The 69,459-nt window shown below is 54.1% G+C and overlaps 2 protein-coding genes across 3 annotated transcripts; both read right to left on the bottom strand.

Moving 5' to 3' along the window:
• Positions 1–37,796: 37,796 nt before the first annotated feature.
• RPS6KA4 (ribosomal protein S6 kinase A4) lies at positions 37,797–48,205 on the bottom strand. The gene is made up of 17 exons (XM_087821954.1): positions 48,151–48,205; positions 47,983–48,054; positions 47,119–47,337; positions 46,913–47,028; positions 46,285–46,392; positions 45,967–46,047; positions 45,782–45,885; positions 45,540–45,690; positions 43,069–43,233; positions 41,037–41,165; positions 40,761–40,894; positions 40,565–40,658; positions 40,068–40,241; positions 39,781–39,975; positions 39,313–39,472; positions 38,961–39,124; positions 37,797–38,698 (listed from the first exon to the last, which is right to left on the bottom strand). The coding sequence occupies exons 1-17, from the start codon at positions 48,203–48,205 to the stop codon at positions 38,504–38,506; spliced, it is 2,316 nt and encodes a 771-aa protein (XP_087678080.1). The 3' UTR covers positions 37,797–38,503.
• A 2,431-nt stretch (positions 48,206–50,636) lies between these two features.
• CCDC88B (coiled-coil and HOOK domain protein 88B) lies at positions 50,637–64,175 on the bottom strand. 2 transcript variants are annotated; one of them, XM_087822409.1, is made up of 28 exons: positions 64,116–64,175; positions 63,700–63,839; positions 63,445–63,556; positions 63,293–63,362; positions 63,160–63,218; positions 62,988–63,071; positions 62,765–62,908; positions 62,410–62,555; positions 62,200–62,281; positions 61,890–62,048; positions 61,237–61,383; positions 60,977–61,085; positions 60,648–60,784; positions 59,437–60,564; positions 56,389–56,516; positions 56,193–56,310; positions 55,306–55,401; positions 55,086–55,226; positions 54,275–54,531; positions 53,899–54,042; positions 53,523–53,709; positions 53,245–53,390; positions 52,897–52,995; positions 52,572–52,738; positions 52,217–52,330; positions 51,830–52,036; positions 51,593–51,670; positions 50,637–50,786 (listed from the first exon to the last, which is right to left on the bottom strand). In XM_087822409.1, exons 1-28 carry the CDS (start codon positions 64,173–64,175, stop codon positions 50,731–50,733), a joined length of 4,515 nt encoding a protein of 1,504 aa, XP_087678535.1. In that variant the 3' UTR covers positions 50,637–50,730. The 2 variants fall into 2 exon arrangements, with proteins under 2 accessions (XP_087678535.1, XP_087678536.1); XM_087822410.1 differs by lacking the exon at positions 52,217–52,330 and having other exon boundaries at positions 51,602–51,670.
• Between the last annotated feature and the right edge of the window lie 5,284 nt (positions 64,176–69,459).

Genomic DNA, 69,459 nt, shown 5'->3' with positions numbered 1-69,459 from the left:
GAAGTCCACAATCCATCTCCCTGGGCTGAAATCATGGTGACAGCAGGGACTGGCTCCCTCCAGAGGCTCTGGGGAGAATCTGTCTCCTCACTTTTTCCAGTTTCTGGAACTGTGCTCCTTGCACTCCTCCCAGCGTAGCATCGTGCTTCGGTGCTCACACGGCTGCCTTCTTTCACCAGATCTCCCTCTACCTCTCTCTTAAGGACACTTGCGATCACATTTAGGGCCCACCTGGATAATCCAGGATAATCTCCCTTAATCTCAAGAGCCTTAACTTAATCACATCTGCAAAGTCTCTTTTGCCAAGTAAGGTGGCATTCCCAGGCTCCAGGGGTTAGGGCCTGGATAGCTTTGGCTTCGAGGCACAGGGGCTGGGATCTCTAGTGAGCCCCAGGTCTCTGCAGTAGCCTGATGGGTGCTTTGGGGAGCACCTCCAATTGGGATCAGGGAGGGAAGGCAAGAGTCTAGGTCCAGGGCTCACATCGCCCCCTGGCGGGCACCTCCTGCCGTGCCGAGTGACCCATTTGTCCTGGGCATAGGCTGGGCAGGTGGCTGCTGAGTCATCCTCCCTGGAGCCTCCTTCTGGTCCAAATCCAAGGATTTTTCTGCTGCTCTTGAGGGCAGCTTTTGAGCAGAGGAAGGACTTCTCAGAAATACTTTGGTTTTTAAGCCCCGATTCTTCGTTGAGCTTTCAGATGCAATTTACAAATCCTCCTCTGTGAATGGATCCAGCCAATTGTAACAATCACTTTCAAGGCAAACTTTGATTAATGTTTGTACCATTTACCTACTTAGTTAATTAAACTCCTTTAAACATTTTAAGCTGCAATCAAAGTTTATTCTATTCCATTTTCTGAGTTTTTCAATTATTTGACGAACAAGCCTTCCCAAGTCCTTAAGCGATTCTTACCCATCAGAAACACAGAACTCACAATTATGGTGATTTTTAAATATTCAAAAACTGTTTACCAACTTAGCAAGATTTCATCTTACAATCACAGGTCAAAATCAATGACTCAAGAGCACATTTAAAATTAGAACCACAAGTCTGATGTTAACACTCACATATGCCCAACTCTCTTAAACTTCATAAGTGCTGAAAGTGCCAAAGATTTCAAAGGAGATTTCTGAGCTTAACATGAAAAGACAAGAGCAGTTTCACTCTACGTCAGCACCACCACCGTGCCCGATTCTCACGCCCCTGGGCTAAAACTGGTCCCCAGCACACGGGCTCCCCTCGGGCACACCCTCCTCCGCTACATGAGGGCCCTTAACGTTTTCTCAATCCCCAACTGAAGCGCCGCAAGTCACTTCTGACATGAATTTTCTTTCCATTTTATGAACAGTCCAGAATACTCCTCCGGCCCGCTGAGGAGTTGCTGGTGGCGGGGTGTTAGAAGCGAGACCTTGTCCTCGAGGAGCAGGGAGGAAGAGAGGGCGGAGGCGCTACCCCATCCGCCAGCCGAGTGCGCCACGCGGCGGAGGGGCCCAAGGTCACAGCCAAGTGTCTGCGCTCAGCCCAGGGCCCAACAACCTCAAAGAGCTGTTCCCAGAACCTTCCGGCTCACGGGGCTCCATGGCAGGGCCTGATCCCTCCCGCAGACCAGCGCGGGGCCTTCTCCCCCACCTGCCGCCTGCAGCACTAGGAGCAGAGGCCAGGAGGCTGGGCCGACGGCAGGACAGCCCGGCCTGGCAGAGGCAGGCGCTGGGGTGCTAAGCTCGGTGATGTGGCTGCCCCACAGGTGGCAACCTCATGAGCACCCGTGGGACACCCAGAAATATCTGGAGGGAGCTGAGACCCCCCCAAACAAAGATGGGGCAAGACCCCAGCACAGGTTTCACTGGGCCTGTGACACCAGCCACCCCTAGGCACCATTGGTGCCCACAGCCCGGAGGCCCGGGGAGCGCCCGCCGCACCAGCCAGTGCTCAAGACACTTAAAGCTCAGGGCACAGCTCTCGAGCCGGCCCAGTGACCAGCGACTCCGGTCTCCTGGAAACACGGGGCCACCGAGACAGGCTCGGAGAACAGACAGGCCCGTAAAAGGTGCTTCAGTCCCGGATGGAAAATTTACACCAGTTCTAAGAAGCACTCGTTTGCGAGGATTTTCACTTTAGAATATTTGCAAAAACAATTTCCCGAGGGCTTAACGATTCCGATGGTGAATCACAGAAGGCAAAGTGCGGAAGCTGCCGCCTGAACATTGGAGTGAGTGTTAACGGAATGGCGGGAACAGCAGAGCCACGATTTTATGGGCTGAGAGCTTTCTTAATGCAGTACCGGAAGGCCGGGCTCCAGCGTTCCTTTGAGCACCCTAATTTCAAAGAAACGCACCCCCTTTGCCGATAATCCTGCCGCCGACCGCCCGAGCTGACGGGCAGGTCTCGCCTGGGACGCGCGGCGCCTCAAGCCCAGGTCAGAGCCACCTCTGGGCCGTGGGTGTCAGTCCCAGGGGTGGGTAGGGGGTTGGCATGGACACCCACGGACAGCCGGACAGCTGAGGGGGCCTGGGCGGCCCTGAGGACTCTCTCGCAAGCAGAAACAGTTCGCTGCTCAGCCAGGCTCCCTCACAGGCCTTTACGTGCCCCTCCGGCCACAGAAACAAGGCGCTCCCTCCAGAAACACCTGGCCAACAGCTGCCTCGGACTGACAGAAACTCCAGGAAACCCCTCTCCCCATAATGCCAAAGCCACCGCAGGGGACTTTCACTCTGGAGAGGACAGCCATGACCAGGAGGGTGTCTGATGGGACATGGGGAGAGCCCATATACATACATATTAACCAATCTATACACACGCACATATACACACAGATGTAGGGGAAACTTCAATATCTATAATGAAATACCATAAAGATCTCCACCTAAGAGAAATACATCAAGAACTTTATATCACCTGGGCTGAGAAATTCATTTTTTCACATCCGTGGAACACGTTGCTGCTCTTGGTCATAAAGAAAACCTTGAAAATATTTTAAAAACAGAGGCTTGGCAGACCACATCCTCTAAATATAATTCAAAACAATTATGGAAAGTTGCTACAGAGGTGAACAAAAAGTGTGTGTGACATTGACATTAAGAACTGTTTCCTTGGCTCAAAAAAGAAAAAAAAAATCAATGACATACTATCTTGAAAACAAAGACAAAGAGGACATGTCATCCCAGTATCTATGCAAATTTTCAAAAAAAGTATACTCAGAGGAAGTTTTATTACTTTAAATGCTTTTGTTATTAGAGTAGAAAGGTGAAGAATAAAATAATTAATATTTTATATCCATCTTAAAAAATTAGGAAAGGAAAACAAATTTACTCAAAAGAAACCAGGAAGAGGAAACTGACTAAGGTGAAAGGTGACACTGACGGGAGGGAGGGCTGGGCCATGCCAATCAGTGCCAGGCTCGAGGCCACGTTTCACACTGTCCCCTGATCTTTGGGACATGGAGAAGCCACTGAACAAGATGATGTAAAAAGAGGGTATTTCATTAAAAAAATGGCTCTGGCTGCAGGGTGGAGAGAGACTGGACAGAGATACACAAGGTGGCCCTGTGGCCCAAGCAAGTCATGATCTTGCAGATGGCGAAGGAGTGGGGCTGGCGGGCAGCTGGTGGACAGTGCCCTCATTCTCAGGGAAGGCTCCCAGCAAATCGGACTCGGAGGGGACCTGAATTTGTATTTTTCACCCAGATCCCTCAAGTGATCCCCTCACAGCCACAGACGTGGCACAGCCGTGACGGACTGGAGTGCGGGTGAGCATATGCGTGAGCTGTGTGGACAGTAAATGCGCAATTTCCAGAAGGTAACCATAGAGCCACACCTGGCAAGAGCCTGGAAAGTCGAGTGGAAATGGAAGAGTCGTTTATGAAAACACGCAGTTGTCTGGATGTATTTATCAGATGCCCACAGTGTCCAGTGCTGGCCAGGGTGAGGCCAGGCAGGGGATGACGGAAGACCCATGTCAAGACGCCGACGCCAAGGTGAGCAGATGGGAAAGGACAAGGGACAGAGGGAAAAGGAGACTCCGTGAGACCCTGAAACCTGTGTGGCCACGGGCCGGCTCTGAGTCACTGTGAATAGGGATTTGGTCCCTCCTGTTTTGGGGAACCCTCGGGTGCGCCCATGAAAGCCCTGAGGAGTGGGGGCCCTAACCTGAGTGAACTCCACCAAGCTTGTGTCAGGAAAGAGCACCCGCCATCCAATCTTCCCACCTGACATCTGGGGGTTCCTTCTGGGGAACCCAACAGAAGTCTCCCAAACGGCTGGCGCTGAACTGATGGCCTAAAACCAGCAAAGCCCCCCAGCCCTGAGACCCTGCTCTGGCCAGGGGCCACAAGTATCCATGGCAACTGTGGCTGACCACCAGGCAGATGCAGAACTCCCTGGAAATGAGGCCACATGGGAGTGAGACCAATGGCAATGTGGGTCCAGCTTGTATGGGGCGCCCCCAAGTGGCCAGTCATGGCAGAGGTACATGAGTTCCCCATAGACCAAGATTCAGGGGTTCTAGAAAAGTGGCCAAAGGTGGACTTCTCTTGAGCACTTGGCCATGGGGATATGAGTTTGCCACGCTGCAGGCCATCCACCCTGGCATTCTGGCAATGAGTATACTATGCATTTGTTTGTTTGTAGAGTCCCTCTCCTCCGCTGGCCTAGGGGACCCTGGGATCCAGGGGACCCAGGGATCAGCAGCTCACCAAGTCCCTTCCCTCAAGCAATGTGTATGACACCCAAGAGAGTATGTCTAGTTCAATGGGGTGAAACAATTCAGCTAGTGATTTTCAATCATATTTTTATAGGAAAACAAAAGCAGAGAACTTATGGGGTAACATGAACAATGTACAAGATTTTTTAAGGTAAAATGGGAGCGTTTCAAGAAATGTTATACTTGGGTAGATCATTTCAAGCTCCTTCTGTGCATTCCCAGGGTGCATGTTCCCCTTCTGTGCTGAGGCTGCTTCTGTGGAAATATCTGAAAATGTGGCACGGGCTACAGAGTCAGACAGACCTGGGTTTGAGTCTCAGCTCAGCCTATCACCAGCTGTGTGGTCCTGGGTGAGTGGTTTAATCTCTCTGATCCCGTGGCTTCCTCTAAAAAATGGAGATTATATCTATTTCCACAAGGCAAAGAAACCTCAAACTCCTTTCTGAACCTCTTAGGAATTTCAGATTACAGTTGAGTCTCGCTCTTCAGGGTATTTATGCTCTATAAAGTCACCGTGAGCACTGAATTATCAAATATGAAGCATTGCTCTTAGGGGAAATACAGGGTTAGGGTCCTGCCAGCATCTGGTCACATTCTGTCAACTCGTCAGTACATCCCCTTGTTTTGCGTGTGTTCCTGTTTAAAATATCTTATTTATTGTATATTGTTGATTCATTAATAATGACCTCACAGCCCATAGCTCATGCCTGAAGCTTGTCTAACAGATTTCTTTTCCGTGAGGCTCACCCCAGCCTCTGGCGCTTAAGGACAGTAGACAGCACTTCAGCACACCCCTTGGGAGCCATTTTCAACAATAAAATCACCAAGAAAGAGCACAAAAATGCATAAACCATGGCTCTGAATAGACTTTGCAAAGGACCCTTGTTTACAGAGGAGAGTGGAAATGAGGCGGCGGAGGGCCCTTCTTCCACCTCAGCTGGAAATGTGCACTCGAGCAACTCAAGGGTTCGCTGCCCTGTGCATGTCCACAAATGACTAGGATGCGCTGCAAGTATTGATTGTGGGTCACAAATAAATTCCAGCAAGTAGGCAAATTTGCAATATGGAATCTGAATAGTGAAGATCGACTGTGCCTGCCGCGGGGTCTCAGTGCCTGCCAGCTGCCCGCTCTGCAGATCTCTGAGCTCGGTGCCGGTGCCGCTGTTGGACATGGGGATGGGGACACCGGGCCTAGCTCAGGAGCAGGCCTGCCCCTGGCTCCTGTCAACCTCAGCAAAGCCACGGTGCATCACCGAGAACTTGCTTGTCCTTTTCTCTGGAAGGATATTTCTACATTTAAGTGATCTTCACTCCTAGGGCACTTCGATTTTCTCTCTAATGAGAAAAGCAATAAAAAGAAACCAAAGTTCACCTCTGGGCCTGTGCTCATTCACGTTCAAGAAGGAGGCCGGGGATATTGGTCCCCAGTCTCTCCCAACTCAGGCCAGCGCCTCCCTCCTCCCTGCTCAAGGATGCCACTCCAGCACCCTTCCAGTCCCCTGTTGTATTACCAGTGTGCCCCTCTCTTGTCAAGACCACCCGTGATTTCCTGCCTCACAGAGTTGCTGTGAGGATTGACTGAAAGAGTGTGGCTTGGTGCTGGACGCGTGGCAGCCCCCCTCCCTGAGTCCCTGGGAGTTCAAGCCCTCAAGGGTATTTATTCATCCAGAAGGTGCTGGGAGAATATTTTCTTGGCCCAAAAGCAATGTATGTGGATCCAAGAGAGAAGTGTGGTGCCCCGGGCTCCTGGGCCTCTGAGAAAAGGTGGGGGGAGAGGGTGGGGTTGAGGATCAGAGCAGGTGCTCAGCTGGAGGGCTGCCACCCTGGGCACTGGGATCTGGGCAGCAAGCACAGCTCTGACACAGAGGAAGGTCTTGACTTCCAGCCAAAGATGGACAGGATCTGGAGCTGCCACAAGCCTGCCACCTGATGTGCCACCACTGCCCGTGGGTACACTGGAGATTAAACAATAAAATAACTACCTTTAAACTTCAGTAGTTCTGTTTGTTTGCTTTCTGCAAATTTACTTAGATCTCCTAATTAGCATTAAATAAACATGTGGAAAAGGAGTTTTTAGAAGGTTGAATTCCATTTGGGTTTCACAATGATGACCTGGAGCCCTGCACCTAGGATGTAGTTTTAAGGAGGTGCTCATGCCTGCCCCTGAAACGGGTGCTTCCTTAAGTTTCACGCCACAGGGGCCTCTCTTGCCTCACCCTAGTCAAGTTCCTGCCTGGAAGTCTGTCTCTGTTGAGTGCAATGGGGTGGAATGATTTTCTGGATGAGCCTGTGCTAGGTTGTCCAAACCCACCGAACTGCTCATTTAAAATGGGTGCATTTTGTCATATGCAAATTGCATCTCATAAAGTTCATTTTATAAAACCCTGTCTACTTCCTGTTCTGTGGTAAGAAGCCTAGACAGTGTCTATCTGATGCTCACATTCATCAACTCTAAAGTGAGAGTTGAGAAAAACTTGATTGGCTGTGAAATGAGATCAAGATAAAGCCTTAAAAATGGTTAAAAACAACAATAAAAAACCACAAATGTTAGTTACAAATTGTTTTCATAAATGTAAAATAATAAAGAGCGTAACACGTCATCAAGGATAGGGTTGCCTAGAAGTTACTATGACTAAATTGTCTAGGAGGTGTTAAGGGGGGAGCTGATGGTGGTCAGCAAACCTTATTTTCTTAGACTGGAGAGGCAGCCAGTCAAGGGCTGGCTGGGGCCCGGCCGGGCGTGGCTCAGCGGTTGAGCGTCGACCTAGGATCCAGGCGATTGGGGTTCGATCCCCGGTCAGGGCACATGCCTGGGTTGCGGGCTCGACCAATGACTCTCTCATCATTGATGTTTCTATCTCTCTCTCCCTCTCCTTTCCTCTCTCTGAAATCAATAAAGATATATAAAAAAAAAAAAGAGCTGGCTGGGTACATGAAGGTGGCTGAGCTGGGTGAAGAGAGGAGAGAGCTGATGAGGAACCCTGAGCCCTGGACTTGTAAGAAGAGTTATGACGAAGCTGACACCTCACCCAGGTCCTCTTACCTGGGGAGAACCACACTCTGCCAAGGGGAGCCACCTCCCCTGGGACTGCCTGGGAGGTTACACCACTCGTTTTCTGGGGCTGCTGTAACAAAGCACCACAGACTGGGTGGCTTAAAACAACAGCATTTATGCTCTCATGGTTCTGGAGGCTAGAAGTCTGAAATTAAGGTGTCAGTAGGGCCACACTCTCTCCAAGGCTCAAGGCCCTCCTAACTTCTTCCAGCTCTGGTGGCTGCCAGTGATCGCAGCATTCCTTGACTTGTGGATGCATCACTCCAATCTCTGCCTCTGTCCTCACGTGGCCTTCTTCCTGTGTCTCTCTGTCTTCGCATGCCCTCCCTCTGTGAGTGTCTGTGTCCAAATTTCCCTTCTCTTATGATGTGTCCACTAAATAAATGTAAATGAGGCAGTGGGGAACAGAAAGATGTTTTCTGATGCCTGCCCAGCTGGCTGGTTCAGCAGACCAGCCAACTATGGGCTATCATCTCACGTTTACAGCCACAGCCACCGAGGCCTTGCAGGACAGACACTCTCGACAGAGACCTGCCCTGCCCGTGGGTATTTAGCTGCTGCAGGTACAGCTACAGAATGCGGCCTGCCAAGTGCAAGGCCAGTATCTGCAGTGTTACTCTTCCAGACGACCCGGTCCCTCCCAGGCTCTCCTACCACGCCTGCGTTGAGGATTCGGAGACAATACTGAGGGTTGGTTCCTAATGTCCGGATACCTCACATTAGGATCCAGTGGGCTGATCAGTATAAATCTAAGATGCCGCAGCTTCAGTAAGAGCCCTTGAATCTAATTAAAATCTCACCAGCTACAAAGCAGGTGCTACTCACGGGAAATGCCCTCCTGAGCCCCTGTCCTCTCATCTCAGTGGTCAATACGTCTCCGCTTCTTTGTTGTCATTCATTTGTGCTTTCCTCTTGTCTTCTCAATTCCAGATCCACTTTGCCTGAAGCAATCATCCCACTGGGAGACGTTTCCAAATACCCATTTGGGCCCAGATTTCCCCCAGAAACATTTAAGGGAGCTCACCAAGCCTGCAGCCCGGGGCTGAAGCCCGCAGCAAGGAAGCGACCCTGCAGGCTGGCTCGGCGGGGGCTGGAGCGGCCTCCTGTCCATGTGGGCACAAATTATAAGTCAGAGTCTGCCTTCCCATCAAATTATTAGTGTCCAGAGCAAATGAAATGGATTTGAACTTCACAGCTAAGTCAGGTCAGGGATTTTCTATTTCAAAATGTACTGTCACCACTTTCCTACAGATATCGATGGGTCAGATTCTGTGTCAATTTCTTTCTTGTTTAATTTTATTTTCATTATTAATGTTAATAATGCCTTTTGTTTCCCTAGCCAGTTTTGCTCAGTGGTTAGAGTGTCGGCCTGCGGACTGAAGCATCCCGGCTTCAATTCCAGCCAAGGGCACGTATCTAGGCTGCAGGCTCCATCCCCGGCCCTGGTCTGGGCTCATGCTGGAGGCAACCAATCGATGTCTCTCTCTCTCTCCCTCTCTCTCTCTCTCTCTCCTTTTCTCTCCCACTCTCTCTCTCTCCCTCTCTCTCCATTCCACTAGCAAGTCCAGTAACTCAAAGGGTGAAATCATAGACATTAGGAACAAAAAAGAGATCATAACTATTGCTACAGTAGGGATCTTTAAAACCATTAGAGGAGATGATGAACATTTTATGCCAATAAATGTTAAACCTTAAATGAAATTGTACACAAAGTTTTAAAATAATACAAAAGATAGACCCACTTATTTTAGGAAGATGGCATAACTGATACACCAGTTGGACAACAATTGCACAAGAAAAGAATTATAAACCAATTTCACCTTTAAACATACATGTAAATCCTAAGTAAAATACAAGCAAACTTATGGTGTATTTTTAAAACATATACATTACGACCAAGTTGGGATCATCTTAAGCATGAAATGGTCAATTTTAGAGAAATATTTGGATAGAATTTGCCACATTAACAGATTAAAGAAGAGAAAAGATTGCCATCTAAGTAGATGCAGAAAAATGTGTAGCAAAATTCAACACTGATGCATGATGCCAACTAAAAATAGAAAGGGATTCCCTTAGTTTGAGCAAAGATAACTACCAAGAATTCAGCAAATGATCATTCTTCATACGAAACCATTTAAAGCATCACCGTTAAAATTCAGGAATAAAATAAGGGTGCCGACAACCCCTCCTCTGCTCAGCCTTGTCCTGGAGACCCTGCCGATTCCGTGAGACCAGAAAGAGGAGGGAAAGAGCCTAGTAGGAAAGGATGAGCCGAAACATTGTGATTGTTTGCTGACAACATGATTGTGTACATGGAAAATCCAAGAGCTTCTACAACCTTGGAAAAGTAATAAAGGTCCAGATACAAGATCAATGAAAAGCTTAGTGATACCTCATGCCCTGCAACAACGGATTAGAAATTACCATACTAGAAGGTGTTGTGTGTAACAGCCCCAGACCCGCGAGGAACCGAGATTAGAGGGGAGCCACGCACGAGACCTTCCAGAGGAAATTACAGAACATTACTGCAGAGCCCAAGAGACGTGACCAGATAAAGATATATAGCATGTTCATGGGCAGAGAGACTCAGCGTCATAAACACACCAACTCTCCCAAATTAATCTATAAAGTTAATGCAGTTCCAATCAAATTCCGAATGGGCCTTTCCGGGGAACTTAATATAATCCTAAAATGCAGATGGAGAAGTAAAGGGTCAAGGGCAGCCAAGACCATTTTGAAGCACAAGTGGGGGTAAGGAGAGGGATTTTCCTACTTTATAGCAAGACTTAGACAGGCTGCGATAGTCACAACGACATGACAGTGATGGAGGAACAGACAAATACAACCGAATGTGAGCCCGGATATTTGATTGAATGAAATCGGTAAGAAAATGACTATCTGTTTAAGAAAATGTACTGACTCAGCTGGCTGTCCCTTTGGAACAAAATACATGTAGGCGGCGGCCTCACTGTGTGGACACTCACGCCCCGCCCAGCGCAGGCCCACGGAGCTGCCCACCCGCGAACCTGGGGCTGGGGGCTGGAGGCGCTTGGGCGGCGGGCAGAGCTGAGGGGCAAACACCGCCACTTCCTCGCCCCTCCAGGGGCGAGTCGCAGTGGCCCGCAGTGGCCCAGCTCATCACACCCCCTTCCTAGGCCCTTCCCTTCCCCTTCTCACTGTCTGCACTCAGATCTTCCTCGCAGGTCGGCCCCTGGAGGAACTAAGCCTAAGGTAACCCCCACTAAGAATAAATAAATAAGCCAGGTCCAGGGGCATTTCAACTACGAACCGGTGGAAGCGGAGTTTAAAGACTTAGAGGGAAACCTGCTGGTCGCTCCGCAGGAGGGTTTCTCAAACAAGACGCACAAAGTGCCCTGTAAGGGGAAGGCTGGTCAACGGGCGACGTCAGAGCGTCGCACTCCTGTTCAACGACACCATAAGCACGGAAACCGACCACCAGTTGAGAGGAGGGACCTGACTCTCACTAAAGGATCGTGACAGAATGCACATGAACGTCCTAGAAGGAGTAAAGTCAGACAAAATGGGGACATGAACCAAGGATGGAAACGGGAGCCCCACAAAGTAGACGCTATACATGACCAAGAAACAAAAATTTCTTTCACTTCAATGATGCTCACGGAAGTGCAATTAAAACGAGATAATCACATTTCATCTACCAGATTGGCAACGTTTTCAAAGATGGAAACTTTGTGCGGGGGGAAGGGCACACACGCCAACACCTTGGCCGCAAACAGAAATCCGCGCGACAACTTGGGGACATCTAAAAACATGCGCAATGCTGTAGCCTCTGACCGGCCATCCCGCTCAGAACTGTGTCCTACAGAAATAATAGCACAAAGGGCATTTGACTGCATTGTCAGAAAGAGGAAAGGAAAAAAGGGAACCTTTTTTCCCAGTAAGTCTCAGTGTGAACTTTTGAAACCAATGGAGCTGCACTACTCGCCGTGAAAAGCAAGGGGTGAGGCGTGGTCTGCACATGCGACGGAATATTACCCAGCCTTCGGAAGAAGGGACCGCGGACGCGGGCTACATCCACGCACCTGGAGTCTGGGCCACCTGCTGGTGCAGCTTTGGGACCTTCCTAAGCCCAACCCCTGATATGCCCCTTCTGCCTTGTCACAGAGGCTTGGCCTGGTGCCCTGGTGGGTGACCCATCAGCTCATGATGAAAGGTTGTGGCCACTTGGTCACTGGCTGTCCCCTGGCAGATGCTCAGTTTCTTCCAGGGCCCGGGAGCATGCCAGGAGCCCTTCTCTGCAGCGCATGGCACGGCCTGTCCCAGCACCTCGGGATCTACACTGTGGCTTTCCTGTGGGACCTTTCCTCTTAGTGACCTTTCCCACTCCCTGCAGTACATAGGGTCTGGCAGGTCACATGTCCCAAGCATGGATACACATGTCACTGCAGCTCCAAATTGGTAGCAGCCTTCTGTGTCACACAACAGAGGAGCCCAAGTCACATTCCCTAGTGCTGAGTATGCTGTCCCCGAACCCCCAGGAGTGCACTGCCTCTTTCCTAATGGTGGAAGGCACAGGGGACAATGAGCTCCCTTGACTTTGGAGGAGATGAGCCGATGCCCAGACCCCTGGGCCTTTCAAACTTCCCGGTGTGGCAAGCCCTGGATCTTCCGCTTTCTCTCCCTCCAGCCTCTAGAGCACACATCCTACCAAGGCTTCCTGCACACCTATTGCTCCTTGCTCTGCAGGTCTGATTAACACGCTGCTGCTGATGGAGGGGACCTGTTGGCTGTCTGCAGGCTGCCCAGATGGGCTGGGTCCCTTTGGATTATATCGAGACAGACAGCAGGAAAATTAACATAGGCCTGGGGTGAGGCCATGAATACAGATGTTGGCCAGATCGATAGCCACATCCCATACACCCAAGATGATATTCACCAGCCCTGGGAAACATGCCACGTCCTTCGTAGAAACTGCACTGGAGGCTACTTCTTGCTGGAATCTCCAGTTGTCCCTGTCGTCTGCCACAATCAGCTGGTTTTTGCAGGTCCCAGACTGGTGAATTCAATAGGGCTGTGAAAGACCTCTACTCCTGCATCCTTTAAGTCTCTGAAGACAACACTAATCTCTGTTATTCCTCCAGAAATGCAATATCGATTTTGATTTACTATCTTTGCTGGGTTGGGCGGGGGAGGGATCAAGGAGGCTGTACCGGGGCTTCCACTTGGCCTTTCCAAATACAGCAGCTCAAATTCTGCAGCTCAAGGGACCAGCATGAAGGTTTTGCCTACTGCTAAGTATTTTACACATCCAGGGTCCGGGGAAATGACCACCAAGCGGGTCTCTGGATATAACAGGCTCATTGTGAGATGGACCTAGGTGAGGACTCCATGTAGTAGTACCTGGTCCCACACACTCTTATGCTACTTACTGTATATCATGGCCCTGGGATTCCGGGTAGCCTTGAACTATCTGTGTGCCCATCGTGGAAGCCCTGGAGAGGTGCCACTCAACTCTCCCTTCAAGAGAAAACTTGCCATGAGGCAGCGAGCTCACAGCCTCCACAGTGGGGTCATGGGGCCAGAGCCAAGGCCATGCTCTCCCCTGGCAGCTCCTGGCCCATGACTACACACAGCAGGGTAGGAGGGCCTGGCATTTTCTTCCCATGGGGGTTTCCTCTAAAGGGCAATCTGTGGGCTCTGACTCCCTCAGAGCGGCACTGCAGTTGGAGTTTTTACTCCCCAATCCTCATTCCTCCCCGCCCTCCTCTCACGGGCATCAGACCATCATTGCACCCCGTAAGCTTCCCCAGCCGCCCCTGCCCCCTCCCTGTACCTTTCACAGGCGATGCCCCACAAGCCTCTTGCATCTCTAGCTCCATCTGTCCACCCCCAGAGCACCTGAGCTGACACACAGCCCCTCCCCAAGCATGGCTACTAGAATGAATGGCTGAAGTTTCCTGCTATGGGTTGAGTTGCTTCTCCCACAAAAGATGTTGAGGTCCTAACCCCCATACCTGTGAATGTGACCTTACTTGAAAATGGTCTTCACAGATGACCAGACTGAGATGAGGCCGTGAGGGTGGGCCCTAAACCAATAAGACTGTGTCCTTATAAAAGGGGGACATTTGGACACAGAGACACACCCAGGGAGAGCGTCATGTGAAGATAAGGTGGAGACCAGGGTGATGGGTCTAGAAGCCAAGGATGCCACAGATGCCAGCAAACCACCAGAAGCATGGGGAGAGGCCTGGAACAGATCCTCCCTCCTGGCCTCTGGAGGAACCAAGCCCACCAAGCCCTTAGTTTCTGACTTCTGGGCTCCAGAACTGTGAGACAATTCATTTCTGTTGTTTACGCCACCCACTTTGTGGAGCTTTGTTACAGCAGCCTTAGCAAACTCATACAGTCCCTTCAGGGAAAGACCGGAGAAATCACTACTCCATGCACTTGCCTCGGTATTGCCATGGATTTCCTCACGGGACCGGCTGCTCTTCCAGTTAATGGATTCTGACTTTGAGGACTGGTTCAAGTTTGGGTAAAGGCATCTGACCTCAGCTTCCTGCTAATTCTTTTTTTTTTTTAACCCTCACTCAAGGATATGTTTTTATTGATTTATAGAGAGAGAAGAAAGGAGAAAGAGAGAGAGAGAGGGAGGGAGAGGGAAAACAAAAACATTGATCAGCTGCCTCTTATACACACACTGACTGGGGATAGAACCTGCAACCTAGGTATGTGTCCTGACCTGAAATCAAATCTGCAACCTTTTTGTGTATAAGACGATGCTCCGGCCAACTGAGCCACCAAGCCAGGGCTCTGCCTCCTTGATAGGCTGGAAGTGGTCACCTAGAAGTGCCACAGCCAGTTCTCCATAACCAGCTCTGCAAGGACTGGGGCTTGCTGGTCCCTGTTTCCTTAATGCCTCCACCAAAGGGAGGCAGAAAGTGTGACAGTGACACCCCGTTACCTTAGTGTGTGAGCTGCACCTGATTCCAGCTTTCTACTACCCACCCTTTATCCTGTACACCAGGGTTTACCCTCCTTCTCCCCCCTTCTCCCACCCCTCTCCCCCAGGGGCAAAATCAGTAGAAACAGAGGGCCTGAGCTCTATCCCTCCCCACCACCCAAAGTAAAGCCAGGAGGAACACAGTGGGGGAGAGCGCCACCTAGTGGACTCCAGGGTGACTGTCTCTGCAAATGATAAAGGGACTCATGTGACTGCAGGATAGTGCCCAGGGGACGGGGAAGGCCTGGGCCTAGGGGCCTGACCATAAAGGACTAAAAGGAGAGAACTTTGGAAAGTGGAGGAACCAAGGCACTTCCATGGGACCTTCACGAGCCCTGCTGCTGCCTGCCTCTGCCCACATTGACCCAACCAGGGCACAATGTCCAGTCTCTGCCCCCTCCCCTGACTGTTGGGGGAAATTTCCTGAACATTCCAAGGAAAAGTCCCTTAAAATCCGCTTGGTTCTGGTGTTTGCTTATCCTAAGAAAAGGTGTAAGGACAAATTCAGAAAGGGGAGAGGGTGGCCCCTCTCCATAGTGGCCTGGGGGAGGGAGGGCCTTGACCCACTGCCTAGCATGGTCTCTCAGGAAGCCAGGAGGGTAAGTGAGCCAACTGCCACCCAGAGGTGGAGATGGGAAGACAGTGCCCCTATCTATGCATAGATAATGGGCTCATAGCTACATTAAAAGGTCTGGAAGAAACTTCAGCCAACTGTTGGTAGAGATTCTCGGGGGGGGGGGGGGGAGTGGTGTTGAGGGGCCAGGAGACAGAACTTTCACTTCTTAATTTATACACTTCCCCAAAAGGGTGATGGGATCATGGATGAACTTCACTTTCAGTTTTTACCTCTTTTTGTATTTTTCAAGTTAAAAACAATTGTATCGTAAAGACAAAGTGTCATGGGGGTGCCAGGGGCTGGGGGAGGGGAGAACGGAGAGTGAGTGTTGAATGCGGACAGAGTTTCCATTTTACAAGAGGGAAAGGGTTGCTGATGGCCGCCCGGCAGTGTGGCTGTATCTAACACCCCTGAGCTGGACAGCCAAAACAGTTAAGCTGGCAAATGTGTGTTGCATGTATTGTGCCACAGTAGAAGAAGGGACAATAGGACTCGAGCGCCTGCTTAGGGACGCAGCACCGCCAGGGAGGTGCCCAGTCGAACAGGAACCTGACTGAGCCTTCGGTCAGGGGGCCGCAGGCCGGGGCCCCGAGTTTGGCTGGAACTCTCCCTGCGCGTTCATTCACGTCTTGTCCGGGACTGCTGTCACGCTGCTCCGGCAGATTAAGGAATTGAGACAGAAACCAGACGGCCCACAAAGCCAAAAATATTTACCATCTGGCTTTGGATCAAAAAAGTTTGCCAACCCCTGTTCTAGGTCCAACTACCAAATTACAAGGTACACAGGAACATGTTCAGCAACGCCAAGGGCATGCCACCAGCAAAATCCAAGCTGCAGGAAACTATCGGACAAAACACCAGTGTCTTCAATACATAATTTGCAACAACAACAAAAATGGAGGGGCCTATAGATTCAAAAAGGACTGGGCAGTGACAGATAATAGAAGGGTGAAGGGTAAAAAAATAAAATCTCATTTCCCTTGGTGGCAAGTGAAGAGATATATATATACAGCTGCAAACCAGGAATTAAAGTATAAACCGTTTCATTTAGAAACGGAGATCAAAAAAAGGAAGCATCTATTGCAAAGCTGAATGTGGTTGCCTCAGGAATCAGAAATGAAGTAGAGTACTAATTTTTTTAAGTCTAGTGGTAATATTGACTTTTTAAACTATTTATATATTTAAACATAAAACATTTAAATGTAAATATTGGAATAAAATAATAACTTTAAATTTTTTTTAATTTAATATATGGGTGAATATTTTTATAATCTTGGATTATGGAAGGCCTTTCTAAACGTGACCTGAAAGTCAGAAACAGCTAAGGAAATGGTGGGTCTATTTGGCTGCAAAAGAATCTAAAACTTTTTTTTTTTTAAATATATCTTTATTGATTTCAGAGAGAGGAAAGGAGAGGGAGAGAGAGAGACAGAAACATCAATGATGAGAGAGTCATTGATCGGCCGCCTCCTGCACGCCCCTGACCGGGAATCAAATCCCAATCACTTGGATCCTAGGTTGACCCTCAACCACTGAGCCACGCCCGGCCGGGCTAAAACTTCTTTATAGGAAGAGCTATTGTACGTATAAGATGCAAGACAAATGATAACTGGAAAAAAGATTTGTAACAGATAATACAAAGGTTTAATATCACAGTTGGTTTGTTGTTGTTGTTTTCTTTTCTTTCAAGCAACAGAAACTGACTTCCTCTCTCTCCAGAATAAAGTCTGCAGTTCCTGCTACCTCTGACCATTAGCTTCCAATTGCAGGCACACATGCAATTTCCAGAATCAAAATTTAATAGAGGAAGTGAAAAAAGAAAGCTCCTCTGAGAACAAAAGCTTCATTCTGGAGGATTCAATGGGAGAACTCGTTCTGGCACAGAGTTAAACACAATGGAATGAAAGCACCAATAAAAAGGGGCTGTGTGTGAAACCAGACCCCAAATTGTGGGTAACTGGGTTTCTAGGAGAAAGGTGAACAATAGGAGATGTGCTAATTTAAGAAACAGTGGCGGAGAAGAGAGACATGGTAAGAAGGAATGAGAGATTTGAGGAAGGTTGCTTAGGTCAGAAAGCCAACCACCAGTAGAATTCAGGAGCCCAGGGGAACTTCTAAATTGGGAATAGAGGGGGTGGGGGAGGCCAGAAGTAAAGATGAAGTGGTTCAAGCCAAGAAAAGTGAAGAAAGGAAAAAAGGAGATAACCATGTCAAATAATTGGAGAAGCCCAACATCCCAACACCTTGCAGAGCACCGTGCTGCTTGCTAGAAGGTGGGGGGGGGATGCATTTCCCAGGCACCCTTGCAGTTCAGTTCTGCCCGTGACCTTGCTTCCATCAAGCAGATGCACCTGGGCCAGATCTGAGGGCAAAAGTGAAGCCAGGCCCTGCTTCTGCTTTCAGGCCACCAGGGAGGAGTTTATGGAGCCAAGGTCCCTAGGGCAGAAGCAGCATAGAGCACCCATTGTTGGGGTGAATCATGGCCAGGCCAGGCCACCCTGGAGCCCACAGTCATGACCATAGTAACCTGACCCCATATTCAGCTCACCCGCTGCCCAAGGAGGATGAGACTCACGTGGGCTGAGCTGCCCATGCAGCCGCAGCCCAGCCAAATCAGCCAAGCCCCAACCAATCCATGAAGTCTTGAGAATAAATCGTTCTTATTCTAAGCCACTGGGTTTGGGGATGACTTGTTACATGACACTCTGGTGGCAACAGCTAACTGATACTTCCATTAATCAGGAAATACGTGATCAGGGCATAACAGCTGTTACAGCCATTCAGAGGACGGTGAGATCAACTCGGAAGAAGCAGGAAGCTTCCCAGGGATGGGAGCTCCATGTACTGGTGGCCTGTTGCACGACAGGTACTGTGTATACAGAATCCCATGTTTCCTCATCAGTATCCCTGAGAGGTAAATGCTCTATTCCCGCAAGGCTGAGCCTCTTCATTCCCCCCGTGACAACAGTTGGCTAGAGCTGAGCTGTCCCCTGCCTGTCCACCACAGCCCCCTCCCCCCCCCTCCTGTCTCACACCTGACCCAGGCCACTTCTCTACGTTCCCTGCCCGGCCCTCTCCAGCCCTGGAGTGTGAGACCTCTGCTCTTCAGGGTCCCTGAATCTCTCCCAGCCCTGCAGCAAACGGCTGGCTGTCTTTTGGGGAAGAACAGTTTCAGGATTGGAAAACACAATTCTCAAGGCTGCCGGCCCTCTCTTCCGAGAGAGGGGCTACCAGGCACCGTGGAAATGGTGACATGGCTGAGGAAATGCCTACAGAAGACAAGAGTGCCAATGGCAGAATGGAGGGGGGACCCCAAGGGCAGGAAGTGGGCCCCAGACCCCCAGGAGAGAGGCAGAAAGGTCCCAGAGGCCAAGAGAAACCTTGTTTCCAGAGGGAGGGATGCTTAGGAGATGCTGCCTGGGGGGGGGGGGATAAGGAGCGGAGCCCAGCAGAGACCCCCCCATCAGCAGCAGGAGGAAGCCAGGATGCAAAGGGTGTTTTTTTTAAAGACCAGAAACTGCTCCTGAGGACTCAAACCAGCAGCCTGAAGGCTGACTGGCTGTGCTTCCGGCTGACTTGTGCGTGCCCCGAGACACAGGGCAGAAACGGGGTTCTCCACTCCTTCCAGAAATGTTCCTACAATTGGGCTGCTTCCTCCCTTTTCTTCAGGTCACTACATTCTGCTCTGCTCTGCATTCTTTGGTGCAAAAGAGACCAAAGTACATGGGTAGGGTCAGGAGATTTTCCAGGAAAAAGAAATAAAAGCACTTTGGTTTCCACAGCTGTAGAACGATTGCTCCCTGACTATCTGGGTCCATCATTTCTTTTCAGGGCAAATCCCAGGAGAACAAGCCAGGATGCTTCTCAGGCTCATCCACTCTCACCTCTGCCCCAGATATCTGAGCCCCTTGGGGAACAGGGACATCAGTAGAACCAAAGGTAGGACAAAATACGCTGTCCAATGCAGTCCCTGTGCAGAGTGGTTATCCTGTTCTGGAAGCATTAAAATATCTTCGACTAATAGTTCTCAGAAAATGACAACAGAACCCCAATTACACCATGTGAAATCTCCTCTCCTTTTCTCCCAGGCCTGCCCCCACCTCCCCCCCCCCCACTCCAGCACACCCAGGATCCCACACTCCCACCAGAGCAACTCCTGGCCTCTCCTGACTCTCTCAGCCTCCGAATATTGCATGGAAATGTGGTCAGGAATGAGCTGGCCCACCTGGAAGGCCGGGGCAGAGAACTTGACCCAGCCAGGACAGAAGCCCCCTCAGAAAGCAGGAGGACTGCAAGGACCAGGTAGCAACACTCACCAGGTGGAAGAATTTCATTCTTTGACAAAAACAAGAGGCCTGGGCCCTAAAGGTGCTGACCAGGTAAAATCTCCCACCCCAGCAGCCGAGCTGTATTATTTAAGATGCTCTCAAGGAAATGGGGAAATGTCACCCAGAAGTCCAGAGGTGAGGCGTGATCAGACAATGTCATCAAAACCCACGCTCTTTTTATCTCTGTTCCGTCTTCCCAGGCATTAGCTTCATCCAACCATCAGCCCCTCTATGGTCATATGGTGGCCACCAGCAGCTGCTGGGACTTCTGGCTCCTTGATCACAATTAGTTGTAAGCCAGCACTGAGGGCAGGGAGGCCCTAATTTGAAGCATTTGCCAATTCCTACAGTGTAAATATTCCCACTGTGGCTAATTTCGAGTTGCCCACACAGTTGGAAAGAGACTCACACAGCAGATTCTCACGAGTCAGTTGTAACCGGCTCCAGCACACCGCTGCGGGGAGAGAAGCACACTTCTTGAGACCAAGGAAAATCCCTGCGGACCAGGGGACGGAATAGCAGGAGTGGGAGGCAAAGTCGGTTCCACCCAAATCCCTGGCAGCTGTGCGGGGGCCGGAGGCGGGAGGAGCAGATGCTGGGAGAGGCGGTCATGAAGGGCACCTCTCGCCTTCCCAGATTCCCTTCCTAACATTCCTGCTTGGCCAGCGTTCCTGAGAGCAGGCCCCACCCAGCGTGGTGGTGGGCAGTGGCTAATTCCTGGTTTGGGGACAATGACTGTGAGGTCAGACAGAGGATCTCAGGGACAACCAAGGGCAGCAAAAGCTCATATCCCATAAATGTCCCAGGAACGACCTCACGGGCCTTCACCGTGGCTGCATGGCCAGCAGCCACCTGCCTGGTGGCAATAGCGGCAGCCATGGCCTGGTGCAACCACAGCCTGGCGACTTGCAAGCAAAAGTAGGCAGCTGGGACCCCTCACTCGCGGGCTGCAGGCTCTGGGTCTCGGGCCGTGCTTGAGCCCAGCCGAGGGTGAAAGGAGGTGGCGGGCTGGTATCCCTGGCCACCTCTGCCATCGGTCACGGTCATGTTGTCAGGTGGCTCACTTTTCCTGCAAGCTATGCCCAGGGCTTTGAGAAGCCAGAAAGGCAGTTCTGTCAGCGCTGACACCCCAGCCCTTGCACAGCCCCCGAGGTGGGGGGGTCGGGACCTGCTCCGGCTGGGACAGGACCTGAGAGCCCGCCCTCGGCCGCCTGCCCGCTGCCTGGTCCGGAGTCGCGAGGGGGCTCCGAGTGCTGCTCCCCGCGTCATCTGTGCAGAAACCGGTTTCTCTTTGCTGCCAGCCGGGCTAATTGCTGAGTGAATGGGCCCTGTGTTGTTAGGTGAAAAAGAGCAAGTTATAAAAGTGTATTTATAGTGTGACGGTATCCATGAGGGGGGAGAGAGCGCGTCTGTGTGTGTTGGAGGGGACAGGTGCCTCTCTGTGCGAATGTAAGTGACACAGCAAAAGGGAGAGGACAGAGGTTCTCGCTGGAGGCAATTTTGCCCCCAAGGGACATTTGACCATGTCTGGAGACATTTTGGTTGTCACACTGTGGCTGGAGGTGCTACTGGCATCTAGCAGGTAGAGGCCGGGATGCTGCCGGCCCCCCACATCCCACAATGCGAAGGGCAACCCCTCGCAGGGAATTGTCAGTCAACAGTGCTCAGGTGGAAGGACCCTAATCTCCAGCAGTGTCCCCAAGTGGGGTCCTGCATCAGCAGCACCTGGGAACGCCTCAGAAATGCTCGTTCTTGGCCCCACCCTGGACCTACCGTATCAAACACCGTGGGGGTGGGCCTGAGAAATGTGTGTTTCGCAAGCTGCCAGGTGCGGCTAATGCCACTCCAATGGTTATGCCCATCGCCAGGCGGTCTCCCAGAAGAGGGGAATTTGGCAAGACAGGCTGTCAGGGGCCAATTCTACAGGTAGAGAGCAGGGGTCACTTTAGATGACCTTGGACAAGTGACCCAACCTTGCAGGGCCTCCATTCCTACATCTGGGGGAATGGGTGGATGCAGGCAGTGCCCACTCCAGGGAGTTCTGGTGAGAATTTCCGAGTCTGTGCCTAGGGTGCTTTGGGGTAAGGGTGTGTCTTTGAGAAGAAGGGGAGACCGTGTGAGAGGACACCCAGGGGAGGGAGCAGCCACCCGCATAGTCTCTCCAAGCCCATTGTTTTCTCCCCTCGGGACCCATTTGGGTGCCTGCTCAAGCGTCTGCAGGCTTACAAGGTGACAGCATCTGGCTTCATCAGGACAAAGAAACAATAATCCTCAGAGGGCCGGATGAATACCTTGCGGTTTCCTTGGAAACCAAGTCCCCTGCTCACCTTCCTCAGGCTTCTTCTCTCTCTCCTGCTTTGATCTGGGCCATGAATCCAAGAACAGCCAGGTCACCGCTGCAAAAGGGAGGCCACCAATGAAGAGGAAAGAACCCCCTGATTTCCCTGTCTTTTATGTAGGGTCCATATTTCAGGGTCACCAAGGAACCCTAGTTGCCAAGGGAAAGAATTCCTGCAGATAAATGTGGGAGTAATGAGAGAATTAGAAAAGCAGCATTTTGTAACTTCTAATACAATTATTGATTCAGGCAATGATCACCAATGATTGATACATTTAGAGGAGAAGTTGGTGGGTGTTCCAGTCAGTAACAAGCCACCCCAAAGTGTAGTAGCTAACAATAGCAATATCGTAATGATGTCTCACAGTCAGAGTCAACCCGGCTCAGCCGAGCAGATCTCACTTGGGTCTCTCAGTCAATTGGGGTCAGATGGAGGCTGGAGTCATCTAATTATCAGCTCCATCCATTATTCTCTTGTCCCATGTCTTGGCAGGATGACAGGAATAGTGGGGACTGGCGAGGCATCTCTCTCTCATCATCTGACCTCTCCACGTGGCTAGCTTGGGCTTCCTCATGGCATGGCAGTCTCAGGATAGTCAGACTTCTTGCATGGCAGCTGGCTTCTCCCAGAGTGAGAGTTCAGAAAGAGTAAGGGGGAAGCTACAACGCTTCTTATGACCTAGCTTGGAAATCAGTGCCACCCCTACCACCTCCTAGGGTGGAAAGTAAGTCACAGAGCCATCCAGATTCAAGGGATGAGGACCACATGAGAGTGTGAGTACTGAGAATCATGGTTCATTGGGGGAACATCTATGGAGACTTTACCGTGGAGGGGACAGGCTGTCGCCATCAGAACCCACAGATCATTTTTAGCATCACTAAAAGAGGGACAAGCTGACTGAGTGTGCCTCCTGATATGGTGTGAGGGGAAGCCCCGGCACCATCCATGGAGTATTCTTATAAAAAGAGAAATTAAACCTAATTCTAATTGTGCCTCTAAGGCTAACACCCATTTGCAGGAAGTGTAAGGGAAAGTGGTAAGTAAGCAATATTATGAGGCAGCAGACAGGCGCCCAGAGCTTGGAGCGATCCTCAGGGTCCTAGGCTTCTATAATACGTCAATGGCATTAAATTAAAAAGAGAGGGAGGGGCCCTAGGTGGTTTGGCTCAGTGGTTAGAACATTGGCCTAGGGACTGACGGGTCCTGGGTTTGATTCTGGCCAGGGGCATGTACCTCAGTTGCAGTCTTGATCCCTGGCCCCCGTCAGAGAGTGTGAGGGAGGCGACCAATCGATGTATCTCTCTCACATCAGTCTCCCTCTCTCTCCTTTCCACTCTCTGAAAAACAATGAAAAATATCTTTGGGTGAGTATTAAAAAATAAATAATTAAAGAAATAAAAAGAAAAGGGAGGGGACCAGCCTATATTAGAAAGGTCAAGAAACCTAAAGATGAAACCACACACAGAGGCCTTTTCTGGATCCAGACTGCAACAAACCAACCATAGTATAAGAAGACATTTTTGAAGCAAACAGAAAATGTACTTATGGACCAGGTATTAGATGGCCCCAAGGTGTTTTTATTTATTTTGTTAGGTGTAACCATGGAGCTGCAGTTATATAAGAAAGTGTGTGTGTGTGTGTGTGTGTGTGTGTGTGTGTGTGTGTGTGTTTATACAGAAGTGAAGTCACGTTATGATTGGGATTTTATTTTAAATACTTCAACAGAAAAAAGAAATAAAAAGAGAGAAGGAGAGGAGTAAATGAAACAAATGTGGCAAAATCTTGCTAATTATCAGACCTAGGTGGGGTTAGGCATATGGACTTTATTTTGTTTTTTCCATTGCTTGTTCAGAGAGAGTGGAAAGGAGTGAGAAAGAGAGACATGGATGTGACAGAGATACAGCGATACACCCGCTGCTCGCCACCCACGCGCCCCGACGGGGACAGAGCCTGCAGAGGGGGTGGGTGCCCTCGGCCAGAATGGAACCCGGGCCGGCGCTCTAACCACTGAGCAAACCAGTCAGGGCCACATGGACTATTGTACTATTCTGTCTGCTCGTGTGTATGTGTTGAAAATAGTTCATAATAAAAAATAAAAAAAAAAATTAAAGGGGTGCCAGTGAGAAGGAGGCTTTTATCCCTCACTGCTCCTGACAGCACAGCCTTGCGCTGGAGTCATTTGTCACAGTAACCTCAGCTGCCCAGAATTGTCAAGAACAAACGCAGCCTCTCAAAGTCACCTTTCGGGGATCCAGAGGCCCAGTTTCTAAGCTGTTGCCTTTGCCCCTCTTATTGTTAAGTGAGGGCTCTGCTCAGTGAGATGGTAGGTTTTAGCTCCTGAAGAACAGCAGCCCCCACCTCAAGACCACCTTCCCCAGTGTTCTGTCCCCTTTGGGGTGGTGACATCGGCATCAAATGGATCCTGTGGGCCCCATGTGCATCAGGGAAGGTTTAGGACAGCCCTTGCCAACATCCTGGCCACAAGGAAATGGGGATCTCAAATCTAAGCCATCCAGCTAAGCCACTCCCAAATTCCTGATCTGCAGGCTATGTGAGGTGGTGTTTATTGTTGCCTTAAGCCGCTGAGTTTGTAGTTCATTGTGATACAGTAATAGACAAATGTTTAAATCCTGCTGGGTGCAGAGACTGGCTTTATTCATTCATTCAGCAAAGTTATTGAGCTTCTGCTCTGTGCCAGCCAGAGTCACCCCTACCCCCCGCAACCCCCCAACCCCATCCCCCCACCCCCACTAATGACATACGTGGTCATATGACTTGCTTTGGCCAATAAAGTATGACCAGAAGTGATACCAGTCACTCCGAGCAGAGGCTTTGAGCCTTTTCATGGTCCTAACATCACCCTTGCCCTTGCCCTCTGCCTCAAACACAGCACGCTCCTCGCTGGTCCTTCAGCCTGTATCCCGGATGGAAGAGGCCACGGAGCAGGGCTGCAGCCACCACAGGCGGCGTGTACCGTGAGCAAGAGCAAACCTTTGTTGTCATAGCCACTGCCTTTCGGTGGGTGTTTGTTACTCAGCACAGCCCAGCAAAAGCTGACCGATACGGTTGCACCGCATCCATGCCTCGTCGGTGCTGTTTGCTGGCCTTTCTATCCTGCTTGTCTCCTCAGTTGTAGGAATGCTTCCCGGCTCACTGCTCTTCCTCGTATGTGGCTCCCAGGGCTCAGCACAGCAGAGTCTGCACTGCCCAGGCCACAGCGGCCTCTCCCTCCCAGATCCCCTCCCGGATCTGGGGTCACACACCGCTCCACAGCGTCCTGAGACCTGGAAGTCTCTGCTCTCTGGCAGCCTCACCATCTGGAACACAGACACCTCCCACATAGCTGGAGAAGAGTGTCTCTGGGGACCAGAGAGACGCCACGAGGCCACACTCTGAGGCTTGGGAACTTGACCCCTTCAGACAGCTTTCTGACCTCCTCAGAGCCTAATTAAACTTCTTAACCCACAATCTAACGAGCTTGGTGATAGAGTTGCCAAGCCCACAGCAGACCCAAAGGTGCAAACTAGAGCTAAATCAACACGCGAGGCAATGAGGCGGATCAAGGAAAGAAAGGATGGGTGGCTGAGTGCCAGACGGTGGCAGGCAGGATCCAACTCACAACACTGCAGGATTGGTACGAACGTGCCCATTTTACAGGATAGGGAACTGAGGTTCAGATAGGTGAGTAATTTGCCAAAAGTCACAGCTTGTCAGTAAGGATCCAAATGGGCATATAGTAGATACTCTATGAACAGTAGCTCCTGGTGATGATTTTGACCTTGGCGCTGTTTGTGGGTAAAGCAAAAAAAAAAAAAAAGCAGTGGGAAGGGAGAGACAAGAGGGTGGCAGGTGGAGAGGGGATCATCTGAAGAACAGGGCACAGGGGAGGAGAGTACCTGAGAGCCCGGGGCAATCAGGAAAACCATCCCCACCTCAGCGAGGACCTTCCTTGAACAGGCTGCCCCCTTTCCTGTCCCCAAGAGACCCGAGCCCCAGCCTGGCGGCATGACAGGCCACAGCACCCCTCACCTGGGCTCAGACAGCCTGGCTCTCTCAGGACTGCTCACTGAGAGAGGGGCTGGCCCACCTGGGCCGCACAGACAGAACCGGCACAGACATCCAGCGCTGGAGTTAGTGCAGGGAGAGCCAGCCCAGGCAACTCCCATCCCCTGAGGCGAACTCATCAGGCAAGGCCAGGCGGAAGTCCTGGACAACTGTAGGCCCCAGTGAGGTTCCCCCCACCCCAGGCTGCCCCATGGGGGACAGGAGAACAGGTATAGCCTGCACATGGGGAGCCCAAGAGACACAGAGGCGGGAGGCTGGGGACCTGCTCCAGACCCTTCCCCCAGCCGCAGCAATAGCCTGAGGCCTGGCTCCTCCTGACCTGAGGAGGGCACCCCAGTCCCTTCAGGGAGGCGCAGTGGATTCATGTCTCCCTTAAAAGAGAGGTGCTGCATGGAGCGGCAAGCACCCCCAAACCGGGGTGGGCATGGACAGAGCCTGGAGGAGGGGCTGGGTCAGGCCGCATGCTCAATCCGGGGACCCCGGCTAAGACCACAACCACCCAGGGTTTTGGAAGCTTTGATGAACAAACACCCTCCCGGGGTTCATTTAATTTTTTTATTATGGTAAAATATATAACATTAAATTTGCATTTTAACTATTTTGAAGTGCACAGTTCAGCAGCCTTAAGGACATTCACACTGTTGTACAACAATCACCACCATCCAGCTCCAGAACCTTCTCATCTTCCCAAACCGAACCCCTGTCCCCGTTCAGCACTCGCCCCCCATTCCCCTCCCTGTCCTCGGGTGGCCTCCACGCTCCCGAATATCTTCATGAAACCGGCTACTCTAGGCATCCCCTGTAAGTAAATGACGCAGTTTGGGTCCCTGCGTGACCAGCTGATTTCTCTCGTCGCGTGTCGGTTTCCTTCCTGTTTCACGCCGAGAACAGCCCACGGCGCGCGGGGGGGCCGCGTTTTGTTGAGCCGCTCACCAGTTGGTTCGCATTTTGCATGTTGTCAAGAGCCAAACGTCTCTTCCAGACCCTGGTTTTAATTCTTTTGGGTGCATAACCAGAAGTGGCATCTACGATCGTGTGGAAATTCATGTTTCAGTCTTTGAGGAACCACTAACCCTTTTCCCACAGCGGCTGCATCATCTCTCACCCTCAGCAGCAGCGCGGGCGCAGAGTTCCAGTTGCTCCCCGTCCTCGCCAGTACGTGTTATTTTCTGCATTTGTTCTTTATAATAGGCATCCTGGGGGGTGTGAAGTGGATCTAACTGTGGTCTTGACTTGCAGTTTCCTAATGATTAGTGATGTGGAGCATCTTCTCCTGCTTATTAGCCAGTCATATGTCCTCTTCAGGGAAATGTCTGCTCAAGTCCTTTGCCCATTTTTCAATCCGGTTCTTGGTTTCGTTGTTGTCGAGTTGTAGGAATTCTTTGTATATGCTCGATATTAACCCCTTACCAGCTAATGGTTTGCAAATATTTTCTCCCATCCTGTGAGGCGGCTCTTCACTCAGTGGAGTGTTTTTTGATGCATAAAAGTTTTTAATTTTCATGTAGCCAATTGATCTATTTCTTCTTTCATTGTCTGTGCTTTTGGTGTCACATCCAAAAACTCATTGCCCAATCCACGGCATACGCTCTGCCCCCAAGTTTCTGTCTAAGGATGTTATAGCCTCAGCTCGTATGTTGGGCCTTTGACCCATTTTCAGTTCATATTTGCATGCGGGGTAGGGGACGGGCCCAGCTCCACCCTTCGCATGTGGAAATCCAGTTGCCCAGCACCGCTTGCTGAACAAATTACTTTTAACATGAACAAACACAAAAGCTATGTTTATAGTTCTTACTATAAGCCAAAACAAGTATACAAATTAAACACAAACAAAACAGGTGACCAGTAAAATCCAAACAGCACTGAGTTGACACAAAGAATGATGTTATTTTGCCAAATGAAATCACATATTGAAGGCACTTGGTACTGGGCCAGGCTCAGAGTTGATACGCATATATTTTAACTAACACTTTTATTCCACTTAAACAAATATTTTGGCTAATGATGAGCCCCTTTTCCTTTGCTGCTAATAGTTGGGAGGGTGGTGGGACAAGCCCTGGATGCTCTACTGGCCGCATCAACACAAGCCAGACCCTGCCTTAGACTCTCTGTCTGTTAAATGAGGTTAAAATATCCTTCCAGCTAACTCAGAGGAGAGCCCAAGCTTCACAAACTGCAGAGATGCTGGCTGGTGCACGTCTGGTCTGGCTGCATGTTTTGCATCTTTATCATGAGGCTCAACTGGCAAAGGGATGTTTCTGGGAACAAAGTCCTTCGGCAAATTGTAGGCCAGCCAGAGCTGTTTAGACTGAGATAGAAGTTTTTGCTTTAAAAAAAAATAAAAGCTGTATATGGCTTTAAAGCCATGTGGCTGATTGCTGACTCAGTAAGCAAATATTGAATAGACTGAGAGAACTTGGTGTGAGCTCCACGACAGCAAAGAGGGCTGTGAACTTTCAGGGTATTTCTGGAGCAGTTGCTGAGACCAGCTTTGCAGAGGGGAAATCTCCCCAGGTAATAAGAAAGCTGCGGCATTGGAAGCTGAGCAGAATTTATGATGTTAATTAAGTTCATCAGATTCCCACTGCCTGTATCACCCGCTCAGCTGCCTGCAGCTACAGATGAGGTGCTGTCCGTATCCGCGTGTAAACTGCCACGCTTCCCAGCACCCAGCTGAACTCCACAGAGCCCCAGCCCACCTCAGCCCATTCTGGGCTGTTTCACGTGGGCCGACAAGCCCAAACCTGTCTTCCTCTCTGGCCTTGTCCTGTCTGTGTTCCCTGCTTCCGTGGTTGGCAGTTAGACGGACATGAGCAGAGCAAGGACGATGGGCCAGGTACAGAAGAAGGTCACCAGGGTGGAAAGCACCAGGTGCTTAGCAACGGACAATTGTAGGGTGGGACCTCACCCCCAGAGTGGCCTTTCTTCCCCTAGCATGTCACTGGTCATGCGGTTTGGACCCCTGACCTTTCCTCTTGAGATAACATCTAGGCTTCAGTTGTATTTCAGCTTCAGGCCCAGAAAAGCAGTAAAACCAGATAAGTGGTACCATGTCTAACCTCAGGACCAGCTGCATTGACTAATGATTCCCTGCCCTGGCACTGAACAATCAATCAGTAGAGACCTAGACCCTGACAGGACACACCTAGAAAACTGCTGAATATTCTGTTGATCTTCCCCTGGGAATTCCCCTAAAATCTTCACCCTGCCCAGCCGGGTGTGGCTCAGCGGTTGAGCGTCGACCTAGGATCCAGGTGATCAGGGTTCGATTCCCGGTCAGAGCACATGCCTGGGTTGTGGGCTCGATCATTGATGTTTCTATCTCTCTCTCTCCCTCTCCTTTCCTCTCTCTGAAATCAATAAAGATATATTAAAAATAAAATAAAATAATAAAATAAAATAAAATAAAATAAAATAAAATAAAATAAAATAAAATAAAATAAAATAAAATAAAATCTTCACCCTAAAAAGCCCTGAGGAAGGAGGACACAGTGGCTCTCCTTCCCAAGAGCACGTCCTGCCTTCCCCCCCTCCCCCGTTCCTCCACCCCCCAGGTGAGTTACCATTAGCTTTTGCACTCCCAAGTTCCTTTACTTCTATAACTTGTTTCCTAAGCCTATTTCTTATAAGAATTACTTTTTCTACCTCTGTGATTTACCAAGAAATGTTCTCTTACAGTTTGGGTCTTGGCTCTGAACCCTTTCCTAGTCAGAGCTCAAGTACTGAGGCTGCTGAACCCAGGTCTGCTCTGACCCCACCGGTCTAATACCCAGTGCCATTCTGGTCCTACACAGCCAACACTGGCCTGCCCTCTAGGAAAGCAGGCCCCAACCCCCACCCCCAGCCCCACCCCCACCGGCCATCAGGTCTGCCCCCAGGGTCCCCAGGCTGCCAGTCCTAAGAGTCAGGGTCAGGCTGGGGTTGGGGTAGAAATGCAAGGCTCTGTGCCCACCCCATAGCCATGCTGTCCTTTGCCACCCACGCCTGGAAGGGACACTGCCTGAGCCCAGAGGCTGAGCGCCTCTCACTGAAACAGCTCTGTAGGCGTCCAGCCTCAAGCCCTCCCTCCCCTCCCCTGCTCTTGCTTCCCCTTCCCAGCCCTGGGCACTCCTGCACCAAACTATTTTGTTCCCCCCCCCCCTCAGTCCTGAGAGGCGAAACCTCTTGTTTGTCCATTCCTGCAACTGGGGCCAGGACAGCGCAAGGCCCCAGGCCTGCAAGCAGCAGGCTCTGCCTCCCAGTGTGGCCACCCCACAGACACCCTGCTACTTCAAACTCCTCTTTATTCATGAATAGAGGCGGGAAACGTTGTGCTCAAAACCTCTGGTATCAATAAAGAATTGCACCTGGCTACAAGTACCAGAGAACCAAAATAACAGTGTCTAGAACAAGACGGAGGTTAAATGTTTGTCTCATGTTAAAAGAAATCTAGAGGCAGCCAGTCCAGAGTTAACACAGCAGCTCCATGGCCATCAGTGACCCCAGTTCCTCTATCCTGCCTTCTGCTGTCCTTAACATGAGGGACCCATGCTTGAAGTCACCTCATGATCCCAAAATAGTTACTGCAGCTCCAGACATTACAGCCACATTCTGGGCAGTAAGGAGTAGAAAGGAGCAAGGCAAAGGACATGCTTCCCAGCTGAGTCAGCCTCCATCCAAGAGCTTTCCCAGAAACTCCACCCAATAACTTTGATTACATCTTATTGGCCTCTTTCTGAAAGGCTAAGAAATGTGGTATAAAAAGCCCATTGACACACCCAACAGACGGGGGTGTGGATATTGGGTAAGCAAATTGCAGCCTCGGACACACTTTCTTGAGAGCTAGACAAAAGGAAGGAAATAGAGCCTCAGATTAATTTCTCACCTGGTTTCCTGGGGGGGTGGGGGGGGTCACAAGAAGAGAATGATACGAGACCAGAAACAGTAGTTCTGGCATCGTAAAAAGAGGCAAAGTGTTGGGTGTTCTCAGCCCACTCTACACCTGAGATGCAATACCGATTTGTGGTGCTCGCCTTACCAAGTCCACTACCAAATCCCACTGCTAAGTAATGATTTAAAGCAGCAGCTGCCCGACTAATGCTCAGCTGGTGGTCTACTGGGACCTCAGGGTCTTTGTCTCCTGGGTTTTCAGAGTTCGCTCACCGATCTTTTGTTTCTGCTGTTTGCGTTTCTCCTTGAAACACTTGACTCTAAATCCCGGTTTCTAGAGTTCCTGGCCCACAGTCCTCACATTGTGGTACAAAGTTGTGGGTCAGAATGACAGCCGAGCTCAGAGGAGGAACCCCACAGTGTCACGTGATGCCTGGCATGATTTATGCCAACGGAGGCTGCTGCCTTTTGGAGCTGGCACGTCTGCCTCCAATAAAGCAAGCCCAGAGCTGACATTTACAGGGCTCCACGCTCTACGAGCAGAGGCGGAAACCAGACCCTAAGTGCGAAGAAAGCTAAAACTGAGAGCAGAAGAAAGGAATGCCTTCAAGGTAAGAGATAACACTGAGAGAGAGAATGGCGTTGTGATTAAGAGCTTAGGGTCGGGCCCTGGCCGGTTTGGCTCCGTGGTTAGAGCGTCAGCCCGAGGCCTGAAGGGTCCCAGGTTTGATGGCGGCCAAGGACACGGGCCTCAGTTGCAGGCTCAATCCTTGGCCCTGATCGGGGCTTGTATGGGAGGCAACCACTCCATGTGTTTCTCTCACATCAATCTCTCCCTCTCTCTTTCACTCTCTATGAAAAGCAATGGGAGAGACCTGGGTTCCAGGGCCAACACCCCTGAATGCCATCGTGTGACCTTGGACAAGGTCTCTGAGCTAACTTCCCTCATCCATAAAATGGAACAATAACACATAATAATAATAATGTCGAACCTGCTCATGAAATGAAATCATCTGTGGACAACGCTTGGCCCTGTGCCTGGCTCCTGGCACAGGGCAAGTGCCCAATCACATCAGCAATTACTAGTATTTGTCTGACAACAATAGTGATAATAACGGCATTGACTTGTGCCTAGATGGCACAGAAGGGGTTTAGCGCGGGGCCTGGTACATAATAAGACTTGGTAAATGGGTTCAATGTCATTATCCTTGTTGGTGGTGAGGGGAATATCCCAAAAGCATCTCCCTTTTCCACAGCCCATGAAAGACACTTCCTCTGGGTCAGCTCCCCGGGCCTCACCGCTGAGAGCCTCCCAGCCGCGGGCAGGGGAGAGGCAGAGCAGGGGGCCTGGGTGAGAAAGCTTGACAGGCACTGAGCTGCAGAGTCCGCATGGCGTCTGCCACTCCTTTGGGGTAGAAATGCCTCCCTGCTGACCCACTGGTGCCAAGGGATCAGGGGCTCAGAAGCAGCTTCTCCCGGCTCCCTGTGTCCAGTGTCCTCCCAGCAGCCCGCCTGTGACAGGTTTGCAGGGATATCTGTCAGTGAGCAGGCCCTGCCGGGCACCTGCTGGCCCCCCACTGGTCAGGAAAATAACACACATGGGGGAGAGGCGTGGCAGACACCCCTTACTCCTCAGCACACCCTCCTTACAATAAAGTGGCGATGGCCTGAATTGCTGGTAAAGATACTGACTTCTGAGAGCTCCTAACATAAAACTGGATCTATGTCCCTGTGGAAAATTCCACATTGCAGGAAGCGTGGCCCGATGAGCAGGGAAGCATGAGTGGGGCATTGGGAGACTTGGCTTTGCAGCCCCGGGACCGCGGGTAAGTCCCCTCCCCTCTATGGGTCTTGGTGTCCCCATCAGGAAACTTCAGGGGCTTGGTGAGATACTGGCTCTAAACCATGCCTCAGGGAAGCTTGTTACGTAGGCAGATTCCCGACCCCACCCCCAGAAATCGGATTCAGCTGGACACAGGCGGTCTGGGAACCCACCAGGAGACACGTGCCTCTTCCCAGGAGACACGAGCCCCTGGCTGTCACTCAGCTGTTGGTTTCAAGTGTCCCAGAGTCTGGCTCTGAGCATGACTGTCTCCAGGGCCCCAGGGAGTCAAAGGGATTGGGAGGTCCAAGAGGGAAGCAGCAGGAAACAGAGGGTCCCAGAGGCTCTGGCCCGGGGTGGTGTGTGCACTCCACCCATGGCAACCCACCACCCGCAGCGGGCTGGGTGCCACCCGCCCCTTCCCAGGCCCCAGCAGGGCTGCTGCCAAACACAGGGGCTGCTGGGAGACTCACCTTATGGAAACTGGTCTCCTTGCTTTTCCCGCTGAGAAGCCCTTAGCCTGCCTTCAGAAATCCAAAAGGAACGGCAGTCCCAGCCCAGAACTGGGGGAGCCGGGCTGTGCGCGGGGGCGGAGGCCCCCAGGGCCGAGCTCCAATGCCTGTCTCCCGCTTACCTGGTCAGCCTTGGGCGGAGCCCATCCGCCCCGCTCTGGGTCTGAGTCCCGCAAATCCCTGCAGCCAAGAAGGTGCAGCTGGAGCCTGGGGGGGGGGGGGGGGGGGGGGGGCGCTAAACTGGAAGAACAAGGTGTTTGCTGCAAAGCTTCTACCCTGTGCTCTGTGCGGCCCTCAGTGCCGGTGAGAGTGTACTCACACTCACACGCATGCACAAGCACACCATATATGCACACTCACATATACTCATATACTCAAACCCAACACAATGCTTTGCTCACATGCACACACATAGACATTCACCTCTCACACACACATTCCCGTGCTCACACACGTGTTTACTCCCATGCACACACATTCGTGTACTCACATACACGAGGGCGTGTTCCCACCACCACCCACTCCCAGCTGGTTTGTCTGTTCCCAAGCTGCTGACACCATGCCAGGCAGGGAAGCTGAAAGACAGATTCACGCTGCATGGCAACAGCAGCAGGGCAGGGGCACCTATCTGGTCCTCACACTACACTGAGGGCACAGGACACTCAGGAGGAGCTGGAAGGAGGGCCCTGTGGCTGCCAGGAGGGTAAGAAGAGTGCCCCCTCTCTCTTGCTCAGACATGGGTCGCTGTCAGGAGCATACTTGGGCCAATCCTGATACCCCCGTTTCTCTTAATTTTTTCAAAAATTGAAGCTGCGATTTGTGGCCGGCTTCCAGTGTGCAGGGGGCCTTGCCAGGATCCCTGCTCCACCATCCAGCTCTCCCATGTGGGTACTGATCTATCCCCATTTCACTCAAGAGGCAGAGGAGACCCAGGCCCCAGCGGCTCGGTCCCTATTGCCTGTCTGGGAGGGGCAGTGCCAGGGTTTGGACCCACTGTTCCTCGGCCGAGGTTCCCCTGGGCTCAGGTTTTCCTGACCACACTCCACCTACCCTCACCCCACCCCTCTCCCTGGGAACTCCACCTCCTCCACACAGAGGTGGGGGGAGTGTCCCTCTCACCCCACTGATAAGCCACACGCCTCTCTCCCATCAGGGCCCAGCCAGACTGCAGGCTGGGGGAGAGGGCCTCTGGAGACCCCCAGGAGCTCTGCCATGAAAAACTCGGGCGGGTGGGTGGTGCGTGAGCAAGGGCACACTCAGCTGGTGAGACGCATCATTTCCTTTTCAAAGAAACAGCAGGTCTTGGATCTTATCGCTGATGCTGCAAGTCACATTAAACGACAGGATCATCCTAAAGGGCAGTTTGATCGCATATATCAAAGCCTTTAAAGGGTGTATGCATGGGCATATCCTGTAGCCCTTTAGCTCTACTTCTAGGAAACGTATCCCAGGGAAATATTTGGACAGGTGAGCAAAGGTGAGGGACAAGGGTGTCCATTCCTGCACCGTTTAAAACAGCAAGGAGCTGAAAACAGTCCAAGTGGCCAAAAAGAGCGGTCGAAATAAATCCTACCATGTCCATACAATGGGATATTATACCACTACAAAAAAACTTAATGTCATCATTGACATACAGATTCACAGTCCATTGCTGAGTTTGAGGCAGGCTGGAATAGGCTGGTTACTTTTTTTGGTTTGTTGGTTAATCCTCACCTGAGGATATTTTTTTCATTGATTTGTTTTAGAGTGGAATGGAGAAACAGAGGGGGAGAGACACACACTGATTGGCTGCCTCCTGCACGCACCTTGCCCAGGCCGGGGATCAAAGGGACAACCCAGGTGCATTCGTGCCCTTGACCAGGAATCGAACCCGAGACCTTTTGGTGCGTGGGCTGACACTGTAACCACTGAGCCAGGGCTAGGCTGTTTACATTTTGATGCAATTTAAAAATCTCCATCAGGCCCGGCCGGGCGTGGCTCAGCGGTTGAGCTTCGATCTAGGATCCAGGAGATAGAAGTTCGATTCCCACTCAGGGCACATGCCCGGGTTTCGGCCTCAATCCCCAGTGGGGGGCGTGCAGGAGGCAGCCAATCAATGACTCTCATCATTGATGTTTCTCTCTCCCTCTCCCTCTCCCTTCCTCTCTCTGAAATCAATAAAGACATATTTTTTAAATAAATAAATAATAAAAACTAAAATCTCCATCAGTAAAGAAAAATCTGGAACTGAATGCATGAAAATGTTTACTAACAGATTATCTATGGAGAGTAATGCCACAGATGATTTTTCTTTTCTGATTTTTTTCTAAAATTAACATTCAATGAGGATGAATTTTTTTACCATATATGTGTGTGTGTGTGTGTATATATACACATATATATATAATTATATTGGTTTGACTACACATAAAATATGCCTGAAAGGCTACATAAGAACTGGTGACATTGGTGCCTCTGGTAACCAAAGATGGGTGGCTAAGGGCCAGGGCATGTGGAAAGAGATTTTTCACTACATACTCTTGTATCCTTTGCATTTGAATCATATAAGTTTATATCTTTTTACAAATATAAACTAAATTTAAATTTTCAAACAAACAAAAAAAGATGTAAGGAACATCTTTGACATTTTACAAACTGCACTTTTGTGCAGCAGCAAATGTGGAAGGAAACTGTTTACATCAGAATTGCAAACTCAAATACTAGAGGGGCCAGGGAAATAAATGGAACAGAGCTGATGGGAGTGATAGGGAGTGATGGGGACTGTGGCAAACTAGGAAGCAGAGGCCCTGTCTCTGTGGCCACATGATTCTGCTCCAGCTGATTGGGCCATGCAAAAAGACTGCCCCAGGGCTGCCAGCCCCTGCAATTTATCAATAAGAGTCAAACATCCAGACTTTCATACGCATTTTCTCATTTTAAAACATGGGCGCCCCCCCCCCCCATAAAAAGTCTCTGCACGCCAGTCACAGGCAGCCAGTTTGCAATCTCTACTGCATCACTGTGGAATATTCTCAGAGCCCCAGGAAACACTGAGGAACAGCTTGTCCAGAGTCAAATGGTGGTTGCAGGGAGCACAGGCTGAAAGCCGGCACCCCTATGTCAGTTCAAACAGAAGTCAGTGAACTTGGAAAGTGAATGTTTTCGGGGTTGTCAATCCTCTCAGGGGCATCAGCATTTCAACAGAGCCAGGAGTCCAAGCCTGCTCTCCAAGGCCATTTTAAGAGTAGAATTAGGGGCTCTTTGCAGCTGTCCTGAAAGAGACAGCCTCCATGTAAGGCTGGGCTGGTCAGAGGCCAAAGTGAAGGTGTAGAAACAGACTGCCAGTAACCATCACTTCCTCCAGCCTCCCCACTTCCCTGCGTCTGGCCTCCTGGCACAGTCTGCTGGTCCACACCCTGTGCAACCTCAGCCCAGGTCACATTTGTCTCTCCCTGCAGGCCCCCTGACCACACAGAGCAGAGGGAGGCTTCAACCCAGAGCTGGCTCACTCTTCTGAGTCCCAGCCCTTCCCAACCCAACAGAGGTTACTCCCAACCTCTGAGCCCCAGTTCCTTCACCCATGAAATGAGGCCAAGAACACTTTCTTAGGGTGGCTGTGACTTATGCGGGATGAAGGATAAGGAAATTGAAAATGAGAGACCATTTCTTATCCATCAGATCAGCAAAGGTTTTAAAATGGTGATACTCAGTGCTTAGGACCATATGATGAAATGGGACATTTTCATATCCATGTTTCTGAGGCTGTATGTCAGTGCAATATTTACTAGGGATTATTTGAAAGTCTATTTCAAAAAGTATATCAAAGTCTGTAGGCAAATCTATAGAGAGAGAACATAGACAAGAGGTTGCCCAGGGCTGCGGTGTTGAGGGAAAACGAGGAGTGACTGCCAATGGGTAGATTCTTTGGGGAGTGAAAAGCTGTTCTAAAATTAGATTGCTGTGCCGGTTGCACAACTCTGCATATCCTAAAAGTCACTGAATTGTACTCTTAAATGGGCGAATAATATGGTATATTTTAATGCACAGATTTATGTACAAACTTGTCTCAGCATCATTTACAACAGAAGCAGTTTTAAACAATCCTTCCCACTAGCCCCTGGAGTACCTGGCATCCATCTTAGGGCCAAAAGAAGAGTCCTCCAAACGGCAACACCACCAAGAAACAGAATAAAAAGCTGACTGGGGAGCTAAGTCCTGATCATGCTTGCACCTGGATCAGGCCTTGCCTGAAGCTACCCCTGGACTGTGTAGTTACAAGAGCCTAAAATTCCTATTCTGCTGAAGCAAGCTCAGGTTGGGTTTCCACTAGTTATAATCAAGAAAATTATAAATGTACATGGCAGAGCTGTCCAGATACACACCCAAGATGATAGGCCTCCCAACAGTTCACATGAAAAGCCAAGGACAAAGAGGGTACCCTCTTACCAAGAAGGGTCTGCTCCGGGCCCCACTGGTTGTTAGTTTGCCTGCCCAAGACCACTGCCACTCACACCCACATAAATACACAGATGCCACGGACAGCACTGGGTGGATTTTTATTTTAATGTCAAAGGCACAGCCTCCCAGATGAGCTGAGGCAGTGACTGTGGATGCCCAGCCCAAACCCCCAAGCCACCCCACCCCCACCCCCACCAGGGGCAGCTGTGCCAAAGGAGAGGGGTGGGTAAGAAGGGGGCCTCCCCTTTTAGGGAGTCGCCTACCTCCTCCCTTAGCCCCAACAGGGGAGAAGCAAGTGACATAAAGAGAGGCAACAATGCTTCAGGGGGTCCCCCAGGGCCTTCCTGAACCTCCAACACAGGTCTTTGGTGGACATAATTGCACAGACAATCCATAAAGTGACAGCTTGAGAGCAGAGCCTCGGGGAGGACGGGAGAGTTCCGAGTTTCTCCCCGTGGGAACTCAGTGCTTAGAAATGGGGAGGAGCCCTTCCCTGCTGGAGTAGCCCCCTGGGGGAGAAGCTCCTTCAGCCAACAGAGGCAGTCTTAGCAAAGGGCCCCCCACCCCAGCCTCCGCCAGGCTCCCCGGCAGGCCCTCTCCCTCCCTGCATCTCTAACTCTATCCGATAAGACATAAAAAATTCTCTGCTTATAAAAATACTTCTGCTCTGTCTGGAGTGGGGGGAGGGGAGGGAGGGCAATCCCTGGGGATGGGGTGGAGCCGATGAGCTGGAGGCCAGGTCAAAGCCCCTATGGGGGGAAGAGGGGTCACAGTGGCGGGGGCTAGGAGGAGGGCAGGGGGCCGTTGGCTCGGCGGGAGGCTCCCTTGGAGGCTGGGGGCCGGCCGGGGGCGGCAGGCACCGGGGAGACGCGGCGGGAGGCGGCCGCGCTCCGCAGCTTCTGTTTCCGCCGCTTGGCCAGCGGCGCGTTCTCCACGCTCTTCAGGAAGAAGCCCTCTCGCTTGCCCCGGTTGAACGCCTGACAGAGAGCACACCGCGGGTCCCACCACCCGCCAGGCCTGGACTTCTAGATCCTAGCTCTGGCTCCCGTGCCGGGCCCTCCCGCCCCACAGGCCCCTGGCCTCCGGCCTCCAGCACCCTGAACGGTCAGGCCCCCAACGGGCCAGAGACCAGGGCTCAGTTCACCCCACCTTCCCGGGCTTTGAGAACTGCGCCCCCTGGGCACCCCGCCTCTCCAGGCGGGTCCACACCCCACGCCCACCCACGGCCCCGCGCCTCACCATGAAGGTGACGCTGAGCCCCGAGCGCACAGCGGGCCCCGAGGACTCCAGCACGTCCGGCGTCCGGAGCGGGGGCGAGGAGCGCGCGCTGCCGTCCTGCAGCCACGAGCTGCCGCGCAGCCCCTCGAGCTTCAGCCTCTTGGTCGGGTCCACGGTCAGGAGCCCTGGAGGTGAGGAAGCATCGGGGCGGACTGTGTGTGGAGGCTGCCCCCAGAGGGGTCCTAAGGGCCCCACTCTCCTCGCGGACCAGTCCTCTCACCAGGACACTGAACCCGGTGCCGATCCCTATCCCACATGAACGACCCCATGGCCTCCCCCTCCCCAGAGGGGTTCTGTGACTGTGGCTCCGCACCTCGCACAAGCTCCTTGGCCTCCTCAGACACGTTCTGCCAGGCCTCGCCATCAAGGGAGAAGCGCCCCTCTCGGATCTTGCACATGATCTCCGCGGCCTGGCTCTGCCCGCCCTGGCCCGAGGCCCCCTGGAAGGGAACCTGCCCCGACAGCATCATGTACTGGGGGACCAGGGGGAAAGTGAGACGGCGGCTGCGGGCCAGCAAGGGGAGGCTGACTTCTCAGCCCACCCCCAGGCCCGTTCCCCTCTGCCCGAGGGTAATTCCTGAGGCCCACTGGCGATGACGCTGACCTCCAACAGGGGGTGCTCTCAACGCCACAGCGCCCCTGCCTCCACGTCAGGACGGCCTCTGGCCCCAGCCTCATACCAAACCCTGCCCCTAGCGCCCCTGTGGTTGCCCTTCATCAGGAAGACCCCTAACCTTAGACTCGGGTGATCCTGAACCCCTCCGGGGACCCGGTCCCATACCAGAATGACGCCGAGGCTCCAGAGGTCGCAGGACTCGTCGTAGCCCTGCTGCGCCAGCAGCTCGGGGGCCGCGTACTGCAACGTGAAGCAGGGCGTCTGCATGGGCCCCGCGGGGCTCTGCGGGCGCAGCCGTGCGAACCCGAAGTCGATAATCTTCACCGGGGCTCCAGGAGTGTCGTCAGCGTACAGGATGTTCTGGAAGGGAGGCAGCCGGCGTCAGAGACCCGCCCTCCTTGCGGCAGCACTACCCCGCCACCGAGGCCCGGCCACCAAGGCCCCGCGCCCACCTCGGGCTTAAGGTCGCGGTGCACCACGCCCGCCTCCTCGTGCATGAAGCTCACGGCCGACACCAGGCTCCGCAGGATCTGGCTCGCCTCGGACTCACTGAAATGCCGCTTCTTGCGGATGTGCTCCAGCAGCTCCCCGCCCCGCAACAGCTCCAGTACCAGGTACGTGTGCAGCTGCCGGCAGCAGGGTCGGCGACGGTCACCTGGACCGACCCACCGCAAGCCAGGCCCCCGCCCCAGCCTCAGGACTCAAACGTGGAGCCCCGACCTCAGGGAAACCAGCAAGAACCACCCCTGCTGCTTCCAGGACCCCCACCCCTTGGTCACCTTAAATCCTACCCCCCACGCCCTCCCCAAATGCCATTCTCTGGCCATTTGTAGCTCCGCCTTGCGGTCCTCCAGGCGGCTCCCCTCAAATCCCCGACCTCCCGCGGCCCCCTCAGACCCCGCCTCCGTGCACCCCGCGTCCCACCCCGCCCGGCCCAGGAAGGCATCACCTGGTCGTGATGCACCTCGTGCAGCTTCACCACGTTGGGGTGCGACTGACACAGCCGCAGGGCGGCCACTTCGCGCTGCGTGTTCGCCTCCAGCCTGGGGGCGGGGCAGAGGGTCAGGGTGGACGGTCCCCCAGCCCCGCCCTCCCGGACTCCGCCCCTCCGGCCAGGCTGGGGGGGGCGCCCCAGGCCCGCCCACCTGCGGCTGAGGATCTTCACTGCGAACTCCTGGCCGCCCTGGCGATGGCGGCAACGGCGACACACGGAGAAGCTGCCCTGGCCCAGCGCAGGCTCCCGCAAGTCCAGCTCGTACTGCTGGAAGAAGGGCGAGTCCTGGGGGTAGAGGGGGCGCGTCAGAGGTCCCACCTGGGAGCCTGAGGCCACACCACACTCCACCTCCCAGAGGTCCCGGTTTTCGCCCATGTCACACCTGCCCAGCCTCCCCAAGGCAACTCCCCGCCCTGGCGCGGCCCACCTGCATCATGGCGCTCCTGGCCACGGCCGCCCTGCCCGGCCGGTCTCCAGCGCCAGGTACTTCCAGCACATCGGTCATCACAGCGTTGTTTTGGTCAAACAGGATGGAGGGTGCCACGAAGGAGTATCCCTGGTTGGGGAGGGAGGTGGGTCAGGGGCGGGTGGGCATCCAGGGGCTGGATATGGAGGTGGTGGAGTCCCTGGAAGGGCCAGACCTGGTGGGGAGGAGGGCAGGCAGAGGAAGATTCCAGAGGGGGGGGGGGTTGCTGCTTTTGCATCCTGGCACACACGGGATGTGCGGACATTTTATTTATTTTTTTTTTTATTTTATTATATATATATTTTTTTGTGCATGTGGACATTTTATTCCAACTTGTTCTATGATCACTTGGGGTCATGTCTGTCCCCCACCAGTCTGCGACACCCCCCCCATTATAGTTAAATCTTAGAGAATGTGGGTCTGGAGTTGCTGGAGACAACCTCAGGATCTTAGATGAAGTCCCTGTGCAGAAAAGCAGAACCAAGAGACAAAGAGATTCCTAATGACGTAGGTTCAGCACCTGGATGCAGCCTTAAAGGGAATCACCTGGCACAATATAGTAGCCCAAAAAGTGACGGGCAAAGGCATGAAAAGACTGTGACCTGGCATCACACCTGCTTAGCTTGTGAGAATTCAACTGTGCCCACTGACAACAACAAAAAATCTTTATTCCTTCCTTTCAAATCAAGCTTCGGCCTCGGGGAAGCTACTGAAGAAATGTAAAGAGAAACCAGAATTAATATTTTGCCTTTCCTAAGGATCCATGTCCTTTCAATTCAAGGGATTCTCAAGGTTAATTTTAATGTCTTTTCTCCTAAAAATGCAGCCCCACTGTGCACTAGCATGCAAGCTCCACACGGGTGGGATTATTGTCTGTTAGGTTCATTGATACATCCCCAGTGCCTACATCTGTGCCTGGCACATTGTAGGCACTCAACACATATTTTTGAGTCATGAAATAAATGTATGAAGTAATGAATGAGAGTAACCATCCATTCACAAGTACTTTCTCTGAACCATGAGACAGTGGATCCTTCAAGCACAGAGCTGTGGCTCATGAGAGCTTCACAGAGGGGACTGATCCATCCATACTTGATATTGGCCTGCTTTTATTTAATAGCTGTAGACCATGTCCTATAGGCCAGGCCCCCACACTGGGCATAGGGCTACAGAAATTAAACAGACAGTTCCCGCCCTCTAGGAGCTTCACACCAGGGAAGACAGTCTCAGTTGGGCTGTCAGGACACAACCTGACAAACTGCTCAGAAGAAGGTGCTGTCTGCAGAGGACTGGTGCACAAGGAAAGTGCAGCCCAGGGCCACAGGAGTGGGGAAGACTTCACATAGGGGCAGCCCTGCACAACCTGGCTAGAAAGATCAGTGGGAGTTTGCCAGGGGAGCAACAGTGGGGAGGGCACTCCAGGTGGAGGAAACTGCATGCGCACAGGTACAGAGGTGTGTTGTGGAACCTCCGAGCAGTTCATTGCTGCTAAAGCATCAAGTGGGATAATAGCGCTGAGGAAAGGGCTCAGAGCAAGGACCACACCAGGCAGGGCCTTGAATGCTGAGAAAAGGAGTTTAGTCTTGTCTAACGGGCCTAAGCTTCTATAATTGGGTGGAGGGGGTCTGTGCCCCCAGGAATGTGATATGGCATGCCAATAGGCATGCAAAGCGACAGTAGAAATATGGCATCTCTTGCTAGGCATCTACTTAAGCAAGTGAATAATTCAATAATTTAAAACAATATTTTTACATATCAATAGAGATATGATGAAGTAGAAGGAAAATTAACGTGAAATTTAAAGATAAACGATGAAGTTCAAAGACATGTCCTGCCATGGTGGTCTCTATGACTGACAACTCTAAGTACCCCACAAGCAAAGAGGTCGGTGGGGAGATGCTGAGTCCTGATCAGACGCAGGGCTATGCAGTGCCCATGGGTCAGCCATGGCAGAGGCTGGCTCCCCCACATCTGGGGTTCCATGAGTTCTCACCTGGAAGATGCGAGAGTCCCCAGATGGGGGGCTTCCAGGGGGTGAGTAGACAGGCTCCAGCCGAGTAAACTCTTCTGCAAAGTTGCTCACATCCAGCTCTGAGCGGATCTGGGGTCGGAATGGAGCTGGAATCTTTCTGGCAGCCAGAGCAGCCCAATCCAGACCCTGGAAAAAAGAAATGAGAGAATGGGAATCAAAGGGCAGGAAGTGGAAGCCCCTCTCCGCTCAGGCCGTCCTCGCTGGGCAGCTCCTCAGTGAGGTAAGGGTCTATCTTGCACTTGGGGGAAGGGGTTCTTCTTGCCTCCCCAGCTTCTATGTCCCTGGCTCTGATAGCCCAATCCCTATTTCCCTTGGAGACTCACCCTCCACCACACTTAGTCAATTCTAGGGCTTTTAATCGAATTGGTATGCAAAACAAACAAATATCTTTCTTCTATTACACTTAAATCTTAGAGAATGTGGGTCTGGAGTTGCTGGGGACAACCTCTAATGATGAAGTCCCTGTGCAGAAAAGCAGAGCCAAGAGACAAAGAGATTCCTAATGATGTAGGTTCAGCACCTGGATGCAGCCTTGCCTGAATTCAGCACACTTTTCCTTCAACTTTTCTCTTATGGAAGCTAAAACATGCCCTTTTATGTTTAAGCTAGTGTGGCAGCGCCTGTTCACTGCCTGCCCAACATTCGTTTTCCTTGTCTTCCTTAGTTCCATAGCCCCAATTTTATTCCAGGAAGCAATGTGCAAACTAAAACAATATTTTACAAACTTCCTTATAGTTAGGGGTGACCAATAACTTGCAAGCAAATATTGGGAGGCAGGAATCAAAGAAAAGATCTTCAAGAGGAAGATGAACGGTTGACAAGTGTCCTTTTGGCCCTTCCCCTCCTTCTTTCCTGCTTCCTGCCTGGATATCAGCCTAGATGGCAAGTGCTTCAGCAATCATCTTGGACCATGAAGCAAACCTGGGGATGGAGGCTACATGCTAAAAATGAAGGAGCATTTAAGAAAAAAAAAAGGTGCTTGGATTCATGAAGACACCACAGCAATCCTGGCCTGCCAAACTCTAGATTTCTTTTACATAAGAAAATAAATAAACAAATGCATCTCATTTAGACCACTGTTCATTCCAATATCTGTAAACAGCCAAACTCTATTCCATGGATATCACCATTTTTTAGTTAGAGTTTTTGTCACTTGAGGCCAAGAAGCCTGACCTAGACTTGAAGGCCCCAGTTTTGCCACCAGGGACCTCAGTTCAGTATTGCCATCACCAAAGAGGCTGTCTTGAGAGAAGGGGCAATGAGGGGAACACCACTTCTGAGCATCAAACATCAAAGGCCTTGGAGCCTCTCTGGTGTGATTACTGGTCAACCCACTCCCAGCACCCAGGGCCTGGCTTGTACTCAGGGCGGGTTGAGGAATTCATTTAAGGAAACTGACACTGCTTAGCCACTTCCTCTACAAAGTAACACCTTGGCCGCAGACTTACATTCCTGTCTGAGAAAACATCTCCGAGGGCCCTTCTAGGCAGGTACTGTACTTGCAGGGAAGACTCCAGGAGATGACACTTGTATCAGGGTAACTGAGTGCCTGGCCCGCAATAGATGCCCATAAATGAGTGCTTTTGTTACAATGTCAGACAAGTGGCAAATCTGATGCCCACATGTAAACAGAACATAGCACTGAAGAGCATGGGCCTTCAAGTCAGAGGTCTGAATCTGGGCTCCACCACTTCCAGGCTGGGTGATCTTGGGCAAAGTACTTAACCTCTCTGGACCTCAGTTTCCTCATCTGTAAAGATGAGGATAATGAGGGTGGTTCTGAGGGTCACGTGAAAAAATACAAGCAAAGGGCCGACATACGGCAGGTGTTCACTGTTACAGGATCCTGCTAGGGAATGACACTGGCCATGCACAGCACCCAAGCCAGAGCGGTCTCTCAAGGAGACAAAATTCACTCTGCCCTGCACTCCAACCTGCAAATGCTCTCAGCAAGTAAGCAAAACCCACATGGCTACCTGACCGTCCATCTGAATTACAGGCACACGGACTGTACAGGGACAAAGAACAAAACGCCTCAGTGGATGCTAAGAACCTAAAGTGTGGCTTTTACTACTAATTTTGGCTGGCAGGAGACCTGGGTCTGTGTCCAGCTCTACACATTTACTGTATGATCCTGGTGGGGGAGGACGGTCACCTCCCTTCTCTGAACTGTCCAATGGAAGGATTAATGAATCTCAAGTCCCTGGCAGTCCTGACAGTCGATGAACCTAGAATTCTTTCCCCCAGGAACACATCTTCCACGTTTCACTAGAGATGGATGAGAACATATGCCTGCTTCCCAGATCTGGGGATTTTTCTAAATCAAGTGAAGTTGGCCAGTCTCAGACCATCCCTCCAGTGTCCCCGAGCCCAGAGCAGCAGCCCAGCTCCAGTATGTGCAGAGAGGCATGGAGGCAGCTCAGGAGCCTCACCTGGAAGAAGCGGTGGTTCTTAACTTCCTGTGCCCCCTGGGGCCCCGCACCCAGCCGCTTCTTGGGGTCCTTGCAAAGTAGCCGCTGCAGCAGGTCCTGCGCCACAGGCCCGATCCGAGGGGGGAAGGGAGGGGAGCACTTCAGGATCCGTCTGGGAGGATTTGGGGGGCGTCAGGGGCAGCGAGTCCCCCCACACCACTGCCCAACCACCTCAGCTGCCCTCCACATCCAGCCCCACTCACCGGGACACCTCCGCCTGAGTGTTCCTCTCGCCCTCCAACGTGAAGGGTGAGGCGCCTGTCAGCAGCTCAAAGATCAGGATGCCCAGGCTCCACCAGTCCACAGCCTGCCGGGGCCAAGCCAAGGTGAGGGATGTAGCCACCCTGGCCTCACCCCACCACCACCACCCAATCCCCTGCCAACCCACCTTGCCATGCCCCGACTTGCTGCGGATGATTTCGGGGGCCATGTACTCGATAGTGCCACAGAAGGAGAAGGTTCGCTCTTTCTGGGAGGGCAAGAGGACCCATTTTGGACACCCAGCAGCTCCCAAGGCTCAGAGTAGGACTCAGAGTAGGACTCGCTGGACCCTTGTGAGGGTTGGAGCAGTGGGAATTTCCTGAACACAGGGTCTGGGGCTATTGACCTCTGCATCCCAAGAAACGCAGAGCCAGACACGGAGCAGGAGGAGGCAGGAAGAGGACAGCTTGTGGGGGTGCAGCGTGCCGAGACTGTCTTCACTCACCTCCTCTGTCAGGAACTCCTTGCTAAGCCCGAAGTCTGTGAGGACAATGTGGCCCTCAGAGTCCAGCAGCACGTTCTCCAGCTTCAGGTCTCGATAGATGATGCCCAGCTGGCAGACGCAAGAGGGGCAATGAGGACTCCTCCCCGGACACCACCAGGAGAAAGGGATCTCCAGTGCAGGCATGGGTCCGGGGTGGGACTGAGCCATTGGATAGGAAAGGCCATTGAAGAGGCAAAAGCAAGGAAGGGGGACTCGATGGGGGACTCCTGGGGGAGCAAGCCCCAAGGTCCCAGAGGCAGGAAAAGTTGTGTGAAGAGCCCCATTTCTAAAAGGCTTTGGAAGCCAAGGCATGAGGTCTCAGTTTGAGGAAGTCCTGTGAACATGACCCCAGGAGGCAACCCCAAGTTCCTTGTGAGAGGAAAGCCCCTTGGGGGAGGCACCAGGTGAGAGAACTCCACCAGGCAGTGCTGAGGCCTTCATTCCAGGAGGCCTGGGGAAGCAGCTCTGGGCCCCACTATCTCCCAGGAAGCCCAGGGAGAGAGCCCTGAGGCCGTCGTGTTTGGAGGCCCTTTAGAGGGCCCAGACCCAGTGCCCGTGGCAACAGGCGTGTGGCCAGGTCCTCACCCACCTTGTGCAGGTGTTCAAGAGCCAGCACGATCTCGCCCCCATACACTCGCACCTCAGCCTCCTTGAAGTGCTGGCGCTGGTAGAGGTGGGTGAACATCTCGCCGCCATTCACATAGTCTGGGGGGTACGGTGGAGTTTGGGAAGCAGCCCCCACAAGTGGCCCCAACTGCTTCCTGGCCTCCAAGGTTGGTGGGTGCTTGCCCTTACCCAGGATGAGGTGCAGCTTGGCATCGGTCTGGAAGGCGTAGTGCAGTGTGACTAGGAAGGGTGCCTGGCGCACCAGCTCCAGCACCGTGCGCTCAGTGCGTGTGTGCTCCCGCGTCTTGGCACGCTGCACCAGCGCTGCCTTGCGCAGCACCTTCATGGCATACAGCTTCCCTGAATCGTGCCCGCCCGCCTTCCGCACCAGGAACACCTTCCCGTAGGCTGTAGGAGCAGGGAGTGGGCAGAGGGTAGGCTGTGAGCAGAAGGGTGATACAGACTGGTGGTTGTGGGAGTGACGCCAACCCAGGAGGGTATGCAAATTGGAGGGAGGAGCTGGGGTGAGAGGAAGGGAAAGGTGTGCACAGCACCAGGAGGGTGCTTAGCAAAACCAGGGATGGGGTGTGCAAACCAGCTGGGGGGCATGCAACTCTAGGAGGCCTGCAGAGCAAGGTGGGGGCGGGGCATGCGCAAACCCATGGAAGATCGGACAGATTTGAGGGAATGCAAATCCAAGGAAGGAGGCAGAGGTGCATGCGGCGAGGGGAGGGATGTGCAAACCTGAGCTGGGAGTTTGCAAAGCGGAGAAGACGGCTCTCATGTCAGAGCAAGGAGAGGAGCTGTGCAGATCACTAGGGAGGGCTGCAGGCACCCAAGGTGTTGACAGATTTGGGAGGCCCTTGCAGGACAGAGCGGCCCTGAGAGTGGGCATGCAAACCCTGGCCAGGTGGGGTGGGGCAGGCAAGGAGGCTGTGCCAGGAAAGGGTGGGGGGCATAGCCGGTTGCCTGGCCCAGGCCCGGGAGGGTGTGCCGGCTGGAGGCCCAGGACACCGTGCCTGGGACACCCGCCGGGCGAGTGGGGGTCCTCACCTCCCGTGCCCAGCACCTTGAGCAGCTCGAAGTTCTCCACGCTCACCTTCTCCTCGTGCCCGGTCAGGTTGGCTGTGGGCGCGGGGCAGGGGGCGAAGGAGCCCAGTCAGTGCAGACCCCTCCCTGCGGCCCGGGCAGCGGCCCCCGCCCCGCGGCCCCGCGCCCCACCTTCCGTGATCCGCAGCTCCACGGCGCAGCCCTCCTCCTCGTCCTCGTCCCCCATGGCGGGCGCGTCGCTGGCCCGCGCTGCTGGCTCCGGGCGGGCGGGCGCCGGTTACATGGCGGCCGGGCCGGGGCGGGCGCTTCCTGGTGCCGCCTCTGGTCGAGCGGGCGGCGCCGCCTCCCTGCTCCCCGCCCCGCCTGAGTCAGGCGCCGACGCGACGGCCCGCGCGGGGGCCGGGCGCGGGGGGCCGTGGGGGCTGCTGGTCCCGCGGGCGGCGGGGCGCTGCGCTTCCTGACCGCGCGGCCCTCCCGAGGACCTTGGGACCCCCCCCCCCCCGGAGCCTGCCTGGGGTCCAAGGACAACCTGGGCCCCGGCTGCGTAGACGCCCCCAAGCCAGGTGTCTGCCCCGGGACGCCCGCTGAGACGCCCAGCCTGTGCCCCCCAGGGTGCCAGCCCTTAGGGCGGCCCAACGGCTCTAATTCTTAGCCACCAGTGAAAAGGAGAGATTTCATAAAATTCACAGTTTTCGATCCCTGCTGGAAGGCTGCAAATAGGGGAGGCGTCGCCTTGACAGATGAGTGGCCGAGGCCACACAGTGCCCTTGTCCAGCTGCTGCCAGCACCTCACTCGGCCTGGCCCACCATTCTTGGTGTCGGGCAGCCTAAGAGGGTGTTTGGGTCCAGGAACCCACACAGCCCATCCGAGACCCTCTCCCCTGGGAATTTGCCTTCACATGGGTGGGGAGGTGTCTAGGAGCTCAGGTGCCCTGAGAACCAAAGCCCTGTCTCTGGGCTCCGCCTACCCAGGGAGCACCTACAGGGGGCACTGAGAGGGTGCTGGAGCCAAGTCCCACCCCATGGCAGGGAGAGGTCAAGAAATCTCTTTATAGCTGATCTACAAAAGGACCTCAGGTTTCAACCAACCTTCACAGCCCACCCAATGTCACATACCCCTCATGTGGTTCTGCCCCCTATTGTCCCTAAGCCTGGCACGGTGCCCATGCAGAACCCAGAGTAGGCCTCAAAGGGGTATCAGCCCTGGCCGGGTAGCTCAGTTGGTTAGAGTGCCATCCTGATAGGCCAATGTTGCAGGTTTGATCCCCAGTCAGGGCACATACAAGAATCAACCAATGAATACATAAATAAGCAGAGCAACAAATCAATCTCTCTCTCTCTTGCTCTCTCCTCCCCTTCTCTCTCTAAAATCAATCAATAACTTTTTTTAATTAAAAAAAAATGTTTTTAAAGGGGTGTTAGAGCCACACAGGTGGTCTCTCACCTTTGGGCCGAGAGCCCTGGCTGGCCTGTCCTCCAGAGCCTCTTCCCCCTCCCGGATAACCAACAGGGCCACCAACAGGGTGGGCAGCCATCAAACCCCCACCCTGAAGCCTATGGGAGGGGGCTTCCAGCTAGAGGCCAGGGGTCCACTCCCACCCCATCAGCTTCTGAAACTGGAACTAAAAAGAGGCAGGCAGAGCAGCAGGTTATCCCCAAGGGGGCTGTGGAAACCCTTGAGTCAGGCTGCTGCAGGTCCCCCTGAGGAGGCTGGTCTGGCTACCCCTCCCAGCTCTGCCTACCCTCAGATTCAGGCTGCCTCACCTCAGTCTCAGCCCCACCCTACCCTGGGCAGCCCCAGGTGCCTTGACTCACGTCCTGCCACCCAGCCTAATTGCCCCTTCCTGGATGTCATCCTGGAGGCCCTGTGTCCACACCACTTCTTGTATCCCTCCATGACAGCCCGGTGACACTCACCAGGCTGGGAGCTCCCTGGGGAGGGCTCAACCCCAAAGCAGTGGGGGAGAAATGATGAGACAGGAAAAGGTGAGAGAAGAGGGTTAGGGAGGAGTGGGCAGGGCCTCTGGGGTTTAAACCCCACCCCCCACCCCCCACCCCGAGCCCAGACCCCACCTTTTAAGCAAAGGCTGAGCCCAGATTCAGGCGCCACCCACTGCTGGCTGCCCAGACCCCACCCCCCTTCCACCACTCTGGGATATCCATGCAAACACAACTGGCCTCTCCCCTGAAGAAAGCCTGTTGCTGCCCTGTGCCAGGCAAGGAAGCCAATGGCCACAGACCCCACTGGCAGAGGACTCAGGGCTTCAGGTGACCCTGGCGCCTCAAGGCTCTGGATGCAGCCAATACACACAGCGCAGACTCAAGCGATTACTTCCCAGCTTTATTCTCATGTCCAGCTAAGGCTCAGACATAGGCCCAGGTCAAGGTCCCTGGACAACGGTCCTTAGCTCCCGCCTAGATCGGGTAGGGGGCTCTCTTGTCCACTCCCGCCTGCTTCCTTCATCTGGGGGGTCCCCCAGAAACCTCCTCCTCAGCGAAGGCCGCATGGCAAAGCCAGAGCCCTGGGAAGGAGCTGCTCGTGGGGGCCCGCTATCCCCCCTGCTCACATGCTTATCCCTACTCCATCTCAGGGCCCCCGTGCCGGCCATGGAGGACCCAGGGGCCCAGGCCTCCTTGTCCGAGGACCTGCCCCGGAGGCTCTGGCTCCCCAAATTCTTGGGCTGCCTGGGGCCCCCGCTAGGACTCCAGCGGCGAGAAGACTGCACTGCCAAACTCCCAGTCCTTGCGGTGTCACTGGCTGAGGGAAGGGGAGAGAGGATGTTTCTCCGGTTCCTGCACCTCGAGGCCTGGAGGGAAAGGCTCAGCTCAGGCCCACTCCCTCGGGGGACTCTCAGCATTGGACGTGGTCCACAGGGCCCTACATCTCCTGCCCACCCTCCACCCCTCTAACCTGCTCTCAGGTATCCCCCTCTCATCCCAGCTGCACCAGCCACCTTGCCAGGCCTCCAAAATGCCAGGCCTTTGCTTCCGCTGTTCCCTCTGCCTGGAATGCTGTTCCCCAGATATGTCAACACAACCAACTCTCACCTCCCAGTCTTTGCTCCAATTTCACCTCCCCTCTGCGGTCTACCTTGAGCACCCCCAATTAAAACTACAACCCACCCACCCAGTGCTTCTGACCTCCCTCACCCTACTTTCCTTTTTCCCCTGAACATTACCACCTCCTAATATTCCAGGAGGTCTGAGCTGCGATGTGCTTGAGTGTAAAATACCAGTGGACTTGAAAGACTTCATATGAAAAATAATATATCTTGTTAATGATTTTTTACATTGACTACATGTTAAAATGCTAATAATTCAGGCTTATTGAGTTAAATAAAATGTTATCAAAATTAAGTTTACCTGTCTTTTTTTACTTTTTCTGATGGGACTACCGGAAAATTTTAAATTATACCTGCAACTCACATCATATTTCTACTGGGCTATTGTAGATCATTATTATTTTTGTGCATATTGTTTACTGTCTGCCTCCTACACCAGAATGTTCCCCATGTATCCCCTGCTAGACATCACCTGGCACTTAGTAAAGGCTCATTGTCCAGCGAGTGAAAGGATGAATGAGCGCCGCAAGGGCCACACACAGGGCAAACACCCGACTCACCCTCGTGGCTGGTGTCTGCTTCATGTTCCGCCAGGGTCTCAACGGAGCCGTCCCATCCCACGCCAGGGCCTGGAGGGACACAAGGCAGCTACTGGGCCACAGGGACCAGGAAAGAGGCGGGCAGGGCTTGTGGGAAGACAGGAGACAGAAGGGAAACTTCCTCTCCCAAGGAGCTGGTGGGTCCACAGGGAGCTGGGGCTAATGGAAGCAGAGACCCTTGTCCCTTACCTTTGCCATGGGAGCTGGGTGCACCCAGGGGGCCCGGACGGCGCTGTCGGAATCGCTGCCGGGGGGTGTCCCCGGGGCTGAATGACTCCGAGCTTCGCCCCACTGGGAATCTGGAGCTGAGTTTCCGCCGCTGCCTGCCCGCCAGAGTCTCATCCCGCAGGGAGAGGGAGCTCTGGGCCCGGCGCATGGGTGCCGGTGAAGGGGACCCTGCAAGAGGCACGGGCATGGAGTATCAGAGTAGTGCAAGGAGGGGCTGAGCAGAGCGGAGGAGCAGCAGGGCAAAGCTGCACAGGGGCAAAGAGAGGAGGTTGCAGAGGTGGGAGGGTCTGGGAGAATGAGGGTGGTGACAGGAGGCTGGACCCTGAGCTGGCTCTGACACTAACTCACTCTGTGACCTTGAGCAAGGCGCTTCCCCTCCCTGGGCCTCGGTTTCCTCGTCTGCTGACTGGAATAAATGACCTCTCACTAAAGTCCCCTGCTGCTCCAAGGTCCTAGGCACCACTGTGGATGGGTAGGACTGGGTGGGTGGCGGCGCAGGCAGGAGGGCGGTGCCAGATGAGAGGGACACAGCGGGGATGCAGAGCAAAGCACCACTGAAAGCATCTGGGGGGCAGGGAGCAGTAGGGAAGGCCATCGGGGAACATGTATGAGCCACACAGGAAGGAAGAGACCAGAGACGTTAGGGTGGGGAATAAAGGACATGGGGTAGGGACCATCCCGGTCACCTGGCCCCCAGACCCACCTGTCCCATCCGCCTCCCTGCCCTCGGAGAGCTCCATCTCTGGGGGGCCCCCCAGGCTCTCGGTGCTGCCAGCCCCAACGGCCCACAGGCGTGGCCCCCCATGGAGGCCCCCCTCCCGCCGGGGTCGCATCAGCCTCTTCACCTTGTCTGCCAGCCAGCTGCCCTTCCTGGGAGCAAGAGGGCACAAGAGGGAGTAAGGCCACAGAGGAAGGGGACAAGAGGGCCATGTTGGGGATGCGAAGGCCAGGGAAAAACCCTCACTGGGCCTGGACCTGAGTTGGGCCAGAGGGAGGACCCCAGCCTAAGGGGTGAAGGAGCCACTCACTTGGTCCGGGGCAGGGGCCCAGGCTCCAGCACGCGGTACTGGTCCATGATCTTCTCCACCAGCTTCTGCTTCTCACGGCGCAGGGCGTTGAGCTGGTCCCTGGGGGACGGAGAGAATGGGAGGGACGAGGCAGCATGAGGCCTGGGCAGGAGCAAGGCTTGGGTTTAAGCAGGTACAGCCCTGCCAGTTGCTAGCACACTGACTCACTCCTGTGTGGGGTGACAAACTGCCACTGCCCCAAACCCCTGGGGGTCAGCCCCAGCCCTTTTCCCAGGACCTCCCAGGGCATCTCCCCTAAACAACCAAAGGGCTCTCCGGGACCGGCTCCAGCTCCCGCAGCCCGCTCACAGGTACTCTCGCTGCTCGCGGTGCAGGTGGTCCCGGCTCTCGAGGCTGCGCTCCAGGAGCTCCCGGTTCTCCCGGCTCAGGGCCTGCACCTCGGCCAGCAGCTGCCGGTTCTCCTCTTCCTGGGCGCTCCGCAGCTCTGTCAAGAGCTGTAGGGGGCAAGCAGCAGGACAGGAGGGCCTGATGGGGCTCAGGGTGGCTACTTCCACGCCCTTCCCCCTGTCCTCGTTCCCAGCCCCCCCCAACCCCACTAGGGCCACCCCAACCCTCACACCCCACACCTCGCACTGCGTGGTCAGCCGGCAGGCACTCAGGTCCAGCTGCTGGTTGGACTCGCGCAGCTGCTGGCTCTGCATCTCCAGCTGTGCCCGCTCCAGCTCCAGTCGCGCCAGCCGGCCCCGCAGCTCCCCACGTTCACCCTGCAGCTCACCCCGCTCCCGGGACACCTCTGCCAGCAGCTTCTGAGCCCTGTGGAGGCAAGGACAGCTGCTCTCTGAGGGAACTCACCCCCCAGCCTCCTCATGAGGATTCGAGGAGCTGTGTTAGGTAGGAGCAAAGCAGGACCCCACAGGGACAGTGAGTCACCACCAACTCACTTCAGAGAGGGAAACACTGAGAACTGGCCCAAGAGGGGCCGGGCTGCGCCAGGGCTGGTACCTGTCGTGCTCGCTCTGTAGCCTCCGCAGCTCCTCCTCCAGGTCCCGCTGCCGATGTCCATCTTGCATCAGGCGCTCACGCTCTGCCAGCAGAGCCAACTCCTGCGCCTCCACGTTGGCCTTCTGGGCCTGCAGCTGCTCGTGCCTGGGATGGACAAGGGCTGAGAGGGCTGCAGGGACCTGGGGTCAGGGCAAGCAGGCAGCTGGACTGTCTGAGCCTGGAGGTCTGCCGTCTCCTAAGCACAGGCCACGGCAAAGCCACCGGGCAGAATGCACCAGGTGCTCACCACTCCCAGTGAGGGCACAGCAGTGGAGGTGGGGCCCTAGGCGGTGCTTCCCTCAGGGAGAGAGGAGCTGGGTGTTTGGGGGAGACTCACCGGCCCTGCAGCTCTCGGTGGGCAAGCTCCAGTGACCGCATGTTGGCCTTGAGGTCTCGGTGCCGGGCCAGCAGCCCCTCTAGCTCAGCCTCCTGCCGCCGCTGTAGCTGGGCCAGGGCCTCATGGTCCCGCAGCAGGGCCTGCTGCTGCCCGCGGGTTTCCTCCTGGGACCGACGCGCTGCCCGCACCTCCTCCTCCAACACCCCCAGCTTCCTGTGCAGCTCCTGGCCCTGCATCTCCAGCACAGACTTATCGGCCTAGGGCAGAGGAGGGAGCAGGGGTCACGGGGTGGAACCCCCGGCCAGAAGGGGAGTAAGGGAAAGGGCAGGGCAGAGGACAGGGAGTGAAAGCTGTGAGGAGGCAGAGGGCTGGGGTAGGGGCAGAATGGAGCCAGAGGCAGAGGCAAATGGGCAAGGGGAGAGGAGAGGCTCGTGGCCTGTGCCAGGCCATGGAAGGGAGGGCAAGAGGCACAAGGCAGAGATGTGACAGATGGGGCTGGGGTGGGCCTGGAAAGTGGTAGGAACTAATGGTTGGCTGCGGAGAAGAGGGCTGGAGACCGAGAAACATGGACACAGGTGTGGGGGTGGGAAGCAGGTAGAACAGGGAAGTGGAAGTGGGCAGGGGTAAGAAGGAGGGGTGCAGAACAAGGTGGCTGGGGTCAGGGGCACAGGCACATGTGACTAGGGAACAGGGAGAGACAGCTGGCTGGGAGCTGAGGCAGGGAAAAGGGGCAGGAAGCAATATAAGGGCAGGGGGTAGTGGTAAGTGGGCAAGGATTGGGTGGGGGACAGGGCACCCAGCCGCCACCTACCTGCAGGCGACTGCTGTGCTCCTGTGCCTGCTGACTCTGCAGCAGCAGCTCCTGGGCACGCCCCTGCAGGCTTCCCAGCTGCCCCTCCAAGAGCTGCAGCTGCCCTTGCAGAGCTGCCTTCTCAGCCACCAGTGTTGCATTCTGCTCAGCAGGGAGGGGAGTTAGTGGCCAGGCCACTTTCCCCCCACAACCTCTGTGCCCACCACCGTTTACCACTCACACTGCGCTCCACCTCAATGAGCCGCCCGTCCTGGGCCTCCATGATCTTGGGCTCAGTGTGCTCCTTGGGCTCCAGCCCCACAGGGCCCTGGCGCAGCTGCAAGGAGAGGCCCTGGGAGGTCACGCCGGGAAGCAGCAGTGCTTGGGAGATGGCACAGGGACCTGAACAGTGGACCCTTACCCCACAACCCTGCACTCCTGGCTCCCGCAGCTCCATCACTCTTCATTCTGCCCTTGTCGCCTTCTCTTGGTTGCAGCAGGTGACTTGGCCCTGCTGCTCCTCCTGTACATCCTACTCTTCCTCTGGGTCCCAGTTGCAACATCACTTTCTCCAGAAAGCCTCCCCTGACCAACTGCACAGTTGCCAACGAAGCAGTCTGCTGGGTGCCCACTGGCCCCTGGCACTATGTGATGGTCGCCTGTTTTCTTGCCTCTGTCCCTGAGTATGGCAGCTTGGTACTGGGTTCCATCACACCCCAGTGCTGAGCACTGAGCCCATATGCTACAGGGGCATCAGAAATAACGACTGACTTATGACAATGACAACAATAATTGAGCTCACTAGGAGGGGTGGGGGTCCCAAGCAAGAAAGACATAGCAGTCACCTCAAAACAAAGCCATCAGGTTCTGTCCATTTAAGAAATTAGGTGACAAGGCCCCCAGAAGACCACCCAGTATCGGCAGAGTCAGCCTCACTCTCAGTACAGTGCCCCTTCCAATAGGCCCCAAAAGGAGTTACAAGGTGAGCAACTGGCCAAGAATTGAGGAACAAGACCAGAGGGGGCATTGGAGGGATGGGAGCCCATGCACCCTTGCACATCTGCATGGAAAATGGAGGGAGAGATGGGATGAGCCCCCCCTCTCCTGCTCCCAGGGCCTAAGCCTCACCTGTAACAGCTCCTCTTCTAGCTGCAGGGCCCTTGTCTTAAGCTTCATCAGCGCCTCCTCCTTGCTGGTGGCCATAGCCTGCAGCTCAGTTGTCATCCGCTGCTCCAGGCTCTGGTACCTGCAAGAAGGAGCCTTGGCATCTACCCCTCCTCAGGTCTCTGCCTGACACTCTCTGGCCCTCAGGCAACGCCCCCACCTCTGGTGCTGAAACTCTTGCTCCCGCAGAAATTCCTGGCGCTCCAGAGTCGCCTGCTCCAACTCATTCTGTAGACGCTCCAGCCGGGCCCCCAGCTCCTGGCCCCGCACCACAGCCTTCTCTAGCTCCTAAGGGTAGACAGAGCAGGCTCAGGGCCAGAAGAACAGACCATCACCATCACGCAGGGGAGGGACAGAGACAGATGCCTGAGAGTCAGGAGACCTGGTTTTCTGTCCTTGCTCTGTCACCCTAGACAAACATCTGTAACTCTTTGGGCCTCCTCTCTCAGATCTGTAAAATGGGAGCAAAGCCTGGTCACCGGACAGAGTGGGTATGAAAGAACTGGGGATTGTAAGCCTGGCAGGAGTCAGAGTCACCTCTCTGAGTCCATGGTTCCTGATGTGCCTAGTGACAGCTGGACGTGCCCTACGTGCTGGGGCCACACTAGCCATGTAAAGGAAAGAGGGGCTCAGCGGAAGCAGGTCTGGAGAGCGCCCTCAGCCACAGGGAGGCCACAGAAGACAGGAACTTGGTGAACACCAGGCCTAACCACAGTGGGGACTGGGGGTGGGGGGGACAGAGATGCTAGGGCCCAGCGGCCTCTGGCAGTTGGACCACACCATTGCAGAATGGCGCAGGAGGCCCAATTTAAGGTGTGGGCCCCCAGAGGGAGGTAAACCAAACAATTCTGAGGTGTGGGGGCCCTGGCAGGATAAAACCACAGGGAAGGGCCAACTCCGGCCAAGCAGCTTGTCAAATCCTCCCTCTGGAAACCAATTCTACAGGCTTTGCTCTGATTTTCCTGGCTTAGCAACCCCCCACCCTTCAGATCTCCCCCCAGGATCAATGAACTTCCAGACACCCGTGCCCACTGCCTCTCACTGAAAACTACAAGTCCCATGATGCCCTGCTGCTGGTAGGCAAGGGCTGAGGGTAAGAAGAGTGATGCAATGAAGGAGACCAGAACTGGGCCCAGAACCCTGCCCTGCCCTCCTCCAGGCCCTGACCACAGCCATCGGTGCTCCCTCCCTGCACCTCCTGCCCTCCATCCAGCTCAGGAGGCCCATGTGGACAACTTCCTTGGCCTCAGGTTCCCTGATCTCTCCCCCTGGCTGGTCACCTCCCCCTGCGCCACAGCCACTTGTCACCAGGAAGTACTCTGACCAGGAAATCTCACAAAGTTGCCCACGTTGTCCTCAGCCTCTTTCACCCACTCAGTCCTCAGAGCTGGCCCTTTGAGCAGCCAGCCCAGCCTCGCCTTCACGGCCCACCTGCTGGCATCTCCTCTCCACAGCTGCCCCAAGCTCTCTCCATTCGTTATCCCACAGCAGCCTGGGAGGCAGGTCGTTTTTATTCCAGTTTTACAGGTGAGTAAACCAAGACTCAGAGAGGTTAAGTAATTTGCCACAAGCCACACAGCTGATAAGTAGGGGATTCGGGCTATAACCCAGGTCTGCACGACAGCATCTGTTACATCCTACCCAGTGGACCCCAGAGACAGCCTCTCAGTTTTACCCTCTTACCCGAACCCCCAATTGCCACATTCCCCAGGCCCGTCATGCATAATACCCAACCCTAGGTCAACCTAACAGTGTGGTCCCCACTCCTCTGTACTGGACGAGGTCTCAGAGCCAATTAGCCCTCCTTTCTGAACCTCGGTGTCCTCGTCAGTACAACAGGGATGAAACCAAACTGCTCAGGCACAAGATTCAATTCCTGTCTGTGGCACACCCTCCCACAGCACTGGTCCCTGCTGACCCGAACACCCTTTCCACTGCCTCACTGCCTCCTCCCATTCCCCTGAGGGGCCTTTCCACACACAGCCCTGACCACTCCACTCCAGTGGCTCCCACTGCCTTCACGAAAAAAGCCACAACTCCTTTCCGTGGAAGGAAGATGAAGCCCTGTCCAACAGGAACCCTGCTAAATGAATTCTCACCTCCCTCCACTCCCCACTTCACGCTCCACCCATACAAACTCCCACCTGAACCTCCTCCATGCTCACTGCCATTCTCACCCCTCCTCCAGGAAGCCTTCCCTCATGTGTCCCAGCCTTGAGTCCTACATGCTTCCTGAACCCCCACGGCTCCCTGCACAGTCCTGTTTCCACCCCAGACTGGGAGCACTTCTCCGAGTCTGGGCATGCTGGCTGCCTGGTGCAGGGCCTAGTGCCAAGGAGACACCCACAAACATGCCAGAATGAATGAATAAAGGTGTTTCCCGGCCTCCTCTCTCTTCCATCTCCTCTCTCAGTCAAGCCAGACTCACCTGCCACCTGAACCATAAGGCACTGCCTCCTAATTGTTCCAGGCCCTTGCACACCAAAGTGACCCTCCTCAAACCCAGACTCACACAGGTCACCACACCCCTGGGTGGCTCTCCCTGACTGAGGATGGAATACGAACACCTGAAAAGCTAGCCCAACACACCTCTCGGGCCCCTATCCCCCCCCTTCCTCTTGGGCTCCTAAAAATCTTTGATACCTTCAAGTCTTTGCACAGGCTGTTCCCTTGGGATGAAATGCCCTTCCCCATCTGGTGAAATCTTGACCATTCCCCAGAACCCTCCCCAAAGCCTCCTTGCCCCAACTCTGTCATTATCAGCTCCCTCTCCCGCAGGCTCCCACAGCACTTTGCTCTTCATAACCAATGTGTCTCGACCAGCATGAACTAGGCTCTTGCACCACCACCTTCTCTGGTCTTCCAGAAGACCACAGCTACGAAGAGTACCCCCATTTTACAAAAGGAGGCACTGGGGTGCAGGTGAGCGACTGCTGTAGTCAGAGAGCCAGGATTTGCACCCAGGCACTCTGGCTCCCTGCCCACACTCTTATCACCTCCGCAGCCACCCCATCAAAGGTAGGGGACATCTGCTCCTTTCCCAAGCCAGGCATACCTTTGGAAGGCAGAAATGGACTTCGTCTTTTTATCTTCAGTCCCAGCTCAATGCTGGGCTCAGTGGCTGCTGATGGAATGAATAAGCCAAAACTCCAGCCACTGGCCTGGAACCCCATTTCCTGACCCCAAACAAACGTAAGCACCCACATACCTCTTTGAGGGCCTGCCTCTCCCGTCGTTCCCTCTCGGCCTCCTCTACGTGCTGGCGGCTCTCGCTCTCCAGTACTTGCAGCCGCTCCTCTGCGGCCTCAGCCCGGGCCCGGAGCCTGGGTCCCTCGCGCTCCCACTGCCTTCGCTCTCGGCCTGTTGCCGCCAGTGCCTCTGCCAGTGCCTCCCGCTCCCGCGATGCAGCCTCCAGCTCCTGCCTGGCTGCCTCCACGGCCTCCCGCAGTCGGGCCTGCTCCTGAACCTGGGCCTCTGCCTCCCGGTGGGCCTCAGCCTCTGCCCTCCGAGCCTGAGCCAGCTCCTCATACAGGCGAGCAGCCTCCGCTCCTCGGGCCTCCAGCCTCCAAGCCTGGACCTCCAGCTCAGCTCGAAGGGCTTCAGCCTCTCTCCTCAGCAGAGCCACCTCCTCTCTGAGAGCCTCCTGCTCTGGGTAACCACTGGTCAAGATGTCCCCTGGGATTGATCCCTCCAATGCCTGGGCCTCAGGAGCCATTTCCGGCTTCTGGGCTGGGTCCCTGATCATCCCCTCCAGCCTCAGTTCCTGCTTTCTGGCCTCCATTTGTTCCTTGGGTAGGTCCAGCCTCTTGCCTAGGGACTCCTGCTCCTCCAACTGCACATAGAGGCTGGGTTTTGTGGGTCCGGGCTTGCTCTCAGGGACCTCCTGTCTTAGGCCCTGGGCCTTGGGCACTGACTCCCCAGTCTCTCCTCCCAACAATAGCTGGGCCTGAATTTTGATCTCAGGACCCTGAGGTGGGGCCACAGAGGCAGAGTTCTGGAGAGGGGCTCCATGGCCAGCCTTCTTCAGGGACTCCTGTGTCTCTACAGCAGGATCTGACTCTTGGGGCATCAAGTCCGAGGTCTGGGGGGCCATGGGAGCCGTCTGAAGGGGCCTTTCCATCACTTGAGGGTCTGACTCAGATGTCTGGGGACACTCAACTAACCCCTCCAGGGTGGATTCTGATGCTGGGGAAGCCAAGTCCAAGACCTGGGGGTCTTCATCACAGGTTTGGCCAACCAAGCCCTGGGGGCCATGGTCTGAGGTCAGGCGAGTCTGGGGAGCTGCAGCCAGCTCTGGAACCACAGAGTCCTCACTCTGCTCCTCCAGCAGGGGGAGCTGAGGGCACATGAGAGGGATGGTCAAGCCCAGAGGAGGCCACCAGGAAGGACCTACTAGGATGGTTGGGGAAGGGGACTCACCTGGCCACCTGGCTGCCCCTGTAACACCTGTAGCAGGGCTTGAAGCTCCTGATTCTCCCGCTCCAGGCTCTGTAGCCGCCTCGCCTCTGCCTCCCTCACTTCATCATGTATCGAGGGGGCCGCTCCTGGCAGGGGTGCTGGGGTGTGTGAGATGAGGTGAGGATCCCTCCCCACCCTTGGTCCTGCCACACTCCCTGGCTCCTCACCTAAACCCCTACACCCCCAGAGACCTGGGGGAAGGGGGGGAAGTCAGAAACCATCCCTACCACAGCTGCAGAAAGACACAGGCAGCCCTCCAGCCCCAGTTCCTCCACTGAGGCACCACTCACCCTCCCCAGGAGAGCCCGGGAGTGGCTCCAGGCTCCGCTGAAGCTCCAGCTCCAGCTCCACGTTCTCCTCTGCCAGCTGGTCCACCTGATGCCGCAGAGAGTCTAGCTCCTGGCCGGGAGGGAAGGGTCAGACAAGCCCTCCCCACCATAACCAGGCCAAGTGTGTGGGCTAGAGGATCACTAAGGAAAACTAGGAGTTGGGGTCATAGGGATCACTAGGGAACCCTGGGGGACCATGGGGGTCACTCTGGCAAGCTCACCGCGTGAGCCTCGCCCAGCCGGGTCCGCAGAAGCAGGTTCTCACGCTGGGTCTCATGCAGCCGAGCACAACGCTCTTGAGCGGCCTCCAGCTGCTCCTCCAGCAGGGCCTTCGAGGCCTCCAGAGTCCCAGAGAGCGCCCGCTCCTCCTTGGGGGAAGGAGGGTCAGAGAGCCAGTGGTTGGATGCTCCTCTCCTCCCCACCTGACCCCCACACCCATGGGGCTCTCTAGGCCCCACCTCTCCCCTCCTTCACTCAGTCCTCTGCAGGCTCTCTCCAGGTACCACTTCCCTAGCACCTGGCCCCACTCTTCCCCCCAGAAGCTGCCTTCCAAGGTTGCATCCCTCTGGGCCCTATTTATCAGCTCCCCTAGCTAGGGACTCTCTCCAGACACCACCGCCCCTACAGTCCGCCCCGCCCTCCCTCCCAGGACCTACTCTTACCCTCAACCCCCACCTTTCCCCTCCGTCTGCCCCACCGTCCAGAGGGCCTTTACCCATTTCTCAGAGCCACGGCTGTACCCTCGGTAAAGCCTGAATCTCTCTTCTCCGGGCCCAAATTCGCCCCTCCTCAGGCCCTACCCTCCCCCCGGCAGGCCCCGCCCCAGACCCCTCCCCTCCACAAGCCCCGCCCCCCAGGCCCGGCTCGGCCTCACCTCCAGCTGGCCCTTGCAGGCCTCGGCCGCCTGCAGCCGCTCGCGGCAGCGCCGCAGCTCCTCCTGCAGGCGGGGCAGGCGGCCCGCCCGCTCCCGCAGCGCCTCCGCCTCCTCTCGGTAGAGCTCGGCCCGCTTGGCCTGTCCCGACAGCGCCTGGGCCTGGGCCAGATGGAGCGGAGCTGGGACAGGCCAGCCGCAGCCACAGGGACTGGGGACGCGAAGGAGCCCGGGCACAGGGAGGCAATGGGACGCGCGCGGTGCGGGGGAAAGGTTAGGAACTACTGCGCTGGTGGGAAGCATCTGAACGCACCTCCTGGCGGAGCCTTCGAATTTCCGCCTCTAGGCCCTGCACCTCCTCCTGGGAGTCTAGCAGCAGCTCGGCCTTCTCCTCCCTGGAGGAAAGAGACGCTGGAGGGGTCTGGGGACCAGCAACCCGCAGCCCTTCCCAGGCCTGGTCCCACCCATACCACGGGGCTGGGCCCCATCTAGCCCTAATCTGCCCTCTCCCTGCTGCGCTCACAGCTCCTGGCGCAGGCGCCGCAACTGGGCCTTGGTGTTGGCCAGCTGCAGGGCCAGGTGGTTGGAGGGGCCCTCCAGGGGAGTCCTAGCAGGAGCCTCCGGCAACAGAGGGGCTGGTTCTCGCTCCAGCAGCAGTTCAGCCAGCCGCTGTGGAAGATCAGGGGTCAGGGGTCAGGGGTCAGAAGTAAACTAGGCCTCCCACATCTTCCCCAAGCACCACAAGCTGAATTTGGCTCTTGCAGCCCCAAGACCCCCAACCCCACACCTGGGCCTCAGCACCTATCTCCCCCACATATGGGGTCCCTGTGGTCCTCCCATTCCTACATCTGGCCCTCTGTACCCCTGTTGCCCTATACCTGGGCCCCCATATCACGCTCCCGTGCCAGTCTCAGTAATGTCCCCCTCAGGGTCCGGGACAGCATCTCCAGCTCTGGAGGTGTCAGCTCCCCAAGCTCCGGCCCAGCCAGTGCCAGCACTATGCCCGCCCCAGGCTGGGTCACCTGGGTGAGTAGAGAAAGCAGTTCAGCCTAAGAAGTCAGGGGCAGGGTGTCCCCAGATAGTGTCAGTCCAAAGCCGTACCTCCTGGATGGCAGCAGCCAGCTCACTCTGGACCTCCAGGCTGAGGCCCTGGATGTGCCGGATGAAGAGTTCCCGGTGCTCACACTGTAGGGGAACAAGTTGGGGAGGCTGGCACAGGAGTGTCCCACCTCTGCAGCCAAAGCTGGACCCTGCCCTTTCCCCTCCCTCTCACCTGCACCGATGCTCCCAGCAACAGCCGAAGGATGCCTTCCAGCTCCTCCATGGCCTCCTCTGCAGGGCACAAGCACAGGGGGTTAACAGGTGGCGGGAGGGTAGACGCAGGAAGGGGTGGTGGGAGAGAGTACCTGAGAAGGGGTCAAACCCCAGTGTCTGGAGGTCAGGGGGTGGTGACAGGATCAGCAGCTGCAGCTCCTCCTGGGGGGGAAGGGGGAGGAGATAATGAGATGGACCTTCCTGCAAAGAGCCCCCAACTCAGCCTCCCCTCCCAAGCCCTCACCTGGTAGAAGTCCCTCAGTCGGCCCCACAGGAGGTTCAGGTTCCGCACCCGACGGGCTGCGGGACTGTCATGGCCCCTGATTATCCGTAGGCCCCCTCGGGAACTAGGAGCACTGTGGACACAGGGGGCATTGGTTGGAAAGGTATCAAGGACCCACCTCCCCTCAACCAGGCTCCGCCCCCAGACCTCAGGCTCTGCCCAGCAGCCTGTCCCACCCCTCCCCTCAGCTCCTAGGCTGGCCCCCATGCCCCTTACATGATGCCCAGCACCCGGAGGAGCAGGGCCCCATCGCTGAGTCGCAAGAACCTCTTCTCGGAACAGAGGGGCCCCTCTCCCTCCTCCTCTTCCCCCTCTGGCTCCTCCGCCTCTCCCACCAGCCCAGCCAGTCCCAGCGCCTGTGGGAAGCAGAGACAGGTCAGCCGGCCCAGGAGAGAGCCCCCCCAGGAGAGTGAACCCCGAGCCCCTTTGACCTGCCCCCTGAGCCCACACGGCCCCCTCCTCACCAAATCCTTGAATGTCTCTGTGCCCACAGGTCTGGACCCCTTTTCCCGCCTCACATTTAAGCCCACCCCCCTCAGACCCCATCTCTGCCCCATCCTCCCCCCACCCCTACACCAGCCCCTCGCCGCTGCTCACTTCCCCTCCCCAACCCCTTCCACCTGCTGCCTCACCCAGGTGGCCAGGCTCCCACCCAGGAAGTCTCTGAGTCTGGGTCCCTTGCCCCCGTCCATGACGGGCCAGGGTGTTGGTCTCGCTGTGGCAGCTACACCTGCCCTGAGAGGAAGAGGAAGTCCCCGGGGGGGATCCCGGGCCCAGCCACAGACACCCTGTACAGCTTCCTCCTTCCGGGTGCAGGCGCCTGTGCACCCCCAGAGCCCTTCCTCTGCCCCCACTTGGCCAAGCTGCACCCTCCCAGCATCTCCTCAGGGACTGAGACTAACAGGCGAAGGTGAAGCCCCCCAGGAGCAAGGCCCACAGCACTCGTGGCTGGATGGCAATGGCAGGTGAGTTCTCCCCTCTCTGGGCCTCTGTTTCCCAACTTGAAACCTGAGAGGGTGACCTCAGCCTTGCACCTTCCAGAGCCTCTGAGGGGCCTCCCAGCCTTACGGGGTGAGTCTGGGTGCCCACACCTCGTCTTCTCATCTGCTGGCTTCCCTTCCTTTTGATGTTTCTCCAAGTTACCCAAACTGTCGCCCAACCTGCGAAGCCTGGCTCAGAGGCCGCCTCCCCCAGCAAGACCCCTCTGAAGCCCACCCCCATATTCTATGCACACTGGACTGAGACAGGATGTCTGGACCATGGGCAAGTGACCTCACAGGCCTCAGTTTCCGTTTGTAAAATAAGTGTGTGGGACTTCTGAGGGGAGCAGTTCAGTGCAGAGGACAGCAGCATTCGTCTCTTAGACAAAAGGGCCAGGACCTCTCCATTCCGCCACTGCTCGCTACAGGGCCTCACTCTTTCATTCGCCAGTGCTGGGGAGAGAGCTACCCCCAAATCACACACACTCAGAGTGTAACATTGCAGCGATACTAGGGGCATAGATGGGGAAGGGATTTGACTTCGGGAAAGGCATCCAGAGGGGGCTCAAAAAAATTAAAATAAATAAACAAAAAAAACTAAATGTTTTTTTAAAGTGGAGCCCTGGTCAATGTGGCTCAGTTGGTTGAGCGTCAGCCCATGCACTAAAAGGTCACTGGTTCGAGTCCTGGTCAGGGCACAGACCCAGGTTGTGGGTTCTATCCCTGGTTAGGGTGCACGCAGGAGGCAACCAATTGATGTTTCTCTCTCACATCAATGTTTCTCTCTCTCTCTCTCCCTCTCCCTTCTTCTCTCTCTTAAAATCAATAAAAACTTTTTTTTTTAAATAGTGGAGCTGAGATCAGTGATGATTGGGTTAACTGGGCAAAGTGGGGAGTGAGGAAGGGCATTCCAGGCAGCGGGAACAGTGTACAGTGGCTCTGTGGCAGCTGGAAATATGGCCGGTATAAAGTTTAGAAATTATTCATGTTTTGCCCATTCCAAGACTTTATTTCTCATATTTATCTCTGAAGTCAGGTTACATGTAGGGTTGCTGTCTGGCTGGCAGCAGATCTGCACGTGCCCACCCTTCCAAAGCATTTAACTCTGCAGAAAGGGCGTCGGCAGCTTGGGGAGAAACCCAGAGGCAAGGGCAGAACACTCTTTTAACCCCAGAACCCAAGTGGTAGGAGCCCTCGGGGAGGACAGCCAGCCTTATCAGTAACACTTCCAAAGCAGAAGCCGATTGCAAAGCTGACCTAAGAGCTGACCAGAACCGATCTAAGAGCTGTAAGTTGGTCTCATGGATTGCTGGAAGGGGAGCTGGTCCCCAACACTCAAGGTCTCCCAGGAGGAGGTGGCGTGAAACACAGACATCGCATCTCTGTCAGACTCTAAATGTGAAAAAATTTTCCGAACACTGTAAACAATTTATTTTGCTTCTGTTTTCCTTTTTATGTGTGCATCAGAATTTTATATGATGAGAATCTACATTTAAGTCAAAAAGAGCTCCTTCGGGACTTATAAAATAAAGATTCTAGTGATGAAAGAGCCTTGGGACATAGTTAACTGACAGTGTTCTTTTTTTCCTTAGTGGCTTCTTTTACAACCGATGACATCTTAGGTTTGATAAAATATGGGGTCATAAGAACAATCGTGGCACGCACATGGTAGCCAGTCATGGTTACCAGCGCTTTACACTTCTGAATTCATTTGCTCCAGACAAGTTTATGAAATAAGGACTGTGTATTATCTCCAATTTACAGAGGAGGAAACGGAGACTCGGAGAGGTGATAACTTCCTCAAAGCCACACGGCTATTGAGTAGTAGAACCAACTGAAGGAAGGCAGTGGGGCCACAGTGCAAAGTTGCTCGTGACCAAGGTGAGCTGGTCTGACCAGGCAATGGGAAGCCATGCAGGGCTGTTAGCACAAGTGTTGTTTAACCCCCCTGCCCCAGTGCATCTGAAATGAGGGTAATCCTCTCAGAGAATTATGAGGGTTCCATGAGCTGGTGCCTGGCTCAAGCCTTCATTAAATGGTCCCTGGGTTGGTGATTATCTTTACTAGTAATAATATCAAGGGTCTGTCCCAATTGGACCCCCTGTGAATTTTACTTCTGTCTGTATCCCCCAAGGATTCCCACCCAGGAAGTCTTCTGGAGCACCTGCTGGGGTTAGCCAAGCGTCAGGGCTGGGCCTCATCTCCTGCCGGGCAAGGGCCCCATCACATCTCCAGGTCACAGCCTTCCTTGGCCTCAGAGGCAGGGGCCGTGTCACAATTGCTCTCACATCTGTCACTTCAGACATGCCTGGCTGCACCTCAGTCTGGTTCTCAGACTTGGTTCAGCTGAGTCAGGCAGAGGGAGGCTGGGGTGGAGGGTGGCGTGGAGGCTGCAGAGGGGCTCCCTCATCCCTTGACACAGGGATCCTGGGATTTCCAGGCTCGATTAGGTGCTGAGGGATGTTCATCAGAGGCTGGAAGTGGTCCCCTTCCTTTGGATAAATTTTCCCTTAGAAGAATTTTTCAGATACATGATCAAAAATGTCAAGAGTGGCCCAGCTACTGTGGCTCAGTGGCTGAGCATCAACATATGATCCAGGAGATTGCCGTTCGATTCCTGGTGGGGAACATGCAGGAGGCAGCCGATCAAAGGCTCTCCTATCACTGATGTTTTTCTCTCTCTCCCCCGCTCCTTTCTTCTCTCTGAAATCAATAAAAACCTATTTTAAAAAATTATAAATGTCTTTTAAAAATGTCGAGTGCATAAATGTATAGGGGAAAAAAAATCAAGTCTTCCCCTCATCACTCCCAATTCCCAGTCCTCGACCCCCCTTAGCATTTTCTGGGTCCTTCTGAGATGCAGCTGCCCAAGTCCATCCACCATAGATGGTTGCAACCACACCCACAGCGCTGCACCTCCTTGTCTGCAATATATTTTGCAGCCTGCTTTGTTTCTGTTCGGGACCATTGGCCTTGTCCTTAATGGCTGCGTGGCACTCTACTATGCTGCTGTCCCGGCATGTAAATGCTCGTGTTGACAAATATTGTACATATTTGCATCTTTTGCTATTATTACCGTGCCAGAGTAACTGCCCTTCTCAGATAGCTTTTTCTGGCAGTTGTTTTTTTTTTTAATGTTTTTATTGATTTCAGAGAGAGGAAGGGAGAAGGAGAGAGAGCGAGAAACATCAATGATGAAAGAAAATCATTGATCAGTTGCCTCTTGCACAGCCCCTACCGAGGATCAAGCCTGCAACCCGGGCATGTGCCCTGACCTGGAATCTAACTGTGACCCCCCCAGGTTCACAGGTTGACGCTCAACCACTGAACCACACCGGTCGGGCTCTGGCAGTTTTTAAGGGAGCTCAGTGCCCACTGCTGATGGCATGAGGACCCAGGAAGTGGGTGAGAGTCGGAGAAAGACAGCAGAGAAATGGACAACACAGTCAACTGCTGCTGTCTCCCTGCAGTCTCCTCCCTCAGGGGCCCAGCTTCCCTTCTCCTCGGCGGAAGGGGGGGGGGGCTCTATCTCCCAGTTCCCTTCTGGTTTGGAGTTCTCTGGAGAGCCCTGGTCCAACCTCAAGGCCAGAACAGGAGGGCTCTGGGGCGGGGAGGAACAGTTCAAGGAGGCCAAGGTAGGTGGTGGCCAGGTCCAGCCAGAGTCCTGAACCGAGGGCTGAGTCAAAGAGAGGCTTTTTCTCTCCGTCTGCGGCAGGCCCAGAGCCCTGTCTGGCACCCCAGCAGCCTGGAGGCCAAGCTCCCTAACCAGGTGGTGCAGGGTCGCAGGCTCAAGAACTAAAAAACAGCCTCCAGGGCCTTCTGGGCTCCTGGACCTCCTGTCTTGAGTCTGAGGAACTCCCTCCTCCACCAGCCAAGTTTCTGAGATGGGACAAGGTAGAAGGAGGCAGTGGAAGCCAACGCCAGGGAGGGTGGGGCTCAGGGCCATGTGCCCAGTGCCAGGCCAGGTGCCCAGGGACTCAGGTGCAGCCCGCAAGAACTGGGCCCTGGTAGCTGAAAAGATCCCAGCCCCCACTACCTGACACTTGGCCAGCTCTCCCTTCCTGCTCTCCCCAGGGCACCCCACACTTCTGGGGGGCACCTGCCCTGCCTCACTCTGAGCCTCTTACCAAAGCTGGGATGCTGGTTCCAGCCCTCTTCTAGGCAGCCTCCACCCAGTGCCTGAGGAGTCATTTGAAATATGAACTGGCTCATGACCCGCCCCTCCTTAAACCCTCCAGTGGCTTCTCCCTGTGCTCTGAGTCAAGTTCAGCCTCTCATCATGACTGTCAATATCAACTTCAGAGAAATCACCACAAGAGCTCATATATGGACAATCCCCATGCCTGTTGCAGAAAAGTCACCAGAGACATTCAACTGCCGGCGGTCTGTCAGACCGTCACCGCCTGCCTTCGCTCCAGCTGAAGATGCTCCGAACCAGACATCTAGAAATCTTCTCAACAGTCTACCTTCAGAACTCAGAAACGGGGATTATAATTAACCATCGTTAATTATAATTATTAACCATTGATTTTCTTTTGTTTCCATAGAGATGTCTCTTATTAAATACCTGATTGCTTGTACCGTAGGCCTGACTTGGGAAGCCATCGTCTTCGTCACCATCTGAAATGAGAGACCACTGTTTAACTGCACTGACCTAGTCTTAAGACTGAGATTGGTTTCTGAAACCTGTATAAAATAATAATTCCTTTCCTAATACTTCAACCTAAAAATTGGCACAAATATTGGCACAAATATAAGACCCATAGATGACAAGTATGACCCTGGCCCATGTCTCCCCTCCCAGGGATATGACAGACCCAAGGAAGGCATAGCCACTTTGGCATCAAGGGACTTTAAAATGTTTTGTTTGATCTATGATGTTTTCTGAAAGAAAAATCATGATCAAAAGGGGGAGATGAGGAATAGAGTGAAGAAATAAAATGGATTCACTATAGTCAAGCTGCTAAATTACTAAAATCAAGTAGGTTGAGGTAAG

The sequence above is a fragment of the Miniopterus natalensis genome, chromosome 11 (assembly GCF_054644295.1).
Source record: "Miniopterus natalensis isolate mMinNat1 chromosome 11, mMinNat1.hap1, whole genome shotgun sequence".
Lineage (NCBI taxonomy): Eukaryota > Metazoa > Chordata > Mammalia > Chiroptera > Miniopteridae > Miniopterus > Miniopterus natalensis.
This window is presented reverse-complemented; position numbering and strand designations above follow the sequence as displayed.

Bases quoted from the DNA above. Each gene is read 5' to 3' on its own strand.
- RPS6KA4 (XM_087821954.1), bottom strand. From the start codon at position 48,205: ATGGGGGACGAGGACGAGGAGGAGGGCTGCGCCGTGGAGCTGCGGATC. The intron at 45,691-45,781 runs GTGAGTGGGGCT...AAATCCTCCCAG, and splicing joins ACTCAGGCGGAGGTGTCCCG to ACGGATCCTGAAGTGCTCCC. The intron at 39,473-39,780 runs GTATGGGACCGG...CTGGTCCCCCAG, and splicing joins GGAGCCTCGGCGTCATTCTG to TACATGATGCTGTCGGGGCA.
- CCDC88B (XM_087822409.1), bottom strand. From the start codon at position 64,175: ATGGACGGGGGCAAGGGACCCAGACTCAGAGACTTCCTGGGTGGGAGC. The intron at 61,384-61,889 runs GTGAGGCCGAGC...CCTTCCCCCAAG, and splicing joins CCTGCAAGGGCCAGCTGGAG to GAGGAGCGGGCGCTCTCTGG. The intron at 56,311-56,388 runs GTGGGGGCGTTG...TCCTTCTTGCAG, and splicing joins CAAGAGTTTCAGCACCAGAG to GTACCAGAGCCTGGAGCAGC.